Source organism: Telopea speciosissima, chromosome 10 (assembly GCF_018873765.1).
Source record: "Telopea speciosissima isolate NSW1024214 ecotype Mountain lineage chromosome 10, Tspe_v1, whole genome shotgun sequence".
Classification (NCBI taxonomy): Eukaryota; Viridiplantae; Streptophyta; class Magnoliopsida; order Proteales; family Proteaceae; genus Telopea; species Telopea speciosissima.
In genome coordinates this window covers 36,538,021-36,610,109 of record NC_057925.1, presented here as the reverse complement: position 1 = coordinate 36,610,109, position 72,089 = coordinate 36,538,021, and the positions used below count along the sequence as shown (strand labels likewise).

At 40.0% G+C, this 72,089-nt stretch overlaps 4 protein-coding genes across 5 annotated transcripts; all 4 read right to left on the bottom strand.

The window, feature by feature from the left end:
- Positions 1-22,401: 22,401 nt before the first annotated feature.
- LOC122642749 (early nodulin-like protein 3) lies at positions 22,402-35,070 on the bottom strand. Of its 2 annotated transcripts, XM_043836330.1 has the most exons (4): positions 34,754-35,070; positions 34,142-34,605; positions 23,417-23,419; positions 23,266-23,278 (listed from the first exon to the last, which is right to left on the bottom strand). In XM_043836330.1, exons 1-2 carry the CDS (start codon positions 34,962-34,964, stop codon positions 34,169-34,171), a joined length of 648 nt encoding a protein of 215 aa, XP_043692265.1. In that variant the 5' UTR covers positions 34,965-35,070; the 3' UTR covers positions 23,266-23,278; positions 23,417-23,419; positions 34,142-34,168. The 2 variants fall into 2 exon arrangements, with proteins under 2 accessions (XP_043692264.1, XP_043692265.1); XM_043836329.1 differs by lacking the exons at positions 23,266-23,278; positions 23,417-23,419 and adding an exon at positions 22,402-22,412.
- A 2,451-nt stretch (positions 35,071-37,521) lies between these two features.
- Positions 37,522-53,595, bottom strand: LOC122644265 (prefoldin subunit 6-like). Its single transcript, XM_043837906.1, has 6 exons — positions 53,556-53,595; positions 52,879-52,972; positions 52,670-52,740; positions 52,458-52,582; positions 52,302-52,362; positions 37,522-37,788 (listed from the first exon to the last, which is right to left on the bottom strand). The coding sequence occupies exons 2-6, from the start codon at positions 52,961-52,963 to the stop codon at positions 37,732-37,734; spliced, it is 399 nt and encodes a 132-aa protein (XP_043693841.1). The 5' UTR covers positions 52,964-52,972; positions 53,556-53,595; the 3' UTR covers positions 37,522-37,731.
- On the bottom strand, positions 40,032-40,818 carry LOC122644264 (protein BIG GRAIN 1-like A). Its single transcript, XM_043837904.1, has one exon. The coding sequence runs from the start codon at positions 40,763-40,765 to the stop codon at positions 40,274-40,276; it is 492 nt and encodes a 163-aa protein (XP_043693839.1). The 5' UTR covers positions 40,766-40,818; the 3' UTR covers positions 40,032-40,273.
- A 756-nt stretch (positions 53,596-54,351) lies between the features above and the next one.
- Positions 54,352-54,909, bottom strand: LOC122643521 (putative leucine-rich repeat receptor-like serine/threonine-protein kinase At2g24130). Its single transcript, XM_043837137.1, has one exon. It carries the CDS (start codon positions 54,907-54,909, stop codon positions 54,352-54,354), a length of 558 nt encoding a protein of 185 aa, XP_043693072.1.
- Positions 54,910-72,089: the final 17,180 nt, after the last annotated feature.

Below are 72,089 nucleotides of genomic sequence, written 5' to 3'. Positions count from 1 at the left end.
TTAGTATATGGAAAAATAAACAAAGTGGGGGCCGATGAGAATCCCAACTGAATGTAATTACTCATAACTAAAACAATAAACAAAATTACTAATAAAAAAGCAAGTAATACATCAGTTGTTTTATGGTAGGCAAGGTCAAAATAATCACGAAAGGCCACTTGTAAGGCCCCTCCATGTGCAAAGAGACATTAAGGCAGGTCAGTAGAGAAAGTCTATGGCCTTGTTACATCTTAGCATATTAAAAAACACAAGTCTTAAAGAGATTATTTAGAGACATTCGGTACAAGTCCATCGATCTTCAATTGCCCTTTGTTTGTTGACTCCTCCTTCTTCTAGATCACTGCAGTCCTCTTGTTGTATATGTTTTTTTAAAAAAGGATTTTCTTATTGACACTCTTAAGGTGTCTAATGATTTGTAACTCTATTTTGTATTCTTTTATTACTGTTGTTTCGTATATAATGAAAAAATGTGTAAGACAATGATATTTTTGAAAATGACATAATGATTAATCAATGTCATATTATTTTCAGGGAAAAAGATTGCTACACTGTCCTTATACAGGTTCCTTTATACCCTCCTCACATAATAAATATTGGTACATACACTGACATTTCTTTCTCTTATCCTAACCGTGTGAGCCCCATATAGATAATACTATTTTCCAACCCTTCATTGGTTGTAGTGTGCAAATTCCTTCTTGCACTACCCTTGCAGGAAACCCTCTCCCTTTTTTTTTAAATGTTTTAATACCTCTAACTTAAAAAACTTTTGAAAATAAAACAAGGGTAATTAAACGAAGGTATCAAGTTCATAATAAAGAAGGGAATAAATTAGAGCACAATAGTTCTTAATGACGGGATCTCCTTCATGTAATAAGAAGGTTACTTGTTTCTAAATGGGGGCTGGAAATAGGTATATTCATATTTATTCCTTTAATGCAGGGGATTTTTTCATTCACATCATCAAGGTATCAAATAATTTGTACCCTTAATTTTTTACCTTTTAATATGACCTACTTTTTCCAATGAAGATATAGTGTCATTTTATATTTTTACTAACAAAATGTGTCATTGTCAATTTCGATAATAACATAAAGGTGACTTCAATTCTCATTGTGTCATTATCAAAAATTATCTTTGTCATGCACATTTGTCGAGTACATATGTGAAATGACTGTATTTACCCTTATTAAAAGAAAAGTGTGTTATACTAAAAGGCAAAAGATTAATGTTACAAATTATTTGACACCATAGGGGGTGTGAATAAGAAAATCTAATTTATTATACATTTACAATATATATAAATGTAAATGGATCTGATATTAATTGGATTAGATGTGGCTTTAGCAATATTTGACTGATAATTTAAATGTATTTATATTCAGGTAAATGGACCGGATCCAAATTTGGATCCAAATAATATCAGATTCGTTTACAGCCCTAATACATTGTAGAGAGTTGGTCACTTGGACTTTGAGAAATTTTGGCTGGGGGAAGATGAAGGATATTGTTGTTACGTTGCACCATTAGTATCCCTTGCTTCTATTGTGATTTTTGGTGCTAAAGATCAGCAATTGTATAAATAAAAATAGGGAAATTTACACATACCACCCCTGAGGTTTGACGAAAGGATATTTTTACCCCCCAGTTTTGGAAAATTCTGCGTACCCCTCTGAGGTTTGCAAACAGTAACAAATAAGGCCATTCCGTCAGTTCATGACTAACAGTGTTAAAAATATGAGATGAAATGACAAAATTACCCTTAAAAAAATAAAAAATAAAACTGCAACTACTCATCTTCCCAAATCGCGGGAAGATGAGTTGTAGCCTTGTGGGTATGGAATTCCAAAGATCCCAACTCAAAACGAAGAAATCAAAACGAAGAAATACAGTTTCCCTTCTTGTCCTCGTCCTCTTCCCCTTCACTCTGCGCCTCGTCCAGTGCCCTCTCTATGGATTCCAAACCCTAACCCTAAACGGTTTCGGATTCTCCACATGCCTCGCAACTGCGCTCCATATGTGCCAAACACCAACGAATAAGAACCGAGTCCCTGGAAGAATATGGCCCTTAAAGGAACCCATCCCTCCAATCAAACTAACAGAATTCAAAAACCTCCAAATCCAAATTAACCCAGAAACCTGAAAATCTAATTGAAGACTCAAATCAATCAGCTTCAGTGCAATTTCATGTTTTGGGTAAAACCGGAAATCAGAGAAAAATAAAAAACCTTAATACATCAAAATCTCCCACCTAATCAGGACTTAGAGTTTCTGCTATTGAAGCTCCAAAGTTCCTTATCTTTGATGGGAACCCGGAATTTATTTTTCAAAGTTGGAACAAATCTTCTCAAATCTGCTTGAATTTTAAGCTAAAAAACATTGAAACTTTCTCTCTCTCTATCGACAGAAAGTCAAAAACACAAACGTTGACCTGAAAACTGGGATTCTGTGGTTCAATATCTGATAAGGAGAAGACTTCTGGAACAAAGAAAGATTGTTGGTAGAACTTCAAACAGTGGGTCATGAAGAAAACTATACAAATGAAGATGTAATGAGTTAAGAGAGCTGAACCACCCTTTGTTTTAAAGTTCTACGGATCTATTAATCAGAAAAATAGAGAATATGGGCTTTCAAGTTTCAACCAGAATCTCAATGGCAAAAACAAAACAAAAGAACAAAACCCAGGCAGTCGGTGAGAAAACAGAGCCGTAACTGTTTTTATTAATGGGTTTTAATGGGGAGCAGGAGTTTATAAGATCTCCAGATATGAGAGATGGAGAGGGGCTCTGTCGCTCTGAAGCTTGAAAAAGATTTCAATGGTGGATGGAAAATTGAAAGCAAATAAAAAAAAATTGGGAAATTGCCGGTGAACGAGGTGCAGGTTTTTTTGGGGACGATGAGTAGTTGCAGTTTTTTTTTTTTTTCGTAAGGGTAATTTTGTCATTTCATCCCATGTTTTTAACACTGTTAATCATGAACTGACGGAATGGGCTTATTTGTTACTCTTTGCAAACCTCAGGGAGGTACGCAGAATTTTTCAAAACTGGGGGTAAATATATCCTTTCGTCAAACCTCAGGGGTGGTATATGTAAATTACCCATAAAAATAAAAGAAGTTACGGAATTAATGTCGAGACATACCCAGACGATTAGATAAAATAAAAAAGAAGCTCAAAGTTCCACATCCGGTAAAACCATTAGCAGAGACCATCTCCAACAAACATCATTGAAAGTACTATGAAAATCGGTATCGTGGTTTAGAAAAGACATCCCACTCAAGTTCTAGCTGAATATGATGAGGTTACACAATCAAAGTTGAAGATAATCCTTCTTTGTCACCTCTTTTGCCAAATATCGGTCACTGAATTTGCTTCCCTAAAGTAATGAGTAATGTTCCATTGAATAAAATCCAGGTAGTCTTTCACATCTAACCATGATTGGCTAACAAACCACGGAATATTTTCCTTTGAATTAAATTATTTCTTCTATGATCAACAAACCAATTTCAAATTAAAATATTTCTTCCATCTTTCTCAAGCAATGAATAATTCAAAAACTGATACCTGTTTGTGCTTGTCTTTGTCTTTGTTTGTGTGTGCATGCACGTATGCTATTAATGAAAAGTAGCTATGTGGGCTTGTAGGTACAACGGAGGAAGATCAATCCGCAACCTCTTTCTGGCGTGGTGCACCTGAGTGTGGGAGTGGCGCGGGGATTGTAGTTGATGGTGTAGGAAGTCGCCACCTAGATCAGGGTCTAAGACCCACAAATAGTGTCCGTCCTTCAGAGAAAGGCGCTAAATTAACTCCAATGACTCAATGGATGATCTGCTCCAGATCTCTGGGTAAGTGTCAAGTTACGGGCTGGGAAGGTGTTAGGCACCCAGCAACTGTCCGGCCGACGGCCGGTCTTCCTAGACCAAACTCTATTGTATACTGTTGTGTTATACGTATTATGCACCTAATTAAACTTTTTTTTTTTTTGTGTTTTGATTATCTTTGTTGAAATTTATGGACCTAATTAGGCTAATTAAAATTAATGTTTTAATCCTAATTCTTATCCCTAAGTTAGGTGATTATGTAGAGCCAAAATGATCAAAATTATGAAAATGTCCCTAGAAGACCAAAATATGTACAAAAGCAAGAAATCACATTTAAATGCTGAAATGATTAAAACATGATTAACAGCATGCATGTGAATCATTAAAATATATACAATGCTACAAAGTGGCAAAATTACCAAAATGCCCCTATTAAGGTAAAAATACAAATATGCATGAAAATGCAAACTTATACTTAAAACATGCCAATAAAGTGATAGAAACCTTTCCAAGGCCCTAAATATGATTTGATCGCAAAATGACCAAAATACCCCTAAGGGCAAGAATGACTTTTTATACATGGTTATAATTCATGGTGGGCATGTATGCATATGAAAATATTCTAAAACAACTTAAAACAGAATTTAATGCTTAGAAATGTATTTTTTTTTATTTTCTTGGATTTTCACAACAAATAGAAAAATGACATCTACATCCCTAACATGGTGGGGAACACTTATGAAAATGATCAAACATTCATGTTAGTGATTAATGATACCATAAAATCAATCCTGATGAAATATGTATCCCAATATTTTTTTGTGAATTTTTATGCATGTATACTATTTTTAATATTTTCTGAAATACTAAAAAGAAGGGAAAACAAAGAAAAATACAAATCCCCCATCACAGATCCGAATTGGATCAAACCAGAGCCCCTTCCCACTAATCAAAACATGATATTTAACATGGTCATAATGATTTTGTCTAAATCCCCACCCATAGGTTCAAATTTTACATAATCCGAAATCAATCACAGGGGCAAAAATGTCACACAAACCATGATTTGGAGCTTGAGAAAATTAATGAATATCAAACATATTGGTAAACATCATCCTTGAAAAGTTCATAATTTTATCACTCTTGTGTTATTTTTGAATATTTTTTAACTGAAAACAACCTCTTTTAACTAAAGAAAATCAAAAGAAATACATAAAAATAATTAAAAATATATAAAAACTACCCTTGAAGCGTGGCAATGTCTGGGCTCAGTTTACATATCCTTGGATGGCCGAAATTATTTTTGAAAGGCACCGAAAGCCGCTCCAATTGTGATTACCCTGAATGGCAAGAGTGGTGAACAAAGGGTATTTGAGGAATGGTTTATGTCTATGGAAGCATGACAAGGGGATTTATATGGCATGGATGGAAAGAGGGAATCGTGAAATTCATGAAGGTATTTTGTCCTGAATTTTTCTGGGTCACTAAACCCTCCAAATGGCCTCCTATTTATAGGAAAAAACCTGTTCGAGGAAATGACCGAATGAGCCCTGGGCATTCAATGCCGATTGACAAGAAAGGGGATTGGGGTCGGGGTGGTGTGGCTTGTCTTGTGTGTCATGCGCCGTGCATGGCCATGGCTCTGTGCACATGGGCCTTAGACCCTGTAGCCTCTGTCGATAGGCCCATGCAGGCCAGGCTGGGTTGGTCTGGGTTGGGTTAACCCGGTCTGACTCGGTTCAATCAATTTTTTTTTAATTTTTATATTCCATTTTAAGGGTCCACATTCAAATGCTAATATCTCCCAAACCAGCTGGCCGATTTTGACGTGCCACACATCGTTGCAAAGGTCTCAACACGTACTTTCCATCCGTGTGGCCCATATGACCGTATTTTGCCTAAAAGTGGCATGGATATCGAGGAAAACACATAAATGGTGTTTCACACCGATTAAGGTCCAAATGATACCGAAATTACATGAAATTTTACGTGTAAGCATAATATGACCGAATAAAGTTATCCAAATGGTTTCAGGTCACATCGGGTGGCTCGGGTACCAAGAACCATGCCAGGGGCAAAATGGTCATTTTCATAAAAGTTATCTGGTTTGGCTGAAACTTTTCGTGAAAGTTTAATATGACCAAATGAGGTCATCCAAAGTATTTCAGATTAAATCGGGTGGTCCAGATACTGAGAACCAAGCCAGAGGTAAAACAGTCATTTTGACAAAAGGTGTCAGATTGGAGTGAAATTTCACATGTGGGCTTAAAATGATTAAATAAGGCTATCCTATGGATTTGGGCTCTACTTGGGACAGTCTGGTTACAAAAAGTGGGGTAAGGGTAAATTGATAATTTTCTACCATTTGGTCATCACGCAAGCCAGTCGAGCTTTGATCATCATCGTCGAGTCACACTTCCAAGGTGCCAAAATTCAACGTCTACAGAATGCCCCCCTTTGACTGAGGGCACACAGTGTACGAAAGTCAAAGTAATGACTCAAATTTTGGCACAAGGGGAGCAAAAACGAAAACTTCCCACATCTTGCTCATGAATGTGGGAATTTGAAACCATCGGTGAAGTACAGTGTACAATGAAATGCGGTAAAATCACGGCGGTGTACAATGAAATTCGATGAAATCAAGGTAATTTATCATACAATTAGCTACAACAGAAACAGGTAAAGCTTATAGTGCATTGTGACTGATATAGTCTGACAGGGCTCTCCATCGGCTGACAGACGACATAAACAAGATGGTATACCTCCAAGAGATACATGGATGCAATAGACTAATAACACTATGACAAACAACAATGACAGTGGATGTTGGTTTGATGGTTTCAAATAGTAATACAAAACAGTGACTCACTAGGGGGCAAAATGCACTTATTTGGGGAAAAAATATGTGCAGCTAGTATTGGCACTCCTGGGCAGATTAGACTAGAAGTCAACACGAAGGTTGAAAATGCACTCAAGTGGAAAATTCGATGTCGGGTGAAAATGCACTCAATCGGCAAATTCGATATTGGGTGAAAATGTACTCTATCGGCATATTTGATGTTGGATGAAAATACACTATATCGGCAAATTCGATGTTAGATGAAAATGCACTCTATCGGCAAATTCGATGTTGGGTGAAAATGCACTCTATTGGCAACTTCGATGTTGGGTGAAAATGCACTCTATCGACAAATTCGAATGTTGGGTGAAAATGCACTCTATCGGAAAAATCGATGTTGAAAGAAAATGCACTCTATCGACAAATTCAATGTCGGATAAAAATGCACTCTATCGGCAAATTAGATGTTGGGTGAAAATGCACTCAATTGACAAATTCGATGTTGAGTGAAAATGCACTCTATCGGTAAATTCGATGTTGGATGAAAATGCATTCAATCGGCAAATTCGATGTTGGATGAAAATGCACTCTATCGGCAAATTCAATGTTGGGTGAAAATGCACTCAATCGGCAAATTCGATGTTAGATGAAAATGCATTCTATCGGCAAATTCGATGTTGGATGAAAATACACTCAATCGGCAAATTCGATGTTGGATGAAAATGCACTATATCGGCAAATTCAAATTTTTGAGTCTAACTTGTATTGTCTCAATGCTATTAATTGAAGGAGCTTATGAACTTTGGTGAGTTATTCCCTGCAAAACAAAAGCATGCAATTCGAAACATATATTCATGCTCACAATCCTAACACTATGTTCATGCAAAGGAGAGAGTCTATGTTCAGATGAAGATAGTGGTGACGGTGATGATGGATTGTGGTATGGTTTTTGGATGGTTGGATTGTATGGTGAGTTTGTGGTGGTGACTTTCGGATGGCTGAGATTGATGATTTTTTTTTCTAATGGATGGGTAGATGTGTTTCATCATCTGTATGAACACCTTCCCAAATCATAGACCACCCTTTCTTGATGCCCCCTGGTCTTCTGTGTTGACAAGACATGTTCATTGATGCATGTTACCTTGTATCTGTGCTTGTGACTTTTGAAGTCAAATCTTCTCTTGCCCCTAGACTTGGCTTGACCTCTAACTCAGCTATTATAGAATCATCCAATGATAGCCTCCTGGTTGAATTTGTATCAGTGGACTACTTTTTAATCCAAGAGAGAGAGAGAATCTCTTTTTCTTTTCTCTTCCTTTTTTTTTTTTTTCTTCCTTTTTTTTTTTTTCTCTTCTCTTGTTTTACTTGGACTCTGCAGTGTATCATGTCAGACTACAAATAACTGACGGAGTTTTCAATAGTGTAATCATGCCACTGGATCCGGATAACAATAGAAGATTACAAGGTGAAATGTTCCGTTTGAGATAAAAGACTTATCTTAGCCAGAGGTGATGATGAAGTTGATGGCCAGGTTGGCAGATTTCATGGAGAATGATTGGAGAATGACGAGTTTATTAGTGAGAATAGGAATTGCACAATGGATGAACATTAAGGTGAGAAAAGGGTTTGGAAATCTCACAGATTAAGATCAGAAGAGATTTGAACTTTGGGAATGGAAGAAAGTAGAATGACAGAGATGATATGGGTGATGAATCTTTTTTTATGATTTTTTTTTCTTATTTTTGACCGAGCTTGTTGTATTTTTTTTTTCAAGCTGCCTACGTATCCTCCCTTTGAGGAATCAGGTCAAACCGTAGTTCCATCCTAATGATGGTAAGAAAATTAGGTTTGATGAAAAGATGTGATGGGTGGTGTGATCGAGCTGGAAAGCTGCCTACGTATCCGAAGTTGGGAATCAGGTCAAACGTAGTTCGTGCTTTTATGGTGTCAAAGCCTTGATAATTAAGTTCCATCGTAGCCGGGTGAGCTCAGAGCCATCGACAAAGATCTCACCGCGTTTTACCTAGGAGGACTTATTAGGTTGTAATGGGGTTTAGGACATGGGTTCTACGAGATGGTAAAGGCTCAGATATGCCCCTAGGGTCCAACCAGAATTCTGTAATTTTTGCCTCAAAAGGTTAATTGAAAGCTTGGCAGTTCCACCTTCAAAGGTTTGGCAATTTTTCTTTTCAAAGATTTGACTAAGAGGTTTTACAATTTGTTCCCCAAAAGTTAGACTGAGAAATTTGGCAATTTTGCCCCTGGTTACTTGTAAGATTTTTCTCAACCTTGCTCAAACTAATGCATTCCCTTGACTTTTTTATTTTTTTTTCTTACTTTTTTTTTTTTGAATTTTTTTTTGTTCCTTTTTTTTTTGGATTGTCATCACAGTTTTTTTTCTTTAACTCGTTTTTTTCTTTGCCACTAGCTTGGATTCTTGAATCTTCTCTAGAATATAATTTTTCTTTTCACAATCTAAATCTTGGGGATTCTCCTTTTCCCTTTATTGCTCCCGGCAATATCAAACTTTGATATAAAAATGTTTCCAATCAGACCCTGGGAGCGGTTAGGACTACATATATCAAGGGTACTTTGGTGATGGGTTAGAGGGTAAGCTAAAATAGGTTTTCCAAATGAGTAGGCTGAGGCCTAAAGTGGTAACTAGTGGATTCCAATGTTTTAGGATTATTTAGCATAGCTAGCGGTCAAGGATGGCCTCCCTTAGCAGGTTCAATGAAGTGAAATCTCCTTCTAAGCTCCATGCTCATTTGAAGGGGATCAGATGTTTGGAAAGCTCAAGAACTTTTATTGTCAAGACTTCGACACCATATTTTTCTTTTCATTTTTATTATCACGAAGATCATCTTCAACATTGAGGGAAAGCAAAGAGTAGAGAAGAATGTTTATGTAGAAAAGAGATAATTTATTGATAACTGATGGAATAAGCACATCAAGAGGCATTTACAGAAGGAGACTCGACAAAAGGAGAATCCAAAGACCTACGGGACTCATATCCGGACCCGGTAACGTCTTCAGTTTGCATTCTCCATCTCCGTGCAGTAGTGTCATAGTGCCCTTCTAGCCGGAGCTAGGAGCCTGGAATCATTTTAAGTCAGCCAGCAAGACTATTCTCATCAATTTAATGACCGTAGTTTAACGCCTTCGGGCGATTCTGCTTCCCTCACTTTGGATGTGTCGGGAGGGGATTGGTTATCACATTTGGCTGCTGCTGTTTGGGATGCAACTCAAATGTTCCAGCTTCCAAAGGTCTTGTATCTTGTGCCGAAGGATTAGACAGTCATCAGTAGAGTGTCCATGTTGTGTGTGGTAGACACAATACTTTTCAGGTTTATACCAGCATGGTGGAGGCTGAGGGACAAACCGAGGCTCTACTGCCTCAATCAGACCTGCATTGAGTAGCTTGGTGAAGACACGACTTAATGGCATTCCGAGATCTGTGAATTCTCTCGGTGGCTTCTGTGGTGGAGCCGCCCTTTGTGCATAAGTGGTGGGAGGTGGAGCTGATGACAGAGACATGACTGGAGTAGGAAGCACAAGGTTCACCTGGGGGGCCTTCTTTGGGAAGTTCTTCTTGCCCCCACTTGAACTAGGGGCATAACGATCCATCTCTGGAAGCGACCCATGGGATAATTCATCCTCAATTTGTTGCCCAGCTATTATCAATGAGTTGAATGAAGTCAATGGTTGTGAAAACAGATACTTCTTGAGGTGGGATTGCGATCCTCTGACGACCATTGCCACTTGTTCTCACTCAACGGGACGATTTGCCATCAGTGATGCTTTATCGAGGAACCTTATCAAGTAAGCTGTGAAGGTCTCATTGGGCTCTTGCTTTGTTGTCTCGAGATCCCGACGAGTCAGCTCAATATTAGTGTTATAAGAGTACTGGTGGTTGAATGCCTTGATCATATCATTCCAGGTACGAGTCTGAGACAGGTCAAGGTTCATGAGCCATTGGAGAGTTGTATCCTTGAGACTCAGCTGGAAGGCCTGTCCCATTTGCTCAGGGGTAAGCTTGTCTATCCTCATCTGCTCAATATATGCTCTGAGATGGGCTCTAGGATCTCCTTTTCCAGTGAATTTCTCACCCTTGTATTTGAAATTCAAAGGAAACCGCGCTTCAGGAAAGAAACATATTCCTTCCGCATCAATAATTTGATCTTCGATGCCCTTTACATTCTTGAAAGCTAACTCGAGCTTCTCCAACTTCTCATGCATAAGCTTCTCCCTCTCTGTCTCAGAGGGTTCTTCAGGATTTTGGTGTTGCTTGAACACCACATCTTCTTCCTCATCCAACATCATGTGTCGGATGCTCCGCGGGGTACGAGGAACACTCTGCTCATACTCTAGTTGTCTACTAGCTTGAAATTGTGACTGAAATATTGCTGACAAATTGGTCACTGTCTCTTGCAATTTGTTCATCTGCTCTTGCAAAGACTCTTCTCCGATAGGGGGATTTCCGATTGAGCTCATGGTAAACGAAATACCTTGACTAACTGGTGGTGATGATATTATGACAAGACGGCCGTCCCTTCAGGCCCTCAGAGGTTGATTATGTTGTTGGAAAATGGTGCCTTACAACTGAGAAACACACCTTGATCAGGTTCGACTTGAGGTGAGATGACTCAATGACAGAATAGAAGGGATGTTAAGGGATGGACTCACTCATTTGATAGAACACAAAGCAAGAATCATGCGCAAAACAAAATGACCGAACCATACGAGGGTGGCTTAGGTAAGAACAAACCCTATTTCTAGTTCTACGTTGAAACAATGATCGAGAACCATGTAATGGATGAACTTGGTCTGTCCCTAACATCGAGATAGAGACGTGGTACCTTTACTAGGTTGAAATGTACGTCACACCGGATCGATTGTGTAGGCATCACCCTACGGTATTGACCACGCGGTGTGGATACATAAGTCAACGCTGATGTAGTTACCAACACTTAAATCTTAACGTTAAAGATGGACCATATTTATCCGTTGGTGGGCGAAGACTGAAACGGGTAGAATTGGTTAATAGGGAGTTCTAACCCAAGTCTCAAACAATTTTACATTTGTGGCATTCCTAATGATTCAGATCTATATCCACTACATGATGCATGCAAAGGGTAGGCTAATAGGACAGAACAGGTCACCCTTGACAGAACCGATATACCTATCGCTCGTATAAGCGAGTCATGGGTACGTGGTTCCTTTGATATACCAGGGGAGTAGATCAGTCGATCTTAGAATGGTCAAACTAGTGCCTTTTTTTAGTATCGAATGCACCCCACAACACACTAATGGCCACCCTTGCCAGTGATTCTAAATCCATAAAGTATAGTATCAAAGGGTGTGACTTAGCTGCGGATTACCCATGACTACACATGGGTTCCAATGACTAAACCACGCAGTTAAAGTGATTCCATGCCGTGAGTGTGTACATGAGTGTAGAGCAAAAAGTGGCCATCAGTTGAACTCAGAATATTCGTAAGGAACATCGTCGTTGCCTAATTTCACTTCAAACACTCTTATGTAAGAAGCGGGTATCATCCGATCTAAGAGTACTTAGTATGATGTGTCTCACCTCCCTGGGGGTAGAGACACAACAGGGAGTTCCCTCGTCGTTTGATTTCACTCCGTACATGATGCATGATGTAATCAGTACAATTATGATATATACAGACAAATATGTATAACATAACAAGTATACAACAAAGAGTATGGTCAATCAGAAGTCTGACGATCCCTAGTGGAGTCGCCACTGTAGGTACAATGGAGGAAGATTGATCCGCGACCTCTTTCTGGCGTGGTGCACCTGAGTGTGGGAGCGGCGCGGGGATTGTAGTTGATGGTGTAGGAAGTCGCCACCTAGATCAGGGTCTAGGACCCACAAATGATGTCCGTCCTTCAGAGAAGGACGCTAAATTAACTCCAATGACTCAATGGATGGTCTGCTCCAGATCTCTGGGTAAGTGTCAAGTTACGGGCTGGGAAGGTGTTAGACACCCAGCAACCTCCCGGCCGACGGCCGGTCTTCCTAGACCAAACTCTATTGTATACTGTTGTGTTATACGTATTATGCACCTAATTAAACTATTTTTTTTTTGTGTTTTGATTATCTTTGTTGAAATTTATGGACCTAATTAGGCTAATTAAAATTAATGTTTTAATCCTAATTACTACCCCTAAGTTAGGTGATTATGTAGAGCCAAAATGGCCAAAATTATGAAAATGCCCTAGACGACCAAAATATGTACAAAGGCAAGAGATCACATTTAAATGCTGAAATGATTAAAACATGATTAGCAGGATGCATGTGAATCATTAAAATATATACAATGCTACAAAGTGGTAAAATTACCAAAATGCCCCTATTAAGGCAAAAATACAAATATACATGAAAATGCAAACTTATACATAAAACATGCCAATAAAGTGATAGAAACCTTTCCAAGGCCCTAAATATTATTTGATCACAAAATGACCAAAATACCCCTAAGGGCAAGAATGACTTTTTATACATGGTTATGATTCATGGTGGGCATGTATGCATATGAAAATATTCTAAAACAACTTAAAACAGAATTTAATGCTTAGAAATGTATTTTTTCTGATTTTCTTGGATTTTCACAACAAATAGAAAAATGACATCTACATCCCTAACATGGTGGGGAACACCTATGAAAATGATCAAACATTCATGTCAGTGATTAATGATACCATAAAATCAATCCTGATGAAATATGTATCCCATTACTTTTTTGTGAATTTTTATGCATGTATACTATTTTTAATATTTTCTGAAATGCTAAAAAGAAGGGTGAATAATTTGAAAGAACTCTCTCAATTGTCTCTTAACTGCGGAACTCACCGTGGGACTGAACTGAGCTCTTGTTTTGTTAAGATTCAAAGCTTGCCCGTAAAATCTACAATACTCCGAAGAACCTCCGTTAAAGCTCTAGCCTCCGCCATAGTGAAAATTCCATTCCACACAGTCATAAGCCTTACTCATATCAACCTTAAGAGAAAAATAGCCCTTGTTACCTTGTCTGGTGTGCTTGATTTTGTGGAATAATTCATGGCAGATAAGGACATTATCTTGAATATGCCTTCCTTTAATAAAATCATTTTGGCTGAATGAGATAATTTTATTCAAGATAGGACGAAGCCTGTTCACCATAATTCTCGAAATGGCCTTATAGATGAAGTTACACAATAAACAAATACAAAAGAAGGTAGGAAAAACGGACAAGGAACGGCATAGATTCAGCCAATCGTTGGCTAAATTCAAATGATTGTATTAATACATATTCAATTCGAAGTCAATTCAATGTCTAGAGTCTTAGAGGTTGTCTTTTTACATTAAGCAAAACATTTTTTCTTTTTTGTCATTCTTGGTCGCCACGCTTATTTCTAATCTTGCTGTTTTATTCTAAGATAACCAAAATATCCACTGAAAATCAAAAACTTGATCATCTTCTTAAATGAAAATCATAATATCACAAACCTAAGAAATCTGAACCAATGAAAAGTTGGGAAACTATTATACTTCTCAAAATTAGAAATAAAAAATTGACTGGTGAGAACTTCTATATTTGAGATATCAAATGACTGATTGGGTGAAAAATATAATTAATAGTAGGGTTATATAGAGACAGCCATTACTTGTGGTGTAATGTATACGGAATCTAATCTCCAATGGTATGAAGACACGTGTAGCAGACGGAATCAAAGAGCGGTTTAAGAAATAAGAACTCACAGCCCGGACGGACCCTCAACTATAGCTTCACGTCAGAACCATGCATAAGGAACTTTATATGTGGTCTGTCAAGAGCACAATCACTGACAATACTGATAAATTCAGTTAATGGTTCTTGCTCGGATCTTCTGCCTGACTTGAGGAATACACAGCCCTAAAGAGGAAGACATTTTGGAGACAAGGTTATTGGATGTGATTCTCTCACGCACATATTGGACGTGATTCACTCACGATTCACCATATTATCTCATTCTTATCCTTCCACATCTTCATCCAATCTTCTATTATTTTATGTATATCCTCTTGTATAGATCCATATATTTACAATGAATAGAAAGGAGAACACACTTCCATTCAAACACAATCTTAACATAGTATCAGTTTAGGTCGATCATATTGGCATTAATTCCATCGGGTAATCTAACTCCTTTGGCAAACGTTGCAGATAATTCTAATTTTTCTTGGGTTATTGACTCTGGTGCAAATTTCCATATGGCTTCACATCTTAATTTATTTTCGCAAACGTTGCAGATAATTCTAGTTTCTCCTATTACTTTACATGGTCATACCACTACCGTTTCCCATACAGGTACTTGCACCCTCACCCCCTTCTCTTTCTTTAACCGATGTTCTATGTGTCCCTTCTTTTCATTGTAATTTATTATTTGTTAGCAAAATTACCCAGGCTCTTAATTGCTTAGCCACTTTTTTTTCCCTCATCACTGTGTCTTTCAGGACCTACGCACGAAGAGGATGATTGGGTTGGATAAAGAGCATGGCAGCCTGTACTACTTGGAGTTGGTTCCTTCGGTTGTTGTTGCTGCCTCCACGAGCATGGCAGCCTGTACTACTTGGAGTTGGTTCCTTCGGTTGTTGTTGCTGCCTCCACTCACCCTCCCACTTTTGATGTCTGACATTGGCGTCTGGGTCATCAATTTCCTACCATTACTAGTTATTTATCTCGTTTGAATTCTAGCATTTCTGTTTCCAATAAATGTGTTTGCACTGTTTGCCCATTGGCAGAACAATGCCATGTACCATTTCCTAATAGCTCCATTTCTACTACCTCTTGTTTTGATTTAATATAGTGCAACGTTTGGGGACCTTTTTTTATTCCCTCCATTTGTAGTGCTAAATATTTTTTTATCATTGTTGATGATTTTTCTCGTTGCACTTGGGTTTTTCTTATGAATTCTAAATCTGACATTTGGTCTCACTTGCATGCCTTTTTTGCAATGGTTAAAATCTAATTCAATGTTCAAATTAAATGTCTTCATTCAGATAATGGTCGTGAATTTTTTAACACCCTCGCCACTAATTTTTTTTGTGATCATGGAGTTATTCACTAGCATAGTTGTATTGACACACCCCAACAAAATGGTGTCGTCGAACGCAAACATCAACATCTATTAAATGTTGCTCGTGCTCTCTTGTTTCAAGCCAAGCTCCCTCAAGAATTTTGAGTTGATTGTGTCATCACTGCCATTGACCTTATTAATAGAATACCAACTAAATTACTACATGGTAAAACACTATTTGAGCTTCTTTTTAATAAGGCTCCTACATACGATCATCTTCGCACTTTTAGTTACGTCTATTATGTTGGGTATATTCTATAACTCTGATATATATTCTAATATAAGTCTATTTGAATAAAGAATCAGGTTATGATGAACCCCACTAGATAGAACTCATCTAACCTAAAACCCTAGTCTTTCCTATAAATACTAGCTGAACGCAACAACCTGTTTATTCCAAACTTGATATACAGAGTGTATTGCTTCAATTAACCTGATGTTTAAAATCCTAAGACCCTAACAATCTTAAAGCAATAGAAAATTTTTTTCTCTCTCCTTGATCATGTGCTACCTTTCAATTCACTGTTCTAACTTGTGCGTGTTGATCGATTTTGGTCTCGGAGTCACCGTTCAAACCTTCTCCTTGACTGTTTAAAACATAAAGAAGATGACAAAAGGGAAAATCACGGTTCTGGCCTGATCGTACGTTACTTACTTGCTGATTCGGAATCACGTTTTTGCCTTATTGTGCGATCAAATTTTGGTTTCACGTTTTCTATGTCTTGCATGTAATAGGATCTGCAGGTTTTGTCAGAAATTTTATTTTTTTTTTTTTTTTCATTTGATAAGAGAGAACTTTATTTTTGTTAAAACATTGATATGCTTGATTGCTTTTGATTAAAAAAAAAAAAAAAAGAGAATACATTAAAAGCATTAAATGCTTTGAATTGAAAGGAGCTTTATCACCAGATTCGTTTGTTTGTTTCACTAAAAATTTAACAAAAAAAACACAAAAACGAAAAAGATGACAAGAGGGAAGCAAACAAAATCTCGTCAGAAGCTCTTTTTCAAAGTTTTTCCCTGTTTCTAAAAGGTGAGCTAATCTGATTCGATCACCACTAGCGATTAACGACTAGCGCCAGCGTCGAACACCTTGCGAGTTTTCGTTCACTGTGTTAGATCCATTGTATCGTTCGTCTCTCTTTTTATTAGGTGCGATTATTTTATTTTAAATTCTTTTAAAATAAAAAAACATATATAATAATCGTTGAGATGGAGAAATATGTTGATCCGATTGAGATGATCAAATTGAAAATCTTTAGTGACTTTGAGTTCAACGCATGAAAACGGAAGACTCAGTTTGATTTAAAATATCTGAATATATTCTATACCGTAATGAATATTTTCAATGACTATATTGATATTGAGGAATCTCAATGAGTTAGTGATGAAGACTTTTGTAAAGATTATTTTTTGAATTACTTGTCAGATAAACTTGTAGAGACCTACAGTAAATTTGAAACTGTAAAAGAGACCTGAGATAATTTAGATGCTCAATTTAAGGAGGAACTATCCAAAACTCACCTAGTGGATAAGTTTATGGACTTTAAATTTCAGGAAGACAAGGCAATCATCCCTCAAGTAACTGATCTTGAGAATTTACGGTCTAAATTAAACCTAGAAAAAAATACCTGTTTGTGATGCATTCCTAGTTGGTGCTATTATTTTTAAATTACCTTCGACTTGACATTCTTTTAAAACTAAGATGTACAAAAAGAAAGTGCAAGTGAGACTGGATAATCTCAAGCGATTCATTCGAAAAGAAGAACAGGACTAGAAATGACTTGGAGATAGTTAAACAACAACAGTCAGCTGCTAACATGGTTACACATCCCAAGAAATTTTCTAAGAAATCCAAACCACGTAAAATTAAACCAAAGCAATTGGAGACCAAAAAGACTACTTTAAAAAAGAAAGACAAGTGTCACAACTGTGGTAAATGAGGTCACTATACATCCGAGTGTAGACACTCTAAAAAGAGGGATTCTGACACACCAAAAAAAGAAGTCCACATGATGGTGGATAAGACTAAGCCTACCAATTTTATTGCCATGGTTGGAAAGAGTGAGACTAGATCTTTTTCAGATTGGTGGTTGGATTTTAGAATAACTTGTCATGTGTGCAACAACAGGAACTTGCTAATTGAGAAAGCCAAAGTAGTAGAGACGGTTAGACGGTTACAGTTACCAATGGAACATCAGTGGAGGTAATTCAAAAAGGAACTGCAAATCTGGTCATGTCTTCAGGTAAGACTTTAATTTTAAAAGATGTTAAAGTAGTTTCTGATTTTGAAAATAGTGTAATTTCACTTAACCTATTATGTGATTTTGGCGTGTGTGTGTATTTTCATGGTGGTAGAGTAATTTTGTCTGTTAACTCTCATTATTTTGGTTGTGCTTATTTAGTCAATGGCATGTATAGGTTAAGTTTAGCAAATTAAGCAATTAATCAAGTTAGTTCAAATTTGCTTGATCCTAAAATATGACATTGCAGATTAGTACATGTGAATTATAGGAAATTGCTCAAGCTAGCTAAAACTCATAATTTGCCATTAAATATTTCGATTAAATTTGACAGATGTGAAGTGTGTTACTCAATCCAAATTACTAGAAAACCTTTTCGTTCGATTTCTAAGAGTACACAACTTCTTGAATTAATACATCCTGATCTTTGTGATTTTAAAAGTTTCACTACTAGAGGTGGTCGGAAGTATTTAATCACTTTTATAGACGATTTTTCTAGGTATTGTCATATTTATCTGTTAAAATTGAAAGATGAAGCTTTTGAAAATTTTAAGATTTTCAAGAACCGAATAAAAATTAGTTGAACTTAAAAATTAAAAGACTTAAAAGTGATAAAGGAGGAGAATATAAATTGTCAGAGTTCAAAGAATTTTATGCCTTTTAGGACATACTACTTGAAACTACTGCTCCTTACTCGCCTCAATCAAATGGCATAACTGAACGTAAGAACAGGACGTTGACAAAAATATTAAACTCTATATTATTAACAGCTTGCATGCCTGCTTGTTATTGGGGAGAAGCAGTGTTGACTGTCAATCACATTTTAAATAGGTTACCACACTCTAAGTTGACTTCTACTCCTTATGAAATTTGGCATAACCATCCCTGTAGATTTGACACTCTTAAAACTTGGGGTTGTATAGCTTATGTAAGGATACAAGACCCTAGGAGACCTAAGGTGGGAACTAGAATCAACACTTGTGTGTATCTAGGATGTGCAGAAGACAGTGTTGCAAACCAATTTTTGGATCTCTCAACCAATGTGGTGATAGAATCTAGGAATGTTGTGTTTTTTTAGGTTAAATTTCTCAAAGACAAAGGCATGACCTTACCAGGTCTAACAGGAATAGTTACAGAATCACCTTTAGAATCTGAACCAAATGTTTCTGACACTTATCCCACAATGCTTCTTGAATCAGAGTCTAGACGTATTTCTACTAGGGATCGAGTACCCCAAGAATTTTGGTGAGGCTTTTGTAACTTACCATTTAGAGACTGATCCATCCAACTTTAAAGAAGCGATGAGATCTAGGGACTCACTATTATGGAAAGAAACCATTGATGAAGAAATTAGCTCTTTAATGCATAATAAGACCTGCCAGCTCGCTGATTTGCCTAAAGGGGCTAAAACAATAACCTATAAATGGGTTTTGAAGAAGAAACTTAATCCTGACGGATTCATACCCAGGTATAAAACATGTTTATTAGCTAAAGGCTATATTCAAGTTTATGGGATAGACTATTTTGATAACTACTCACTGGTCTATCACTTGGCTACAATAAGTATTCTTCTTGCTTTGGTATCTATTGAGCATTATGGTATGCATCAAATGGATGTGAAAATGGTCTTCTCCTTAATAAAGACCTAATAGAAGAAATCTACATGAACCAACCTGAAGGGTTTGTCATGGAAGATTTTGAAAAGTGAGTTTGTAAGTTGAACAAATCTCTATATGGTCTTAAACAAGCTGTCACGCCCCTATCCCAATGTAAGATATTTTATCACAGAGGAGTATGACTGGGACAATCACACATCATCCCAATACCTACCAAGATCGTGGATATAATGCCCCGAGCCACAGTCCACACTGTCATCACATATTGATAGCAGAAATGAACGTATAAAAGAAAATAAATCGTTCCAGATACAGAGTTAGCGAAAGCAAAATTAAATCAAATCATGTGAAATTATAGAGCATCGATTCTCTAATGATAATACATATTACAATTCTAACATAAGTAACTATTCATTACTCTCCCTATAAATAAACACACAGTTTATACATACATGTGGAGATGAAGATAGAAAATTAAATAATAAATAATCGCCACAAGGGTACCAATCTTGGGTGTATATCTACATCCAAGTCACGGTCATCAATTCCACTTGATTCACATCCAATGGTACTCGTCAAGAGGCTATCTGCATATAAACTAAAAAGTGGTTGTACAACGGGGTTAGCTACACTAGTTAGTGAGGGAGCAAAGGGGAGTGCACATACACCATACAATCAATATCAATCAGAATGATGCATGCTAATGTTAGATTCATTTTTCACCTAACACACAATTTTATCGTAGCATAAGGGAACAAGCATTCTAGTCGCAGATATACTGTATGCAAGTCCTATCATCCCGAGAGATATTCCGGGTGCATCAACGTCCCATTCCATTTAGTACCTGGGTACCAGCATGGCACGGCATATACAGATCAGGATAACATACAATAGTTTTCATAATTTAAATAAATTAGGGTTCCGATACCAGCACATCCGGCACCGTAGCCCGATACAATGGTGAGAATGCCATCACATTCATAACAATTCACATTTGGATAATAATGCAATGCGCACAATGCTTATAAATATATACTAGCATGCTTAAGATTACCAATTATATAATAATCAAACCCAATAAATCACCCAGAACCCACTCACCTAACACGGACGTCTCCGTGTGTGGTTGACATGAATCTCACCTGGGCTTCCAGCTCTCCATCGGGTTGGATAGCCTAGGAATACAAAAACAATCATTAAATCATGTATAGAAGGGTCCCATGCTAGGCCCTCAAGGTTAAAATCAAGTTTCAATCAAGACAACACGAGCGGACTCACGGGTGGTCTCAGTAGAGGTGAATCCGTCCCTGACTCTGTTCAGGCCAAAAGGTGAAAACAGAGTGAGCGGACCCACGAACGGAACATCTCAGTTGGATCCGATCGTTGATCCATTCGACACCTGAGGCAATCATAAAAGGGAGTGGATCCACGGGTGGATGTGCTTCTTGGGTCTGCCCCTGCATTCGTTCAATTCCTGAGGCAGACCTGAGAGCAACTGGCTTTAGACGTAGGCATACAGAGTGAATCCGTGCCTTTGTCCGCTCAGGCCAACACACATGATTTATACTGGGCAGACTGACGGGCGGTACCACGATAGATGGATCCAGTCGTTCGTCCACTGACAGTCTCTTCCGAGATTGCAGAGGGCTTCAGCTCCAGCTTGAAGCTTGGAGCTCCTTAGCACCTCAGGAACAAGGGAGAGGTGTCTAAGCCTTCCTAGGGTCACTAGGTCCTAGGCTCACCTCAAGGATCCAAGATCCTATAAGGGTTTGGTCTCCATTGGTCCAAGGGTTGGGATTTAAGGTTCAAACCAAGGGTTCATTGGCCATGGCTACAATTACAGCACTTAGAGGCCTAGGTCAACATCCATTAGAGCTCCCAACTAGGGCCGAGCTTCACCTTGAGTCCCAAATGGAACCCTAGGTTAGCCCTAGCTTAAGAAACCAACAAAATAAAAAGGGAATGAGGGAGAGCTAGGTTGAGGGAGCTTACCTTGGTGAACTTCCTTCTTCCAGCCACTCTCTCCATCTCTTCTCCTCCTCTTTCTCTTCTCCCTTGGGTCCGGCCAGCTTGGCAGGAGGTGTGGAGGTGCCAGCCATTTTTACATGGCTTCCACCTTCTTCCCTTCCCCTCCTATTCCTCTTCTACTTCTCCTTCCTCTTCCTTCCTCTTCCTCCTTCTCTTTTCTCTTATCTCTTCTCCTCCACGGTTTATGGGGAGGGGGAGAGATAAGTGAATGAGAGACGGATTTAGGTTATCCTTTAAGGGGTTAGATGGGCCTTAGGGTGTGTTTGATTTAGGTACCCCCAATGACTTAGTGATACTAGGTCTTTAAATGGGTTTTGGTTTAGGTCTTAGGGCTTGTTTGGCTTTAGCCAGACCCATTAGGTCCAGTAGGTCATGGTTGGGGTGCACCCTAAGTTCATAGGACTAAATTGTCAACTAAGGTCTGTTTGGTCGAGGCCAGGGTGTATAAAACTCATTATTCACCCAAGTTAAGCCTTGTGGGCCCCACTTCATGGTCAACTCAACCAAAAAATGGTGGGGGCAGGGGTCCATATAGTCCAAAGGTTCAATTAGGGTGTCCGGGACACGGGGGTATGGGTCCCATAGTAAAATAACCCAGAAAGGCTGACGACAGCACGGATGGATCCTCGAGCAAATTCAGTAAGAGTGAGTCCGTTCGTGACTCCGGTGCTACTGTTATGGCCCAAACTTCAAGAAAAGTTGTGGGGCTTTAGCCCACAGTTCCAAGTCTTCAAGGGGAATCTTTCTATGATATTTCCAGTTCAAAGTCATTAGTGTTGACCATAGCCAAAAGGGATTACCCATTTGGTAAGGTCTAAATTGCCCCGGGGGATAAGGAGATATTTGGGGTGCTGGTGTAACACAAGCACATAAATTGTGGCATGAAAAGTTTGACAGAATAGTAAAGGGCTTTGGTTTTCATACCAGTAACTCGGATAAATGCCTTTACTTTCGGTTTGTGTCAAATAAGGTTATGATTATTTGCTTGTATATAGACGACATGTTGATTCTTGGTTCTGATCATTCTGTAATGAGTGACATTAAAACAACCTTGTCCAAAGAATTCAACATGAAAGATCTTGGTGTAGTAGACATCATTCTTGGTATGAAAGTAAGTTTTGATAGGTAAGCGATCACTCTTAGCCAAATTTATTACATTGAGAAACTGCTTTCTAAATGAGGATACAGTGATTGCAAACCGATTGAGACACCTTATGACTATAACTAACGGCTGAAACCTAATATAGGTGAAACTGTGAATCAGTTGGATTATTCTAAAGTGATCGATAGTTTCATGTATGCAATGAGTTGTACTAGACTAGATATAGCCTTTACGGTAAGCATGTTGAGTAGATTTACTAGTAATCCTGGCAAAGAGCACTGGGATGCTCTAACGAGGCTTATGAGATACCTTAAGGGTACTCTAAGGTATGCCTTACACTATATTGGGCATCCTCCAATTTTGAAAGGATATTCTGATACATTATGGTGCTCAGATTTGGGAGACAGTAAATCTACCAGTGGATGTCTTTACACTGGGTGGAGCTGTTGTTACATGGAAATCCAAAAGACAGACCTATATTACTCTGTCATCTATGGAATCGAAACTTGTTGCTCTAGCTTCTGCAAAAGATGAAGCAGAGTGGATCAAAGATCTGATTATGGATATTCCATTGAGAAGTTTGAACTTAACCTCTCTATCTATATTCTGTGATAGTCAAGCTACAAAAATGATAGTAAACAACTCACTCTTTAATGGAAAGATGAGGCATATCAGGCTGAAACAGACCATGTTGAATTATCCAACAGAATACGGAATCATCACTTTGATCGATGTGCGGTCGAAAGATAATATGGCAGATGCCCTTACAAAGGGACTAAACAAAGATCGAACATTTAAAACTGTGGGGGAAATGGGATTAAAGATCTTTTAGGCAGGTCTTAATCTAATCCTATGTTATTTTGAATTATTCGAATCTCATCTAGCCATAATAAGCATTTGTGGCAATTTACATATTTCAGATAATTTGGTAAGATTACTAAATATGGAGGTCAGTGAAACCATTCCAAATCTGATGGTGTAGCAAATTTATGTATGTTTGTTTCCTTACTTTGTTATTCCACAAAGAAATATGAAAATTGTTCTGATATGTTTCATTGATATTATGCTTGTCTTCCAGTTCTTCATAGTATGATGTGTCATTCCAAACTTGATGATACAACTTCTGTGATTGATATGACGATTATAATATTTCAAAAGAAAACATGATATGGTCCTTATGAAAGAGACTATATAGGGTCTTGTTCTTATATAGAAACTTGACGGTAATGCTTATTGTTGAATTTTGATTCATTTTTAGCCATTATATGAATTGTACTAAGTTCTTCTTATTGAACTAGATACTTTTATATCTTTATGCAAATGATTGAATTCATTTTTGTAATAAAATTCATATTTGATAAATTACTGAGGATGACAAAGATGGAGGAGAACGTTTAAATCTGGATCTCGATGATGATGACTTACTTAATGAGTAAAGTTATTAAGGATTGCAAGGATCTTTTATTTTTTTTTCACTTGCATGTGGAACTTCTTGTTGTTTGGGTTTAGATTCGATCTAAAACTCAAAGGTTTTATTTCTTGAAGTTTACTTTATGATCCGTTAAAGTTTCAAACATTCTGTTTATTTGATTCAATATTTCGTTTGAATAATGTTTATCTATTCTTGGTGCTAACTATATGTAGAACATAAGAGGAGATTGTTGGGTATATTCTATAACCCTAATATATGTTCTAAAATAAGTCTACTTGAATAAGGAATCAGGCTATGGTGGGCCCCACTGGATAGAACCCATCTAACCTAAAACCCTAGTCTTTCCTATAAATACTAACTGAAAGCAGTAATCTACTTATTCCAAACTTGATATGCAGGGTTTATTGCTTTAAGCAACCTTTTGCTTAAAACCCTAAACCCTAAAATGTTATAGACACAATCATTCTACCATTAAACTTAAGTTTGACCAACGTGCTTTGCCTGGCATTTTTATTGGGTATCCCTTTGCGTAGAAAGGTTATAAAATATTGGATCTTTCATCTCGTAACATTTACACTAGTCATGATGTTGTTTTTTTTTTAACATGTGTTTCTATTTCAGACCACGGTTACACCATCTTCCCACATCCCTGTCCTTCCTCTTCCCATTCTGGATATTGACTCCGACATTGGTGCACCCAACACTCCATCTATGCCACCACCTAACCCATCCCCACCACCGCCTTTGCCCTCACCATCCCAGCAATCGCTACCCCAACCAGCTCCATCTCTGTCTCCTTCTGACCCTCTTCCCTCCACTCCATTACCCTGTCGTTCCACTCGTTCCCATCATCCTCCTTCACATTTGCAGGATTATGTTTGCTCAGCTACCTATTCCCCATCATCTTCTTCTGAAATAGGTACGCTATTCCTGTTGCTTCCACTTTATCTTATAATAAGATCTCACCTTCTCATCTTAAGTTTATCAGGTCTCTTTCTTCTTCTAAAGAACCCTATAGTTTTGCCAAGGCTATGTTATCCCCTGATTGGAAGGATGCCATGCATGCTGAAATTGCAACTCTTTAAGAAAATAACACTTGGTCCATTGTTCCTTTTCCAGCTCACAAGAAACCCATCGACTGTAAATGTGTCTAAAAAATCAACGGCATTCCGATGGTTCTATTAAGCACTATAAGGCGTGTTTGGTTGCCAAGGGGTACACGCAGACTGAGAGCATCGACTTTCATGAGACTTATGCCCTTGTCGCCAAACCTGTTATCGTGCACATTTTTCTTGCTCTTGCATCCATCAAGAATTGGTCTCTTCACCAACTTGACGTCAATAACGCTTTCTTACATGGCGATCTTGACGAGGAGGTCTATTTGTCTCTCCCTCCTGATTATGGTGGTAAGGGGGAGAATGTTGTTTTTCATCTACATAAGTCACTCTATGGCTTAAAGCAGGCTTCCCGCAATTTGTTTGCTAATTTTCCACTGCTTTGGTAGACCTCGGTTTCACTCAATCCACGGTTGATTATTCCCTTTTTTATCACGCCAATGATGCTTCTGCCATATTTGCCTTGGTATATGTCAACGATATCCTTATAGCTGGTTTTGATTTAGTGGCTATCTCTGCCTTGAAAACTTCTCTTCATCAACGATTTCGCATTAAAGATCTTGGATCCATGAAATATTTCCTTGGCTTTGAAATTGCTTGCTCCTAGATGGGTATTTTCCTTAATCAGTGAAAATATGCTTTGGATATCTTATCTGATGCCGGCCTCACAGGTGCTCGCCCTACTGACTTTCCAATGGAACAGAATCTCAAGCTCAATGATTCCGATGGTGACATTCTCTCTGATCATGCTTCCTATCCCCTTAATTGGAAGTTTGGTTTATCATACTATCACTCATCCGAATATAGTGTACACCGTCAATATTTTGGAGTCAATTTATGCCAAACCACATATGGATTTAGATTCACATTTGCTACAGTACCTCCATAGCTCGCCCGACCAAGGGATTTTACTTCCATCCACTAGCACCTTATCTCTTCGTGCTTTCTATTATTCCGATTGGGCCAGTTGCCCTATGACTCGCCGATCTACTACCAGTTATTGCGTCTTCCTCGACTCTAGCCCTATCTCTTGGAAAATGAAGAAACAACATACTGTTTCCCAGTCTTCAGCTAAGGCTAATTATCAATCCATGGCAATAGCTACTTGTGAGTTGGTCTAGTTGACTTCTCTACTTCTTGATCTCAGGGTGTACATTGCTCAACCAATACCTCTCTTCTATGACAATCAGGTGGCTATGTATATTATCGTTAACCCCATATTCCATGACCGTACTAAGCACGTTGAAATTGATTGTCACGTCGTTCACGACAAGTTGTGCTCCGGCCTCATCCGCACCATATATACCCCTAGTGCTGCTCAAATTGCTGATATTTTCACTAAGTCACTTGGCAAGGATTTATGTCTCTCACTCAAGGGCAAGTTGGGAGTTCTTGACATTCACTCTCCAACTTGAGGGGGAATATTGGACATGATTCTCTCACGCACATATTGGATGTGATTCCCTCACGATTCACCTTCACAGATCAGCCACACGGATTGAAAGATATTGATATTTTAACCCAGGACCCTTAACAAAAAATAAAACTTTTTTGTGTCAACCCAAGGTGACCTGGCCCAGCTAGGACCTAGCCAAGGCCTAGGCCATGCCTGGCCAGGGCCTAGCCCTTGTGCCTGCCCACAAGGCATGCCATGCCTGCATGCGCTGTGGTCATGGTAATCCATGCCTACGCAGGACATGGACACGGCAGCCATGCCTTGCTGTGTTGTGTGGCCATGCCTGCATGCCAAGCCCTTATCACATCTCTATGTGGCCATGTCCACGTGTCGTACCCCATCTCATCCACGTTGTACCCCATCCCATCTACGCCATGTCATGTCCCATCACCCACGTTGTGTGCGACTAGTAAGGCCATGCGCCTATGCCTATGCCTATGCCTTGCCTAGCCCATATGGGTTGTTAAGGCATTTCAATGAACACTTGGAGGGCTATATAATCCCCCTCATTTGGACCCCTTTTGAAGAAAGGAAAATTTCTGGAAAAAAAATGTAGGGAGATATGAAGCTCCCTCTGCCCTCTTTCAGATGAATCCTTCCCCACCTTCATACCATGCTCCAATAGCCCTGCAAAATTACTAGAATACCACTTGTTCACAAGATTTTCCATTTGAAGCACATCCATTCAAGGCAGCCAATGATGGTTCCCGGTGACTGAATGAGCTAAGGCCTTTCCACACTCCAAGAGTGACCCCCTTCACCTATTGTCTATTATTTTAATTTTATTTTTATTTTTTAGTAGAAATATGATGTTTTAGGTAACATAATTGTATTCCAAAATTCTGAAAAAATACATGATATGTCTCGTACCATGCTAGATGTCCACTAATTTTCATGAGGGCCACATATTTTTATTTTGGACAGTTTTGCCCTTGAAATTGGACTTTTAGAGCTTTTTTTTTTAGATCATAACTGAATTAGTCTATGCTTGCTTCTGTTTTTTTCATTTGGCCTCCGGATTTGAATTTTGCAATTTTCCCATGTTTTTTCCTCATAATGATATTTCGATAATTATGATTCTGTTGTGAAAATGTTATAAAATTCTTAGGGAATTTATGTGTGATGTAAATATACGTATCCTGATGTTTAGAACCATTTCCATGCATTCCATGTGAGTCTTACGACCGATGTCCCTAATGGATCAAGGAGTTCAACTATGAGCCCACATGTGAAGATATCATCTGTTGTTCCCTAGGGTTTTGATACCGAGAGAAGACCAGCGTTGTTGCAATGACTTCCATTGATCGTTAATCCAATAGCGTGGTGACGAAACCCTTGCTCGCTCGCTCTCAGAGTCTCTCCAATGATGCATTCCGGTATGGGAACAGTCGCAGTTTACTAGTTTCGTCTCACAAAAATCAAAGCATTTCCTGGGGTTTTGTTGATTCTGTTATTGGACGGGTTCCTGGTTTCTCAAACGAAACCCCTTCTCCGTCACTTGTGCGTGTTTTTCTCTGCTGTTGTGCGTGTTTTTTTCTCCGCCGTTTGTGCATGTCTTTTCTCCGCCGTTTATGTGTGTAATTCTTCTCTTCTTTGTCCACCATGATCCTTGGAACCGTCGGCAATGATGCCGATGACGATGACAATGCATCCACCGCTCTGTTCAAGGATCATCATAGCCCCTTCTTTTCCGTTTTCCTTGTTTGTCTATTTGCAGGTGTTGTTGTCCCTGATGTTGGTGGCACTGAGTTTATAATTGACTCAAAAGCTTTAGCCATTGCTCAACCTTCACCTTACCTCTCCTGTCGCCAGACGAATCTCCACTCGCCGATCCATCAGATCTTTGCAGATCTGTTCGAAAGTAGGCTGTGGCAGTGTTTCAGATGGTTTTTTTGCTGTCTATCGAAGCTCCACTCGTCGATCCAGTAGACCTTTGCTGATCTAGCAAGTCTATTTAAGAGTAGACTGTGGCAGCGTATCGGCACGCGTGGGAAGTTTGGTGTTGGTCTGTTCGGCATGTATGGGCCCCCCTTTATTGGCACGTATGTGCATGCACTTACCTTTAGCTGTGTCTGCAGCTTTCTCTCTAGGGATATGGTTGTAATCCATCCCCTACTCTAGATGACCCAGTCAATGGCATGTGAGACTGGGTCAATCTCCACTCCTTGGTTTTGGATACCGTATATCCATACCTTGTGTTTATCATGCTCTCTATCTGTCTTATGTATTTTGTTTTCCTTTGTTTGGCGGTGGGCGCGCATGAATGAATAGCCTTCTTTTCTACCCAAAAAAAAAATGTGAGTCTTAGTTTTTTATTCTATCTTCACCCATTTTAAGGCATTTTGGTAATTTCCCTTTAAAAGTCCAAAAAAACATAAAAAATGAATTGGCATATCATATTCTTGAGGAAAAAGAAAAAAGTTTCCTTGAGGCTGTGAGGGTCTGTCTTTCTACTCAAGTGTTTGTCTCTTGTTGACTATCATTATATCTTTATATAAAATAATTATTAAAAAACAACGCCCTGAATGGCGATTTGTAAAAGAAAATGAAAAACAGAGAAGACATAAAACACACAACACCAGAGATTTACGTGGTTCGCCCCTAAGATGGGAAGCTACATCCACAACCGAGCAATAGAACAGATTTCACTATCTTTTGGAAATGTTACAAACCTCTCATACAACCCTCCCAAAGATAATAACATTATATAGAGAAGCCCTAACCCAAGAAAGTACAAAAAAGCCCCCAGACCCAAAAATGCCATACCAGACAGGGTCGGACCAAAACATAACATATATCACAAAATATACCGTTTCAAAGGTCTCAATGAGCTAACAGAAGTCACAGCCTCTTGCAGTGTTGTATGCCATTTTTCTACAATCCGAGGTCGTTTCGAGGCCGAAACGGCCCTCCAAAGATCCCAACTGCATTTTCTGAAGCAAAATCAGGCTTCACCAATAACAATAATCTCCGTTCAAGCTTTCAAAAAAATTGAAATATTAGGTGTGGTGAATCGCCTGATGTGAATCAACCAATCCAATCTTGATTTCACGAGATTCTTAAAAAAGGCGTTTTGACTGGAATTTTTATCTCCTCCTGTGACTGCACGGTGTAGTACTGCATCGTGCGGCGTTGCAGAGGCCATGTGGCACAGTGGGCCCCACATGGTGCAAATGGCCTTTGCAGCCGCCGTACGATGCATTACTGCACCGTGCAGTAACGGGAGAGGATAACGATTCATTCTGACTGAGTCCAACTGCCTATAGTTGGTTCCTACAGATTTCTAACCAATTTGAATCGGAATTGATACGGTGCCCAATTCTGAGTTTTAGAACCTTGCCTCCTTTGCTTGTCCAACTTTTATTGGCCCACAAAATTTCAACATTCCATACTTGGCGGCAATGATACACCTCCACAAACTGTTAGGGTCATTACAGAACCTCCAAAGCCACTTAACTAATAATGAGTTGGAGAAGTCTTACTTCTGAATGATTTGGTAGTGTTTCGGCAGTAGTGGAAAATGTTGGGAGTGTCAATCATTGATTGTTACGATGAATCAGCTTCGGAGCCATTTTGGTTAGGCCAAGTGGCATAATTGGAAGGTTGTACTGGAGAAGTGTAGATCGTCGAATCTTCTTTCCAACACAACTAGAATTGTATCAATCTGATTCCGTATAAGGAAGTTATGGTCGTTTTCATACAATCGTCACTCCAAAATGGCCAAGTGTTCGACAAAATGTCTCAAAGGCCTCATTCATAGCTTGATGATGTGGCATGTTGAGATCTCATAGTGAGGTGGCATCATGGTGAGGTGCCAGCATAGTGGTATAGGCCACATAGCCAAGTGGGTAGCTAAGACATTGGGGCAACATGTCATGCTGCCACGCTCACACAGGCAGCAAGGGCTTTGTCGCCACAATCGCAACGGCACGTAGTTGCAGCCAGCAGCACGGCTGGCTTGCTACGTACACTGTGCATGCGTGAGGGTAGGCCACGAGCTAGCACCGGGGAGCCAAGGTTTTGGGACTGGTCTTCCGTGTTTTTTTTTTTTTTTTTTTTGTTGATAGGAAAGATAAGGGAATTTATCTAAAGGTAAAGGTTGATATCATCCGTTACAATTCCGTTAGAACAAAACCTACGTGCTGTAGAGTAGGGGGCACCTTCTCTATCAAAATCCAGGGCAATTGTTTCAACCAGTTTGAACCAACCAGAGGGTTACGCCAAGGCTGCCCACTAAGTCCTTACTTGTTCATTACTGTCATGGAGTGTTTCTCTAGACTTATCCAAACTTACAGAGACCTCAACATGTTTTGGGGAACCAAAATTGCAAGAGGCGCTCCAGAAATTACTCACCTTTTCTTTGCAGATGATACATTACTGTTCTACCGAGCAAGTCATGAGGACATCTCCACTCTCCAATCCATTATCTCACTGTTTGAAGATCTTTCTAGACAGCAGATTAATCTGACCAAAAGTAGCATCTACTTTAGCACCAACACCCCCATCAAATCTGTGGGCTTCTATCAAAAAGTCCCTAGGTATCCCTGAAATGGACCCTACAGCCAAATACTTGGGAACCCACCTCCTCCCCCCTATCTCTATGATTAGGAGCCTCTCTGATGTTATTTCCAAAGTTCAAGGCAAACTGAATGGATGGCATAACCACCTCCTATCACAAGTTGGTTGAACAACCCTGATTAAATCAGTGCTTAACTCTGTCCCAACCTACTTGATGTCATGTTTCCCCTTCTCCCAGACTATCTGTACCAAATTGGACTCAATTAATGCCCTGAGATTCTAATTCATGGAATCTGTGCATGCCACGTCTTCACATGCTGATCTGACGGTCTCTATCTATTCCCACCTTTTTTAAGGTGTGTACTTCAGTGTATTGCTTGTTTATGATGCACCTACTCAAGATTCCATTTCAGGGCTCTTGGTGAGCCCCGCTCCATCGATGCAATCCGCTCTTATCCAAGGGTCGAAATTAGCCCTGCGTTTTGGAATGACAATCTGATGGCTCAACTTCATTCCGCTGACCGTACATGTGTACGGACCCTATAACAATCCTTCAAGATTCCATTTGGAGCAATCCCTAGCCCTCCCCCTATGCCTATCCAAGGGCCAAACTTCAAATTGACTTTTCGAAGTCATTTTAACTCCAATTTGAGGGGTTTTTTGCTATGGAGTCTTGGTGATCTCAAGAACGTGAAGAAAAGAAGAAAAAGAAGACCTCAAGCCCTAGAAAGTGAAGAGAAAGGTGAGGAAGGAAGGTGGGGTCTTGAGTGATGCTTTAATCCTCTTCAATAACCACTCTCAAGAGTCATAAACTCCATTAAAGGTCAAAGAAGATTAGTTGAGCTTTCATGAAGGTTTAAAGGGAGTTTTTACAATCAAGAAAAGAGAGAGGAGAAAGGGGGTTCCGTTTTGCGAGGCCACTTGAACATTCAAATCTCTCCATCAAAGAGGGTCAGTTCAAGATTCCAGTGAGCTTCATTGAGGACCACATTCAAGTCTCTTCATTTGTGATTACACAATGGTGAGGTATTCTTTCATTTCAAATCCCTAGTTTATGACATAGTTTGTAATTATTGAACTACCTAATGTCTTGATTTGTAAGGACTGGGATTTGTATAAAATTTTTTATACATTGTAACCTATCAAGTTGGGGCTTGATAGGATTGGGGTTGTAGCACTAGTCTGCGTTGTAGCATTGACAAAAGTAGGGGGTGCAGGTAGGCCGTAGGTGCTCCTAGACTATTGTACCAATCAAAATAGTGATGAGTTTCAGGGAATATATGAAGCCCAGTTAAGGCATTACTTCGTGAATGTAGGCAACTTGCCGAACCACGTAAGTATATACTATGTAGTGTGCATGCTTTATCATTCTTGTGGATATTGGAGTGCTATGATGTATATGCTACAGAGTAAGAAACATACTAAAACCCAATAGGGGCTTGTGAACCCTAGGATGGTGGTTGAATGCTCATCGGGCAGTGGAGAAGAACTTTGTCCTTTGTTGTGAGATGTATTTGCCAAAAAAAAAAAATTAAAAATTGAACACTACGTAAATCAAGAACCTTTTCAAACTTGCATCTACAGATAGAGCATTGTCTTCAAGTAATAAAGAACACAATCGTTTGGTGCAAAGTATACAAATACCTGTTGCAAAATATAAGGTGTTACTTTATGGATTTACTATTACACTGCAATAAAAAATTAGAATTAGACAAAAATATTTGCCTTTTGTATTGCAAGACCCCCCCCCCCCTCTCTCCTTTGTGTTGTATTATGTTGATTGGTTCATCTCCTGAGGAAATTTACTTTAAAGGGCAATAGCCCAGAATAAAAGGTCAAGAGAGAAAAAATGGGCTAGTCTTGTTAGCCTTGTAGAACAGAACAGAATTGTCAATTGTCCCGTTAGGGCATTCTATGCCTTCTTTTAATATTGTGGGCCATCTGCCAAGGGTAGCTTCAATGCGATTGCATTGCAGAATGTTTGATGGAGAAGCAATGATTTCGCCTAGAAAAAGCTAGAAGAAACCACCCATGCATCTGTCATTACTGAAGCAATTGCAATTAGTAAATGAGGAGAGGGAATTCCACTGATGGAAATCAGACATATTTAAGATCAATGTTTTCATGCTACACTTGATTGACTGGGTATCCAAATATTCTCAGTTCACCTTGGGATCAATGTTGGTGCAACTATACAAGTTTAGCTCTGTCGGCCCGAGCCCATCACGGGATATCTTGAGCCCGATGAGATATCTTAGCATTGAGGGCGGGTCAGGATTGGAAATTTCTAACCCTAAGTCAGTGCCAGGCCGGGACAAGGTTGAGGCCTCAGGTTGAACCGGTCTAGCCATATCTCCTCTTCTTCTTATTCTCACCAGCCTAGCCCAACCCCCTTGAATCTCCCTTTCCCCTCACTATGGTCAAGGTTAATCAAGGTCAGTCTGTCGTAGCCCTGACAATGGGTCAAGGTTGGATTTTCAGGCCTTGAGTTAGGACCGGGTCGGGCCTGGACCAGTCAAGAGGAGTCAGGATTGGACTAGGTTTTAAAAAGCCCGACCCAACCTGACCCTATTGCAGCCCTATTTGTTCAGACCAACTGAAAATTCACTTGTACAAGAGAGAAAGAGAGAAAGAGAGAGAGAGAGATTTTCACACGAACAGAAGAATTAGTTTATTCCTTATACATTTGTCCCATGGTACAGCCAAATAACTTAAGTACTATATGCTTCTATATATCCAAATCTTATTTTCCAACCACAACAAAAAAATACTGAAAACCAAACCAAACCACTCGTAGTCCATGGCAGAAAAATTATGAACGGAAAAGGAATCTTTTCGAGGAAAAACAGGAAATCTTGAAACCACTCAAACGAATTACAGGACTAAGAGCATAGATGAAACAACAAAGGCTGCAATAGAAGCAATTGCACTCACGAACATCGAAGAAGCTCCACTGGGAGTGGGAGAAGTGGGAGACTCCACACTAGGAGTGGAGGGAGCAATCTCTGTAACAGGAGAAGGAGCTGGTGCATTCTCAATGTAACCTGAAGGTGAAGGAGGAGATGCTGAGGTCGTCTGATTTGTAGTAGAAGATCGGTTGCTTCGATCTGCCATGACCACAATAACCATCTTCTCATTCTTCTGGCAATTCTCTTGAACTCCACTTATGAAGTAGTAAGGACCATTTTTATTAAACGTGATTGAATTGTGGCCTCCTGTATATGATTTAATGGGTGATGTTGAGTTGCAGCTGTCGTAGTCCTCTTTTTTTACTTGAACCACTGAGTCCTTATCAGCTGAGTAATCGAACACTGCAATAAACAATTGATGTAACTTTAGGATTAATCGTTCATTCTGGATAAGGAAATAAAGTTGCATTTTCATTACCATCTAATTGATTTTAATATAATGGTAAATGTTTGATCCCGAAAGACAAACAAAATTAAATATTCAACTTACATAGAGAATCGCCAATTTGAAAACGCTTCGTTTCTGCCCATTGATTGTAGGTGTTTACAGATGGATCAGTAGGCACAGTCCATCCATTGGCATCTCCAACCTTGAACTCAAATGCACCAACTCTTTGCATCACCAGTAGAAGAGTACTAAAGAGACTCAAAGTATGAAATGATTTTCTATGGTGTTTCAATCTTAGAATGGTGTTGGCCATGGCAAAATAACAATGGGTCTTCAGCTGATGGGGTAAAGGCTTCAACCAAAGCTTATTGTGCTAGCTACTTGGTTCAAAGGTAAAGGTTTGACAGGAAAGGGACAATGGTTGAGGGGTTTTATAGCCACTCTGTATGCAAGAGCTTTACAAGCTGTGGCAGTGAAGCTTTTGTTTCTTTTAGATATTCCTCTTTATTTGGATATCATAGCGCTTCTACTGCCAAGCATAAGCTGCTTTATGATGAGAGACCCCGATTGGTATTGAGCACTTTTGCATTTACTTGGTAACCTTCTAAACGAGGTTATACTTTGCTTGATCACATTAAGAATATTCATTTCTTTGTCTGTCGGGTTAGAATTTTATTGATGCTGGCTAGTGAGATAACTAGTTACAATACTTTTTTCCCTTGCATGACCCAACTTACAGTTAGGTTTATTAGAATTAACAGTATTTTCCCTCTTTTATTCAGATCAAAATAATTTAATTTCCGATAAAAGGTTTCAGAATCTTTCCATCATTTTGCCATTAGAGTCTAAATTGCAATTGCAATTTGGACTTCTACAAATTAGACCATGGTTCATAATCTTGGATCAGATGATCTGACAGGTATCAGCCTAGACTGATCCCGAATAGTGATCGATCCAGCCCGATTTTAGTGGATCGGTCATCTTGGTCGGATCGCCCAAATCTTAGGATCCAATTAGTTGGTATCAGTCAATTCTAAAATGGTTTGTAATCTTGGGATCAGATTGATCGATTCGCTCGGATTGATATCCGGCCATGATTTTCTGCTTTACTTTTAATTTTCATAATTTTTCATATTTATGACTAATAATAAAATCCGATTTATGGTCATTTTTTTTTACTGATTTTGACCAATCTGGATCAGTATCGGATTGGTATCAACCCGGACTGATCCCAGTATTACGAACTATGCAGTGAACTCATATGAAAGGACCTCTCTACCCCACTATGTACAAAATTGTTTCATTGTTTCTCATTATTGCATGCATTCCTTTGCCCCTTGCTCAGAGAACCCTTTACCCCTTTTTTTTTTCGTTCTATTTTTTTTTGTCTTTTTAGGGGAATTTCCAAATCTCAAGTTGAATATCATCATCAGATACCATTTAATACATTGCGTCTCATGTGTTCCATGTACACTCTACAACAAAATCCATTGATCTGTCAAGGTGCTGGGCTGAGTCTGACCTGAGTGGTAACCCAGCATTCATTAAGCTCTCAAGCCTGTTCAGGCCCAAAATCAGTCGCACTCATGCTTACAGGTCCACTCCCAAACCCAGCCAAGAATGCAGGCAGCTAAAGTGACATCAAAGGGGACATTAGTTGCTTGTGGAGCTTGTAACATACATGGGTCCAAAACCTCCTTCACTAACATCTAACAAGGTTGACTTCCTGGAGAACCTTTTTCCATTTCTAATAAGAGAACTCTACCAGCAGAATATAGGATTCAGTATCTTCTATTGAGCAGTAATCTCCAGATTTGAATAAAAAGGATTATGGAAAGTCTCTGCTTTATCAGTCAAATTTGCCTCCCAAAATTAAATGAAGATGAAGAAATATTTGTTTTCAGAAAAGCTGGGAATTTTTCTGGCTCATTGATTCATTACCAACCTACCATTAACAATACTAGGGCTATACAGAGAACATTACTGGCAGTTAGGGGCAGTGGCTTCTGATTCGATTTCTGTGGATGAAGCGAAGAAACTGTAGGTTGTCTGGGTAGAGTGTTGAATAGCCCAAGTTTCATGGCTGAATGAATAGTGCTGCTTAATGTGGTGCGAATGTCTATAAATGAAGCGAGCAGCAGAGTAACCACGGATGGCGAAACTATGAACCACTCAATGCTTCGCCAGACCCACAATGCAATCCTTGCAGGTTTGGAGTCAAGGAAAGAAGGGAAATTTTCTCTTTTGGATTTTAATTTCCCAATTGTAATTGAAATATCTAAAGTGTCCAAGCAGTCTATAAATATAAGTAATAGCCTGGAACCACACCCTCAATGCTCAACTTGGGTGATGTCGCGGGGCTTATGGTAGTTTCCAAGTCACAACAGGTGGATTCCTGCACCCTTACATTGGACCTTTTAGAATTCAAATCTGTGGTAGAAAACCAGAACAGAGACAAATAAGGATTTGAATCACCAACCAAACCTGGGAAGGTTATGCAGCAAACATTTACTCAAAACATCCATATTGAGATGCCCCGAAACACAATTCATGATCTCATTAATCTTCAAAATCAAGTGTAAAGTTGGACCAGACACTTATATATATGGACAAACTAAATTAACCCCCTAGTTCATATTCACAACATTATTTTGAAAATAAAACCAACCAAGAAGAGGAATTCCTAATTCTAGACTCTACAGTTTGCTACTGCCATTATGTATCGTACGAATTGTTCAACTGAATGAATCCTAGGCACTAGGTTCAGTACCAACGAAGCTTAAGGAATTTGTGTATAATGACCCTACATGCTATTCTATCTTAAATAAATGGGGAAACGAAATAACTGTACATTTATGCTATTCTATCTCACAAAATGGGGAAATGTAACCCGTCATTCAAGTATTACAGTGGGATGTACAAGCCCACATCTAAGAGTACCGTTGATACATGTAGAAAACAAAAAAGTGATCAAGAACTGCCCCATGTTATAAGATAGTGATACGCGATTCGAATGCCAAGTCACTCACAGAGCAGAGAGCACACACTACCAAATAAAAGCCCACACCTGCAAATTAAAGTTATGCCTTTGCTTTTCCCGCTTGTAGAGCTTGAATTCTTTGTTGTAGTTTTAAGATCTGCAAGACAAGATTAAAGAAATTAGGAAGCCATTACCAATGTTATCACAAAGCTATCCATCAAGTGCGTTTTGATATAAATAAAAGCATAGAGAACATCACAACATCATAGAAACTGGAAGGATTGAATATTCAGAATTCACAAGTTTGTTCCAGTCTGGACACACCCTCTCGACTTACTAGAGTAGAGAAACTTCCTGGTTTCTTTTACTCGCAATTCTTATGTTTATGCTAGACAGAGCACCTCTGCATAGTTTTATTATCAAGGTAAGAGCAAGAAAATAGATTTATATCTCTGAAAAAGGACTGAAGCTTCAGCTACCATACACCAAAGGGTTTGTAAGTGTAATAGTGAATCAAGAAAATTTCACAATCTTCTCTCAGAATCTGCACTGGAATATGCCCTTGCATAAAACCCCTAGATTCTTAAGATTCTTACGATTTTACCTCTGCTGTCTGAGCAAGAACAAAGTTATATCAGCCAAAAAGGCTAGCATATTAAACTGGCAAAGCTTGTGGAGCTTGTACCATACATGAGTCCAAAAACTCTCTTCACCCAACATCTAAGAAGGTTAACTTCCAGTACAATCTTTTTCCACTTTCAATAAGAGAAGTCTATCAGCAGAATATAGGATTCTGTGTCTTCAATTGACCTTAAAATCCAGATTTGAATAAAAAGGATAATTTAAATCCTCTGATTTAGCAGTCAGTTATACCTCCCAAAACTAAATGAAGGTCACTAAATATTTTTCAGAAAAGCAGGGTATTTTTCTGGCTCATTGTTTCATGACCAACCTTCCATTAACAATACTAGGGCTAAGAAAGAACAACTCTAGCAGTTTGGGACGGTGGCTTCTGATTATATTTCTGTGGATAGAGTGAAGAAACTGTAGGTTGTCTGGGTTGAGTGATGAACAGCCTGAGTTTCATGGCTGAATAGTGATTCTTAGTGTAAGCATGGTGTGGATGTTTTTCAATGAAGAGAGCAAGGGAGCAATCATGGTGCGTCTGTTTAGAACCGTGATAAGCCCATAGTTGTCAAGGCGACCCAAGACATTGGAGGGGCACCTAGGCGACAAGGCACCCACCTAGGCATTGCCTAGGTGTGCAGTATATGACTATAAGTAATATAGCAATGATAAATTTATGGGTAAAGTACACGTACCCCCCTGTACTGCACCCAATATTTCTCGTACACCCCTAAGCTTCTGATAAGTCCACGTACCACCCCTCAATATTCCACGTACCACCCCTGCTTTACCCCCCTAATTCTAGACAAGTCCAAACCGTTAAGTTTAGCTGTTAAGTGCTAAAAACTTGACCATTTTACCCTTTCTTTTATTTTTATAAATTTGAAAAGACCTAATTACCCTGACCTATTTGTTCATAATATGAAGACTTTTTTGCCCTAACCTAATTTCAAAAGACCCTTTTTACCCCCACTTTGTTTTTTAAGAACCTAACCTGACCTAATTACCAAAATACCCTTGCTAGGGCATAATTACCAAAATAGCCCTCATCTTCCCCAAAATCCATCTTCCATTTCTGAAACTTCTCCCAAACGAACCTGCTTCTTCCCCACTGCTTTTCTTTTTCTTCTTCTTTAATACTCTAAACCTGTAAACCCATCTCTTTCTCCATACGAAACTGAAACCCAAGCCCCCATCTCCATCTCGAATCTTCTTCCGAGATGAGTTGTTTCATACACCGGCAGCTCTTCGTCGTACCTATCGATCCCAATCGCTGCAAGGTTATCCAGCTCGAAAAGATCAGAACTTGAATAGCTTGCTGCATCATCATCATCATCATCTTCTTCGTCGTCTTCATCTTCTACATGAAGATCTCTTGTATTGAAGTAACACTTATTCTGATAACCTTTGAGAAGATCACGGGCCGCCTCTTCCACACGCCGGTTCTTCTCCATGAGATGGAATTGGAGTTCTTCGTTGAGCGATGAAGCTTCTCCGATTTTCCTTACGGCTGTAACTGCCATCAGATTCGGTTCGTCTTCGTGAAGGCATTTATGTTCACAAGGTCGACAATCTTCATCCAAAATTACACTGATAGGGTAGAATCGAACGGACCTCTTTGTCCCATTACTCAATTTCCCTCTCGAAGATGGGGTTTTACTCAAACATGACCTTGAGAATGAAGATGCCGATGAGCAAGTCGAAGCCTGAGCTGATTTTGATTCCCTTTCATCGTCTCCACCTCCAACTGAAGAAGAAGAAGAGATCTTTGCCTTCTTCGGATAACCTGCGGTGAACAGAGAATTGAGAAAGCTGGTGAGTCGATCACCGGGCGAGATGGGCTGCTTCGCTTTCTTTAGATCGCCGTAGATCTTTAAAGCTCTCGACTTTGTCTTGATGAAACCACCTTCGTGCTTTGGCTTCTGCTGAGATACAGAGTCATTTCTCCCCTGGTAATGATTATCAAAATCGTTGGACTTCCTCTGCTGCTGTTCATAGCGCGGAGGTTTCTCCGATTAAACGGAAACCACAGTTCGAACCGGTTTCAAACCTGAGGAACTTGATCTCGCTCCGTAAACTGACTCGGCTTCAGAAAAAGAAAACCCACCTCCGCAGCTAGAATCTGAGGAACTTGAAGTAGAATTGAACAACACAGAATTCCGATCCCTTGGTAACTTTGGTGGGTTGAAATCGAAATCCGCCACTGATGACTTCCGACGGACTACGACCTTCTCACTTACCTTCTTCTCCATCCATTGTTCGATCAGGTCGGTTCGTCGAAGATTTGCTATCTCTTCCTGCGGTAAAACGCTGCTTCCTCGAACACTGCTACTCTGTTTCTTTCTCATAGTTTCTCTGTAGAGAACCATCTCTTCTTCTCCTCCGTCGTCTCCTTCATCGATAGAGCGATAGATAGCGTCCAGAAGGGTCGAAGAGAAAGATGGGTTTGTCCTCGCGTGTCGATATCTGTCTTCTCGTTGCGACTTTTCCCACTTCTCCATCTCCATAGATATTTATAGGTAGAGAGATTAACAAGAAACAGAAGGAGAAACAAGGAAAGATGGAAAAAATCAAGTACCGACAGAAGTTATTGAGCTTCCCTCACTTTCTTGTCTGCTCCAGGAGAAATTAAACAGAGCGATTCAGATCATGTGATGAGAGAGAAAGAGGGAGAGAAACTGGTATTCGAGATGGAGATGTGGGCTTGGGTTTCAGTTTCGTATGGAGAAAGAGATGGGTTTACAGGTTTAGGGTATTAAAAAAGAAAAAGAAAAGCAGTGGGGAAGAAGCAGGTTCGTTTGGGAGAAGTTTCAGAAATGGAAGATGGATTTTGGGGAAGATGAGGGCATTTTGGTAATTATGCCCTAGCAAGGGTATTTTGGTAATTAGGTCAGGTTAGGTTCTTAAAAACAAATAGTGGGGGTAAAAGGGTCTTTTGAAATTAGGTTAGGGCAAAAAAGTTTTTTCATATTATGAATAAATAGGTCAGGGTAATTAGGTCTTTTCAAATTTATAAAAATAAAAGAAAGGGTAAAATGGTCAAGTTTTTAGCACTTAACGGCTAAACTTAATGGTTTGGACTTGTCTGGAATTAGGGGGTAAAGCAGGGGTGGTACGTGGAATATTGAGGGGTGGTACATGGACTTATCAGAAGCTTAGGAGGATACGAGGAATATTGGGTGCATTACAGGGGGGTACGTGTACTTTATCCTAAATTTATTTGATTATGCTTATATGCAACATAGAAGCCATCATAGTTCGAGAACTCGTGAGATCTCGACCAAGATCTCGGTTTTCCAAGGGGTCGAGACAAGATGGCATACGAGTTGAAAAAGTGCAACAACTCGAGCGAGATCTCGAGAATCTCGACCCAAACTCCTTTATATGAGTGCCAAATCTCAAGATCTTGGTGGGATATCATGGTATACAAACACTTATTTATGCCAGAAACCAGGACAGACACTTATTTATGCCTAATATCATATTTAAGTAAATGTTTTTGTATTTTTATTTCGTTTCTTAATGTTTTTGTATTTGTATTCCATTTACTTAAGATATTATTAAAAAATAAGCAAATACCCCCTATTTGAATCCAATAAAAATAGTTAAAAAATGAAATTCAAAAAGGAAAAAAAAATCAACCCCCCAGTTCAAGAACAAAAACTGGATTTTCGGCGGTAGGTGCAATTTTCAACTTTCTAATGCTGGGGTTTTTCTCAAATCTAAAAATTCCATAAATCTTAATATGGTAAAACATTGCTAAAACCCATAAGTGCGATAAATATTCTTTGTTTTGATGTCCAAAAAAAATATTTTCATTCAGAGCGATTTTGACAGAATTCGCACACACTAAATTAAGTTTGACTGGTACATAACTTCTTCAATATAAAATCATATTTAAGCAATCTTAGACTTGTTGGAAAGCTTTGTTGAAAACAAAGAAAAGGGTAGAACAAATATTAGGTTAATAACACTTTACAACAGGAAAAAAGGTAGAACAATTCTGAAATTCATGGGGGGGTGTTTGGTGTCCACAGTAGCAGCAATAGTTGAAGAAAAAAAGAGAATAAAATAAGAGAAGAGAGAAGCAGCCTCACCTGACCGATTGATAGAGAAAGAGGAAGAAGAAGAGAGCACCACGATTAAGGGGGGGGGGGAAGAGTCCACTATAGAGAGGGAGAGGCAGCAGCCAAAATTCTCAATTCTAATTTTCATTCAAAATTGTAAAACGTTAATGGGCCGGGCCCAATTAGTGCGCCCATGAGGGGCTGGCCACGCGAGACCCGAGCTCTGGAGGGGACGGTCACTTAAGTGACCAACCCCTCCCCTTTTCTATTCGGTCTAGACCTCTAGTGGAAGTCGACAAAGTGAGAGGGGGGCGCCCAGGGTTTTGCCTAAAAATAAGTATTTGGCTTAAACATATGGATTTTCATATCTTTTGAGAAGCAGTCTCTCCCCATCCATTTCAAGTTCTGCGTTTTTCCTAAGGTTTCCAGTCAGTTGCCTAGGGTTTTGTGGTGTGGATTTCTCTTGTGGAGAAGCCTGTAGAGATCATGATCTGCTCGTAACTGCAAGCCGCATTCGATCATCCCTTCCGCTACGATTCCATTGGTTCAGGTAATCCCTAAACCTCTTTGTATATGGAATAGAATGCATGTTTCCCTAACAGTGGCATCAGAGCCGATTAGGGCTTGTTATTTACATTTTTTTTTTTAGAGAAATAATTTTTTTTTCTTCCCCTTCACCTATCGATTGACCCTCCTTGGCGGCGGCTTGGCGCCTGGCGGCCAGCAACTCGCGGAACTTCCTTGGTCTTTATATGTGCAAGGCGCGCCGCAGCCAAGCCATGCTTTTTTTTTTTTTTTTACCTGGCAGCATGTGTTTTTTATTTTTAAAAAAAAACATTGAGTGGCAGCGGCCATGCTCAATAGTGCCCAAGCACAGCTGCTGCAATCGTTTTTTTTTGCTGCAGGTGTTTTTCATTTTAAAAAAAAAAAAAAAAAAAACCAAGGGGGCAGCAGCCATGCTCGGCAGTGGCCAAGCACGGCTGCTACAGTTTCTTTTTATAAAAGAAAGAAGTAAGGAAAAGAATGATTAAACAAAAAAAAAAAAGTTAATGGATGATGTGACGGTGAGAGGTGTGAATGTGTGATTATGATTCTTTTGTTTTTTTTTCTTAAAGTATTGATTGATTTATGATATGATTTGATTTTTATAAAAAAAAAGAGTCATTATTGATTTTACCTCTTCTCACCCTCTGCCAGCCATACAAGCCAGAATTACCAAAAAACAGAGATAGATTCGTTTTTTTTTGTATTTAGGGTTTTTTGGGAGAAGGAGATGGGTAAAGTGGGAATTCCTTCACCCACCCCCTTACCTTTTTTCCCTAATGGAAATATATGCATGATTTGGGGGGTTTGGGTTATAACAATATGCATGTGATATGGTTTTAACAAAATGCATGTGATATTTTTTTTGGCTAGTTACAACTATATGCATATGCTTTATTTTGTTATGCATGCATTAGGGTTTGTCAATGATATGTTATTTATGTGGTTTCTTTATTGAAGAATATCTTGTATTGGTGATTTGTTCTTGTGGCCCCTAACAAATTTTGGGGATCTCCCCTGTAGGGTTTCTCATTTTGGGGGTATTTTATTTATATCATGTACAACCCCCATTAGTGAGAAACCATTTTGTAAGATCCATGGGAGAAAAATGGGAGATAGGGTTGTCCCAAATCGTCCCATATTTTTCCCATGTGTATTAGAGATCGCCTAAGGCCACTTTGTTAATAAAGAAACATGATTTTACCATTACGGTACGGACCAGTTTGACGCTACCATTAGGGTACCGTCGTCAAACACCCCTTCCAATGCAACCGTGTGTTTTATTATTATATCTTCATGGGATGAATTTGGTACTTGTCAAAGTGATGTGTTTTATTTGGATAGATGTGCGTTAGAGTTGGTACCTGGAAGTGATACAAAGTGCAGTGTTCGCTGGTAGTTTGTAGTAGGGATCTTGAATGTAAAGAGCCGATTGTATTTTTAATATTTTATTTTGAGAAGCCATGTAATGGGAGCTACTGCACTACGTATCACAACCTAGTATCGACTTGGCATGTCACTTCAAGTACCAAATTGGGTCTCTTTATTGAGTCCCTTGAGCACCCGTGTGTATGGCCCATTAAATTGTGGCTAGGAGATGTCATTTTCTCCTATTTTGTTCAAAATCAATTAAAGTAATACGTCCCTAGACCCACACAGTGTGAGATTTGATTACCAGCTTAGCAAAGTGTTTGGTCTCACCGTGTGGGGAAGAGTACCATTAATTTTAATTAGGGTTTCTTAAACAAATTTTTGGATTTAGGATGTATACTAAATGTCCTCCCTTGCACATTGTAGTGATGGCCTCGAAAAGTGATGTTGTTGACCTTAACCAAGGCAACAAGTTGGATGGCATCAACTATGACATGTGGCACCGAAAGGCCAAGTTCTTGTTTAATGAGCAAGATTACCTAGACCTCCTGACGACTAAGATGGCCTCACCCATAGTGGATACTACCACTCATCACCGTCAAGAAAAAGAGGCTTACGACAATTGGTTTAAGAGAGATCTTAGTACGCGCTTTCTTATGTTAAGCACGATGCACGATGATCTTATAGGCCAGTATGAGAAGTGCGAGACTGCAAGTCCACATGGGACCAGGTAAGGCTCGACTGCGGCTGTACATCCCCGAGCAGACTTAGGTCCATGACCTTGAAAGTTGAGAGGTACCATAAGGACCCCAAGCATACTATGGTTGAACACCTCAGGGTCGTGAAAGACATGATCCAAAAATTGGATGATGCTAGAGTACACCTTACCGATGAGCAGCAAGTACAGGCCGTCATCAGGACGTTGCCTGATTCCTGGGGGCAAATGAAAATAGTTCTGACACAAAACGACACTGTCAAGATATTTAATGACATTGCCGCTCGTGGAACTAGAGGCAGAGCGCCTAGAAGTTACCCAATCACATGCCCTTGTCGCCCAAGCAAGGTAGCGCAAGAGATAACCCAAAACGTGTGTACATACAAAAGTACAAGGAGAGAGGCAGAGATGTTACCTGCTTCGCTTCAGTACAGTCATGAGCGAAGTGCCCCATCTTTCTGGCAGTTATAGCACTTGACCTTGGTGATATCTGGCTTTCCACCTCGCTTGCCACGTCGACGCTTAGTGGTCTTACGCCCAGTTAGCGCAGCTTTCTGAGCTTGATCCTGATTCCCAGTGGTCCTTTATCTCTTGCGCTACCCCACTTAGGCGACAAGGGCATGTAATTGGGTCGCCTCTAGGCGCTCCGCCTCTAATTTCACATGGGCTGCAATGTCATTAAATGTCTTGACAGTGTCGTTATGCGTCAAAACTATTTTCATCTACCCCCAGGAATCAGGCAACATCCTGATGACGGCTTGTACTTGTTGCTCATCGGTAAGGTGTACCCCAGCATCATCCAATTTTCGGATCATATCTTTCACGACCCTGAGGTATTCAACCATAGTGTGCTTGGGGTCCTTACGGTACATCTCAAACTTCAAGGTCATGGACCTAAGTCTGATCGTGGATGTACCGCCACAGTCGAACCTTACCTAGTCCCACATGGACTTGGCAATCTCACACTTCTCATACTGGCCGATAAGATCATCATGCATCGTGCTTAACATAAGAAAGTGCGCACTACGATCTCTCTTAAACCAATTGTCGTAAGCCTCTTTTTCTTGACGGTAACGGGCGGTAGTACCCACTTCGGGTGGGGCCATCTCAGTCGTCAAGAGGTCTAGGTAATCTTTGCTCATTAAGCAAGAACTTGGCCTTTCGGTGCCACATGTCATAGTTGGTGCCATCCAACTTATTGCCTTGGTTAAGGTCAGCAACACTTTTCGAGGCCATCACTACAATATGCAAGGGAGGACATTTAATATACATCCTAAATCCAAAAATTTGTTCAAGAAACCCTAATTAAAATTAATGGTACCCTTCCCCACACGGTGAGACCAAAAACTTCGCTAAGCTGGTAATCAAATCTCACATTGTGTGGGTCTGGGAACGTATAACTTTAATTGATTTCGAACAAAATAGGAGAAAATGGCATCTCCTAACCACAATGTAATGCGCCATACACACGGGTGCGCAAGGGACTCAATAAAGAGACCTAGTTTGGTACTTGAAGTGACATGCCGAGTCGATACTAGGTTGTGATACGCAGTGCAGTAGCTCCCATTACATGGCTTCTCAAAATAAAATATTAAAAATACAACCGGCTCTTTACATTCAAGATCCCTACTACAAATTACCGGCGAGCACTGCACTTTGTATCACTTCCAGGTACCAACTCTAACGCACATCTATCCAAATAAAACACATCACTTGACAAATACCAAATCCATCCCATGAAAATATAATAATAAAACACAAGATTGCATAGGATGGGTTGTTTGATGGCGATACCCTAATCGCAGCCTTAAACTGGTCCGCACCACAATGGGGGGAATCATATGTTTCTTTATTAACAAAGTGGCCCTGGGCGATCTCCAATACACATGGGAAAAATATGGGATGATTTGGGGCAAAACCCTATCTCCCATTTTTCTCCAATGGATCTCACAAAATGGTTTCTCACTAATGGGAGGTTGTACATGACACAAATAAAATACCCCCAAAACGAGAAACCCTACAGGGGAGATCCCCAAAATTTGTTAGGGGCCACAAGAACAAATCACCGATACAAGATATTCTTCAATAAAGAAACCACATAAATAACATATCATTGACAAACCCCAATGCATGCATAGCAAAATAAAGCATATGCATATAGTTCCGCCTTGCTGTAATATAGTATGAATGGGAGAAAAATCAGTACCATTCGTGTACTCATCTCCGATATGTTCGATGTATGTACTGAGTAGAAGAGGTGGACATGGTGAGTACTTTCCTACTTAGCGCATCAGCTACCTGGTTCTCTTTGCCTGCTTTGTACTTCAGAGAAAAATTAAACTCTTGGAGATGGGCGATCCATTTAGCCTGGCGGTTGCTAATGGATCACTGAGAATGGAGATACTTAAGGGCTTTATGGTCAAAGTAAAGAATAAATTCTTTGCCCACAAGGTAGTGTCTCCAATGCTTTAGAATCTGGATCACTGCATAAAGCTCTAAATCATAGGTAGAATAACGCCGCTTAGCATCGTTGAGTTTCTCACTGTAGAAGGCAATGAGATGATTTGATTGCATAAGAACTCCTCCAATCCCAACATGGGATGCATCTGTAGCCACCTCAAATATGACATCAAAGTTTGGGAGCCGTAGAACAGGTGCCTCGGTCATCTTTTGCTTGATCAATGCAAACGTTTTGGTAGCAGCCGGTGTCCACTGGAATTTGCCCTTACTTTCCTTCATGCATTCAGTAATGGGTGCCATGATGCCACTGAAGTTCCGAATAAAACGCCGAAAATAAGATGCTAGGCCGTGGAAACTCCTAACCTCTGTCAAGGTGTGTGGTACTGGCTAATTGACTATGCTTTGCACTTTCTCTGGATCAGCTTCAACCCCTTCTAAAGATATAATAAACCCAAGGAAGATAACCTTAGCCAACATAAAAGAACACTTTTTGAGGTTGATGAAGAGTTTCTCTACACATAACACTCTCATCATGTGCTTCAGATGATCGAGATGCTCCTCAGCGGTGTGGCTGTAGATAAGAATGTCATCAAAGTAAACCACAAGAAACTTGCCAATGAATGTACAAAGTACCTGTGTCATTACATGCATTAAGGTGCTTGGAGCATTTGTGAGACCGAAAGGCATTACTTTCCATTCATATAGACCATCCTTTGTCTTGAAAGCAGTCTTCCACTCATCCCCTGGGCGGATCCGAATCTGATGATATCCGATCTTCAAGTCAATCTTCGAAAAGATGGAAGCACCCGTAAGCATGTCTAACATGTCAAGTCTTGGAATAGGAAATCTGTACTTGACGGTGATCTTGTTTATTGCCCTGCTATCAATACACATCCTTGGTGTACCATCTTTCTTTGAAGTAATGCTGGGACAGCACATGCGCTCATGCTCTCAACAATAAACCCCTTGCAAATCAGGTCATCCACTTGTCTCTTGAGCTCGGCATGCTCAATAGGGCTGAGACGATAAGTGGGCAGATTTGGTAACACCGAACCTGGTACTAGATCTATGGCATGCTGAATATTCCTCATAGGAGGTAGCTCATCCGGAAGATCGTCTAATACTAGATCTGAGAAGTCATCAAGTAGATCTTTTATGGGCTTGGGATGAATAGTAGTAGCGGCTGGTGACACTGCTCTCATGACCAAGGCTAATATCAACCCTGTCTCTTCACTGGTAGTAAGGAATTCTCGGTGGGGTAGGGATAGAAGTCATTGCTCCATGGGTTTTGCTTTCATAGTATTTGTACTAGCATGTGGTACCTTGCTGCTTGATCCTCCTTTCATTGGCTGTTTATTGTCAATAGTCTTCAAAACCTGTTGTTGCTTCAATTGGGCAGCTCTAATCCTTGGCTTCATCAATGGTATATTAAGTGGGTTGAGAACCAATGGTTTCCCCTTGAAGTCAAAGAAACACTGATTTTTGTACCTCCCGTCAATACATTGTTATCATACAACCATGGTCTCCCAAGTAAGACATCAGTCAGAATCATAGGAATTATATCACACCAGACATTCTCCTCGTAACCAGAAATTTTAAGTGGCACTGAGCATCGCTGATTATCCTCTAAAGTATCATTATTAAGTAAAGATACCTTGTATGGTTGTGGGTGAGGTTCAGTTTTAAGCTTCTCTTCAATGACAAAAGCTTTAGAAACCCCGTTGACACAACTACCGCTGTCCACGATCACTTATGCTATTGCTGACCCACTATCCTTCAGTGTATAAAAGAAAAGATGCAATGTCGACGCCAATCCTCTCCTTTAGATTCAGCAACCAGAATGCGGCTTACTACATTTACCTCATAAGTTTCGTCTTCCAAAGTGTCATCATAGTCGTCTCCCTCAAGGGCAGTATTAACGGCCCAATTGTCATTAAATTGTGGGTCACACACTTGGACATCTGGACTAGTTTCCATGGCTGCAATCACTGAATTGGACTTCCCTCTTTGTGGACAATACCTTGCATAATGACCATCTTGTTGGCAATGGAAGAACTTGTTAGGTGTTTGACTACCCATGGGTGCCTTACCTTTTTCCTTTGTGGAATTGTACAGTACAAAATAGCATAAAAACAGACTCAATAAAAATAATATTTATACTTTATGGAATTACGTCGATACTTCCACATATTGGCAGAGCTCGGGTAGGGAAGCCACTAGATCTGTTAGGAGTAAAGGTTCTCCTAATATCAGCGGACTGCGGTGTGAACCTTCGTGGGGCAACTTTGATTATCTTCAGCATCCAAGGCCTTTTCAAAACAGTGATTCAGATTATATATTTCAACCACACCCATCTTGTCTTTAATGTCAATCCTCAATCCCAACTTGAAACGGGATATAAGCTGGTCATCATTCTCATCTACACCCGTACGTGAGAGCAAGTCATTAAATTTATCAATATACTCCTCAACTGTTAAGGTACTTTGTCGTATAGTGTTCAGTTGATCATGCAAACGCCTCTGATAAGGAGGTAAGTACTTCTCTTTGAGAATCTCTTTCATACATGCCCAAGTAACTGATTCCACGTGACGACGGATCAACCTGTCTTCATGTGTATGCCACCAATCTCTTGCTCCTCCAGTTAACTTAGTAGTGGCCCAGCTGCATCTTTCGATCTTCAGACAACCAAAACCACGTGAAGTAGCCATCTAGAGCACTTAACCAGCCATGGAATGCAATAGGGTCATGTTTCCTATTATATTCCTTTAGATCCAGTTTTACCTTATGCTTATCATCACGGTAATGCTGATTTCCATCATGATCTTCATCCTCTTCATAGGCAGAATTGTTGTTGATCCTGTGTCTGTTGTGTGGGAACCCTCTGTGGTAACCTACTGGATGTCGGTTTTTAGTGTATGAAGCAGCAGCTTCAATTTGTGGTATTTGTTGTGAAGGTACAGTAGGACCTTGTTGTGACAGTACATCAACCTGTTGCTTGATGGTCTTCACATCTTCAGATAAAACCTTGACTATCTCAGCCAGTTGCTGTAGAGTGATTGGATCACTTTATTTTGGAGAACCCATAGCTTCGCTCTGATCCAAATAATGTAATCCTAGATGGGGATAAAGCCAACTAGAACCAGAACCAGGATCTGCTAGGGTTTAATGGGATTGGCTAGGGTAGAATTTGGTAAATAGTGAAATTAGGGTTAAGGTTTCGGGTTTTTGAAAAGGAGAATAATGTAAGAATCTAGGGTTTATAATGGGTATTGTGGGCAGGGGCTTGGATCGAGTTTCCCAAACAGTGAGAGGGAGCTTCGATCCAAGTTTGGACTGTTTCTGATAGTGGATTCAGGCTGGGCAGGTTTTAGCTTATGGAAGTGATGATTGGAGATGGAGGGATGTTAGGGTTTGGGATTTGGGATGTTTACTTACTTGCTGAATGAAGGATCCAGGGACTTGCAATAAATTCCAGCAACTGTACTTGAAGGCTTCAATGCTTGGCTATAGCAGAATTTAAACAAGCTTAAGTGTATTCAAAGGAGAGAGACAGTGAAGGCTATCTCAGCCTCACCTTCACAGCCTATCTCAGGACAGTGGATGCATAAAAGCAAATTTTCTTATTCATAAATCGGGGAGGGGGGGTCAATTGAGCTCTTACATTATATAGCCTTCAAGGCTGGACAGAAAGTAGATTCTAACTATGACTCATAACATGACTAGGACTCAAAATAAATATAGGAATGCTAACTAGTACTTCTAATTAGGATTCAAACTTGCACTAGGAATCCTAATTTAGAATTACAACCAAATAAATAATAGTGAAAACAAAGACTAATTTAAATCCTAACAACCCCACGACTGCTGCTGGTGTAGGGAATTCCCCTACACCTACCCGATGGTTACTTACGCTGGTGCAGGGAAGAATCCCTACACCTGTGGCTGGTTTTAGACAGCCAGTTTACATCACCCCTATGCAAACTTCATTTTATTAACAATATAGCCATTGTATTTTAAACTTTGATTAGTACACACATGGATGGGCCGATAGTGACCCAAATTTAGGGTTTCCCAACCCTGAGATGGCATCAGTTTCTGTAACTTAACCATCTCAGTTGTGGAAAACTGGAAGAATGTCAGCAATTTGAAACCACTTTATCATATTAACACTTGTGCCATCATCACCGAAGCATCTTTACAATATGGCCTCATACTAATAACCTGAATAAACTTAAGAAAACACGCAATCAATCAGAAAAACCATGCAATGTCAAACAATATGGAAATTTGACTTCTCCCATATGCACATTACATTTTCTCCCTTAAAAAACATAGTAGCTAGAGTTACATTTTTAAAAGCACAGTATCTAGAATGTCCTAATAGAACAGCCAATAAACAACAGTGACGATCAAATCATGGATATCTTATCAAGTTTAAAGTCTTGCATTTTGTCCTGTTAGGTTATGTTGCACAATGGTAAAGTGACTATCAAATGGAGGCATATAGTTTGATTGACAAAAGAAAATGAGCAAAAACATCAATTCCTCAAAGCTTGTCCAAGGTTAGGTTTATGTCCTTTCAAAACATCAAATGCCACTAAGCTTGTCTCAGTTTAGGTTTTTGTCCTTGCCTTCTAGGGGCTTTGCCCTTTCAATGGAATTGTTTGATCCCCATTCGAAAAAATTAAAATATCCATGAAACATTATCAATTACATAACTAATCAATGAACCAAGATACAGAATCGGAAGATTAGATGGATTTCACTAAGGAATATGACTAACTGAGAGTAATCATAACCAGTTATGGTGAAGAAGAAAGGCATTGACATTTTAGTAACAAAAAAGTATTCCATAGCACCATTTTAATGGTGAGGTAAAGTACTTACTGCATCCTTCTTGCTGTTCTGTTTCTGTTCCAGATCTTGAAGGTTACCATCTAGACGTTTCCTGTCAGAATTCAAACACAAGAAGAATAGAATCCCCTGTGAACTGGTTATAATCAAGGAAATGAAAAATGAAAACCTAAAACAAATTCACCATACAATTCAGCGGAGATATAGTCAATCCGCTTGCGAACATTAGCATTTGCCTCAGCCAAGTCTTGCTTCACTAAGACTGGACCCATCAACTTGAACACATTAGCATTCTCATCCAACAGATCCAACTCCTATAGACCGAAATAAATAAATAATCAGAGGAAAAGAGAATAAAGTGGAAAAGAAAAAGGGGAAGTTGAAAAGGAAATCAAACTAACTTTGAGAACAAGTTCATTTTCCCCGAGCTGGATGGTGTACTTCGTTCTCACTTGATGGTTCTTCGCAATATCTAAAATGAGAATGAATTTATGAAGTTGTCAAACTACCAAAAGTGGAAGAAAAATAAGGGGGAAACTAGGGTTAGAGTTTCGAGATGTATAGAAAGTAACTTAAACGAAGGAGGAGGAGAGGAAGACAAAGAACTCACCTTTTTGGAGCTTACTGAGATCGTTGGCTTTTGTCTCCAGCTCGTGCTGTAGTTCTCGAAGAGCCGAAGAAGACGAAGACGCCATTTCTCTCACCTAGTCCGTGGTGAAGATAATGAATGATATAAGATATTACAAGGAGAAAAACCCAATGGCTGACCAAAGTGCCTCATCCACAGATCTATTTAATGCAATCTACCGAACGATAGAAGGAAGCTCCCTATTGTAACCATTCATTGAAACGAATAACCCAAACCCAACAAGAAGTTCTGATTTACTTGGAAACAAATCCTGAAATGATGAAAGGAATTGAAGAAATAATGATAATTAGCATTAATCTCGTGGGAGAAACAAGGGGGTGGGAAGGCGATTAAACAGAGAAGAGGGTGAGAAACACCGTGGGCAACCGCATGAGCCAATGTGCGTAGAATGACCCATAAGAATACAGGTTTAGAAGACTAACACATTGTTCCAAGGAAAACCTCAAGGATTTTAGGGCTCAAAACGATGTAAAGGACCGGCTTCCCTCCAATGTGAAATCTTACCGGAGAGGGAGAAGAAATCTTACCGGGCCGTGGATAAGTGACGTGGAGACCATTGCGGATCAGACGAGTTAGGGTTTGAGACCCAAACTCAATGTAGAGAACTGGGAGAGAGAGAAGCAGAGGTGTGTACATACCAGAGGAAAGATGACGGTGTCTCCTGCTACCGCTCTCGGGGAAGACTATGGTGACTCCTGCTACCGCTCTTGGTAAAGACGACAGTGGCTCTGCTAGGAACGAAAGACTGCGAAGCTCGTGAGGACTGCGGAGTCCGGTCCAGTCTTGTGTTTTTGTCCTTTTCAAACGTTAAAAAAGAAGGGCGAAAAATAGCAGAAAAATAGCAAGAGAGCGCTGCCGGTCGTGTAGCCCCTGAACAAGCGCAGGGTCAATGAGAACAAACAAAGGGGCATTAACATGTGTGGGAAATAAAAAATGACATAATTTCTTCTCCAACCTTGCCATTCCCCCTCAATAAACCACACACTTTTAACATTTATCTCAAAATTGAAGGGGCAAACAAGGTGGAAGATTTTCGACCCATTAGTTTGTGCAATGTTTCATATAAAATCATCTCAAAAATCATTGTCAAATAAACTTAGGCTCTCTTTGGTATCATTTTTCATTTTCATTTTGGCTTATTTAAAAAAAAAAATCATTACTAAAAACCATTTTGATTAAAAATGAAAAACTATTTGGTAGCTACCAAACATAATAGATTCTAGATTGAAAAATAAGTTTGGTAACTACCGATATGTAAATAATTTTTATTACATTTTTTAACAAATGGGTGAAGGAATTCTCTCATCACCTATCTTCTCTCCCAAATCAACTCTAAGCAATAAAAATGAAGAGAACTAGAGTTCCCAAATCAACGTCACACGATGTTCTTCAACTACTGCAATATGCCTAGGACATATTGGATCAATTATCTTCTTAGTAATGGTCCACTGTTTGTCCCACTCCATGAGATTGAGATTGAGATTGAGATGGGTTCCAATGGGTTGAAGGATCAGAGATGAGATCAATCTCTTGAACTGATTCCATCTTGCTAATTTCAAGAGGCAAATTCCCATCAAGAAAATTATGAGAAAGATTCAAAAACATTCTGATCTCACTAAGACCAGATAATAATTCTCCAGGGATCCTCCCTTTTAATCTATTATGAGACAAATCTAGCCTGTACAAGTCCTTGCAGTGACGTATCTCTGGAGGTATGGCTCCTGAAAGCAGATTTTTGTTGAGGTACAAATAAGTTAATTCACTAAGATTCCCTAGACTTGGTGGAATCTCTCCGATTAAATTGTTATTTGACAAGTCAAGTAGACCCAATGAAGTAATATGTCCCAGTGTAGCTGGAATTGGACCTGTTAGTGAGTTGTTAGACAACATAAGTTCTTGTAGCATGTTGAAACCATCAATCTCTGCTGGAATCGTTCCATTTAAAAGGTTGCTTGACAAGTTCAACAGTTGTGAGATTTTTGAGGTTTGCATTATTTGAAGGGATCGGCCCAAAAATTCGATTTTCTTGTAGTTCAAGATGTGATAATCTAGCACCAAGTTAGCCTATAGCATCAGACAATCTTCCTCCAAGGCCCATACCTGCTAATTCAAGCCCTTCAAGATCAGGATTTTTTGTGAGGGAAGTGGAGAATGGCTCAAGATTAGTACTGTTGTCATGGCTAAACCTACCTGAGACACGCAAGGCTGTTGGAACCCAACGACCAAATGGGTAAACATCTGAATCGAAAGACCAAGGAGACGAGTCTTGAGATGAGAACACAAAGCTACAAATTTCTTGCGAATTTTCTTGGGATAGAGGATCCCTGAAGCTATTGTCGAGACCTCCATCGAATCCCAAGTCTGAGTAGCTTCGACTGATGTAGCGATTCCGACGAGCATAGATTCAAACAATCATCTTCTTATCTTCACCAAATCTTCAATAATGGACAAAAGAAAGAAAGCACTTCTAGGGAAAAATTCTTCTGAAACCAGCTAGAGGTTGGTGAGAAGAAACCAGTATCAACTGAACAGGAGCTACACGAGCTCCATGCTCTGGGCGTACCTTCGAAGGAAAGATCAAGAACTGATCATCCAGAGCATAAAGAAGGGATTCAACTCCTGTCCAGCCGTGGTGGGAGCTGCATGGTGCAGCACCCCCCCTAAGATGCTGACAAGTGGCATAAAGTGAATCCAACAATGTTAAATGATAAGAACTCATTTAATCCATTCTTCCTTCTATTAATCCTCTCTGTTGACGACCCGACCCGAAAATTTTCAAAACTCATCTTCTCTTAAAACAAAACCCTCACATTCGTCCTTCTCTTTCCCTCCTTTGCGATCTGTCCTAAATTTCAAAACCCTCATCCCCACCTCACCATTTCGGTTCTTGGCGCAAGGGATCCGGCGACGGAGAGAGGTGGCGAAGACAAGAGCAGGTACACTCGTCCTTCTCTTCCCCTAACCTCCTTTGCGATATGGATTCTGAACCCAAAATTTCAAAACCCTCACCCTCACCTCACCATTTCGGTTCTTGGCGTAGGAATCCGGCGATGGTGAGAAGCGGCGAAGACAGGAGCAGGTACACTGGTCCTTCTCTCCCATTTTCGTTCTCTCTCTCTCTCTCTCATTTTCATCCTTAAAGGATTTCTTGTCTATGCTTTTAATTTTTTTTTCATTTTTCTGTACTTTGAAATGCAGAGTGTTTAATGCATGATAGTATGTCTTATATATGAACTTGCATTGCAACCCGTATTCTGTATTATGCAACAACCAGCAAACTTATAGTTACAGAATCTATGTAATTGAGAAATGTGAGTTCAATGTTGAACATTGAAAATTTATTGTTGAACGTTGAATTTTGAGTGGAGTGTTTCATGCTTCATATTCTTTTGGTTAATTTATTTATTCTCCCTCTTCATATACTGTTTTTTTCCTAAGATTTTCGTCCTTAAAGGGTTTCTTGTCTATGCTTTTATTTTTTTTTCATGTTTTTGTACTTTGAAATGCTTCCTTTTCCTATTTCCCAAATCTGAAAAACATGTAATGCACGGCCATGGTTCGGGAAATCAGATTTGATCCGATCAATTAATATTGGATTTTTAGGGTTCAGGTGTTCTTTGTTCCCATGCTCTCAAAATTTTAGATGTACTAGCTATCAAGAAAATTCCCGAATCATATATTCTGAGGAGATGGACTAGGATAGTGAGGAATATTGAGGTGGAAGACATTCAAGGAAAAATAGTTAAGGAAAATGTGAAGTTGGATTATACACAGCGCTACAATGTTCTTTGACCTTTGTATGTTAAACTAGTTTCACAAGCATCAACTTCAGATGAGGGATACACTTTGGCTCACAAAAATGCCCATGAGTTAAGTAAACAACTTCAAAATCTACAATGCAATGAGGAGGATCCAGATGACAGTAGTGAGAGTCCCATTGTGCAATTACAGAACAAAGGGCTAAAGAAGAAAGAGAAAAGCCACTGTGGAAAAAGAATGAAGTCTAGGGTTGAAATGCAGAAGAAAAAGGCGAACACTGGAGGTCATTCCCAATCCCATGGTGCTCATCCAAGTCAACCAAATGCAACCTCCTATCCAGTACAAATGGCTTCATCTTATATATGGCATGGTGTGAAGAACACATCTTCCTTTACGACACCATTAATGGTATATTTTATGTAAAAATTTTACATTTCTTTATACATGTTTCTATCCCTCCCATCTTAATTGCATTATTGTGGTTGTGCAGGGACATATTGGTTATTCACAATCAAGTTTATACTCCTCTCAAGGCTCAACATCAGTGCCCCACCATACTCAAAGCGATGAAGGAAATGGCACAGAAAGTTTGGTAGATTTATTGTAAGTTTTCTTTAGAATGTTACACACACACACACACACACACACACACACACACATATATATATATATATATATATATATATGAGAATTCATATCATGAAATTATTAGAGTTTAGATATTGTCTAATTGGGTGTAAAGTCTAATGAAATGCAGGAAGGGATTTAGTGGAATTTGAAGTTGGCCACTGAAACTGAAGCTCTTACCTAAGCCCCCAGCCAGACAACAGTGGTTCTTCCCACTCTGCAACTCATTTGTTTAATGATGAAAACACAAACAGATGTGTTGTTATGTAAAGAATATGTGGTCCATTTGAGAGAGAGAGATAGAGAGGACTACCTTTGAATTATTAGTTGGTAGGTAGCATCAACAGAGGTGTTTTAATGGAGGGGAATGTATGGATTATCTCTACTCTGGGAGTATATGGATTGTCTCTACTCTGCTCGTGATGTATCTTCTTTACTTGTTTTTTTTTATTGGGTTTAAATTGTTTAAAAAGATGTTTTGATCCTTTTTAGCAAATGTCTGGGTTTATGTAGTTCCTTCTCACTACTTCCTATGTTTCTGGGCATTGTGCTTTGTGGGTTTTTAGTGAGATAAATTAATTGGAAAGGAGGAAGTAATCAAGAATTCAAGATCTAGTGAATTCTCTGATCTGCATTCTCTGGTCATCATCACACACTTCGAGCAGCTTCTGGACTAGGTAGTTTCCAAAAGGATCTATCGTGAGTTCAACAATGTAGCCAATTATCCAAAAGCTGCATGTCCCTCATTTCCAAGTTAACAAATTTTGGTAAAAATAAATAGATACTCCAGTGTGCAAACCATTGCATTAGCCTTGACAACATTAGCTCATAGTCCAAAGCATTAACTTAAATTTACTGAAGTATATCTATTCTCAAGCACTGCCAATAATTTAAACTTCAGACAACTCTAGTTCACAAGGATGCACCATAGTACAATACTTTCAGGCATGTACAAGTTTCTGCTGCTTGAATCTTAATAGACTGTAACAACTAACAAGACTTCCAAAAAGAAAAAACCAAGGATGGGAGGAGTGGTACTTGAGATCACAATGGTAAAAAGAATGAAAGGTTTCATACTTCAGGTTTGCTATCCCATAAGAAGTTGGAAGCCCGAACTTGGGAGTGCAAGTTATTCCTCTATTCCTTAATCTAACCTCCAAAAACTTTTTTTTTTTTTTTTTTTTTTTTGGTAAACGGGAAATTTATTGATGAGAGGGGTGAGTACAACCAGTGGCATCAATCACACAAAGGTCCTGGCCACCGAATGGAGTTTGGCCAACTGCCATGTACCCAATAGACAGCGCCTTCCTTGCTAGAGCATCCGAGACACGCTTCATAGCCCTAGGAACAAAAGAGAAGATAACAGAGGAAAAAGAAGTCCTTAGCGTAGTCACGTCCACTACTAAGTCCTCCACTTCCCACCCTGGGGACTTTGACCCCTCAACAAAAAGAATAGCATCCAAGCTATCCGATTCCACCACAAGATTATCATATCCTGACTCTAAAGCCAAAAGTAGAGCATCACGAATCGCCACAGCTTCTCCCTGGATGATCGAACCAAGAACAATAGGGATGGAACGAGCCTTAACCAAAGCACGAATGGTCTCTAAAAATAATTCCCGTCCTCCCCTACTTGTCTCAAAGGTGAAGAGCCGCATCACGCTTTGCTTTAACTTGAGCCCATTGGCGGGAGTCCAAAAGAACATCGATGAGAACTATCGTTCCCCAAGCCAACCAAGAGGAGTTTGAAGCACCCCGAAAATCGGACAGCATTAGAAAACTCCACGAAAGCTTTGTCGTATTTGAAGCACATCCGATGGATCCCAAGTCTTGCCATTAAACACTGCTCATTTCGGCACGCCAAAGGTACCAACAAATGAAAGAAGCTCTAGAGATAGCTTCTCGAGCCATCTTTTATCTTGCTTGAACCAAACATTCCAGCTATAAATCCAATCCACCAAGCTCGGCCTTTCGGGAGGAGAGAATTGAAGAGGACTACCGAACCAAACATTTCGAGCAAAGGGGCAATCGAAGAGAATATGGTCACCATTTTCAGGTTGAAAACCACATTTAGAACAGCTTGGATCGATGTTCACATGACGAGCACTGAAGCCCCGCTCCAGTGCCAAAGCTTCATTACAAGAGCGCCACGAAAAGCTTTGATTTTAGGAAGGGATTGAATAGACCAGATTCTATTCCAAACTACATCAGGATATGATCCCATTTATGGCTTCTAGGCGTGGAAGCCTTCGCAGCAGGTTCTCCTCCTCCTTCCTAGCAAGCATTTTATAAGCCGACTTGATGAAAATCGACCATCTCTAGAAGCTCCCCAAAATCTCTTGTCTTCTCCACCAAAGTAACTCAAAGAAATTTTAGACACCTACACTAGATCTCAAGGGTGCAACACACTTGTAATAACTCAAGGTTCCATCTCCTATTTGAATGGTCGATAAGATCCGCCACATACAATAAATTGCAATCCTCCGGTTTTTGAAATTGAAGCTTGCCACTTGGTAAGGTTGGAACCCACCTATCTTCCCAAATTTTTATTTTGGAACCGTCCCCAACTCTCCATATCAGACCTTCTAGGAGAACCTCACGGCCTACAAGAAGACTCCTCCAACCCCAAGAAGGGCGATTTCCTTCTTTAGCTTCCAGAAAGTCACAACGAGGAAAGTAAATAGATTTCAAAAACTTCGCCCAATGGCTGTCCGGAGAAGACCACAACCTCCAAGCAGCTTTTGCAAGCAAAGCACGATTCTGAAGCTTAGAATCCTTGAAGCACCAAACCACCTCTCGATTTAGGTCTACACAACCTTTGCCAGGACATCCAATGAATTCGCTGCTTCTCATCAGAGTCACCCCAAAATAATCTAGCAGAAGCCTTTTTCACTGAGTCATGAAAGGACGAAGGAAGCTTGAAGTGAGAACTGGCATAGTTTGCCATAGGAGCTACTGCTGCTTTAAGTAGCACTTCTTTTCCAACATGAGACAATAACTTCCCTTTCCAGCCTTGGAGTTTACTAAGAGTCATTTCCTTGATATCATCAAAGACCTCTTTTTTGGTTACCCCAAAGTGTGTAGGTAATCCCAAATACTTTGATGGTCCATCGCCATGCTTCACCTTAAGAATTCTAGCAAACCATCTCTTTATTCTTTCATGAGTATTTGGACTAAACATAAGGCTGGATTTATGAAAATTAATGGCTTGACTGTAGCACTACAAGAGAGATCCAAGCAGTCCTTTAGAGAGTTAACCTCCTGTAAATCAACTTTAGCAAAAGTAAACAATATCGACAAACAAGAGGTGGGTGATGGGTTCGCCTCTATGACGAACTTTCACCCCTTTGAGATTACCCTCCATTTCAGCCTTCTTAATAATAGTTGTAAGAGCTTGAGAACAGAGAATAAAAATGGAAGGCGAGATTGGATCCCCACAGGCGGATTCCCCTAGATGGGGAAATAGCCCCCTTAATACACCCATTAACAAGAAGACTATAAGAAATCAAGTGATACAAGTCATAACAAGTTGCACCCAATTTCTACTTGAAACCCAACTTAAGAAGCATACCTTCAATGAAACTCCATTCCAACTTTGTCATAGGCCTTCCTCATGTCTAATTTTAGAGCCAGGTATTTCTCTTTCCCTTTTTCCTGCTTCTTAATGTAGTGAAATAACTCATGCGCCACCATAATATTATCGAGATTAACTGCCAGGAACAAAAGCATGGGAGGGCGAAATCAAGCGGTCCAAGACCCCACTAGGTGATCAGAATAACCTTGGTGATGACTTTGAAGGCGATGTTGCACAAGCTAATAGGCCGGAATTGGTCTGCACTCTCGGAGCTTTTACCTTAGGAATGAGGCAAATAAAAGTCTTATTTAACTCCTTAGGGATATGACCTGTAATAAAGAACTCCTCAACTAGAGCCACCAAATCATCTTTTACTACCTCCCAATATTTTTGGAAATAAAGGGGGGTAGTCCATCAGCCCAGGGGACTTGAGGGGCCATTCTAAAAGTGCATCATGAACTTCCTTACTGCTAGGGACCAAACACAAGATATTATTTATATCATCACCCACTATAGGTTGCACAACATCCAAGACCGAATTCAAAGCAGATATTTATAGGCTCGAAGCGTCATGACTCTTGAAAGTAAGTACATAAAATACTAGTAACTTAGGTAGGAGAGGTAGACCACTCACCCGTAGATGTTTTAAGCTTTAAAATTTTATTTCGATGTCTCCTCCTCGAGTGGTAACATGGAAAAAAGAGGAGTTCCTATCCCCACCTTTGAGCCAATCCGCCCTGGATTTCTGGCGCCACATTTCCTCTTCCCTCTCTAATTGAGTGTCAAGCAATTTTTGAAGCTCGGTTTCTTTCTCTTGAGAGTATAAGGAGCTCGGTAAACCCTGAACATGAGCCAATTCAGTTTTCAAAGCCTTAATGCTCTCGTGAATATTCCCAAAAACCTCCACATTCCACTTTCTAAACATCTCCTGACAATGAGCAATCTTCAACAGCGTCTGCTTAGAGGCTTGTCCCGTAACAGGAATAGACCAAGCTTTTTGCGCCACATTTTTACAATCCTCATGCATGGTCCACATGGACTCAAATCTGAAAGGCCTTTTCCCCTAGTCCTTCCTCCTTCAGTGTCCACCATAATAGGCGAGTGGTCGGAGCGGAGCAGGCAGCTTAATAAACACAGCGTATCCTCAAAGGATTGTCTCCAAGCCGCATTGCAAAGGGCTCAGTCGAGCCTTATTCTAATATTAGCATCCCTCTTTCTTTTATTATTCCATGTAAAAATGGAACCATTAAATCCTAGGTCGAAGAATTCACGTGTGAAGAAAGTCCTGAAGATCTCACCATCGTGGGAGGCACCCCTAGAACCCCCCTCTTTCTCATGCCAAGAAAGATAGGAATTAAAATCCCCAAAACATAACCACCGGCTTCTATGATGGTTTAAAGCCGTAATTTTATCCCACACTGCTCTCCTTCTATGACGGACTGGGTCTCCATAGACACAGGTGAGGTAGAAAGGAGGGGCATGTGGACAATTTACCTCCACATCAATAAAGTTTGTATCAGCCACAATAACCGACAAGTTCACATTTTCCTTCCACAGCGCCAAACCTCCCTGAAGCCCCTACAGGGGTCCACTGTAATGTAGTTCTGAAAATTACCCCTTCTTCTAACTTTATCAATAACACTTCCTTGCTTTTTGTCTCCATGATAAAGAGAATTTACGGATTCTCGACTTGAGGAGATTATTCGAGCACGAATTGTCGAGGGTCTCCCGCCCTTGACAATTCCAGCCAATGAGCCTCATTGTCTCCCTGGAGAGCTGGACCTCTCCGGCCTCCACGGGGTAGACATAAAAAGAATCATCTTGGCCATTTCCAATACTCTTCGACCCACCTTCTTGCTTCTCAACCTCTTGGATGGTTGAACACGGTCCTCCACAATCGGGTGAGGTGTAATGGGTTGCCTTGGATCAATTAATGGGTTTTATTTGGAATGGAAATCTCATTCGCGGGTTTGGGATAAGGTGGGTGGTTGGGGTTTGAGAATTTGGTGCTTGATTGGAAAGAGAAAATCCCGAGAGATGGGGAGGATAGTCGACACAGAAGAGACATTTCGGGTCCGAGGAAGATGAGAAAGGATAGAAAAATAGGATTATTATGAGAATCGAGGCGTGCATGGGAGAAGGGATAACGGTTTGGAGGGGTGGGATATTTAAAATGGAAGAAAAGGTGGGATCCACCTCAAAATTGGAAGGTTGATTATTACGGATCGTTTGAAAATTATTAGAGAGGGAAACTTGCCCATTATTAAAGGGAGAGAAGGGATGAGATTGGCTTGGATTGAGGCGTGAAATGGGGGATTGAGGATAAGGCCTTACTTCCATTTTGAGGAGAATTACCCGATTCTCGATCCCTACCACCGTCGCTGAGACGGATGACCCTGTCGGCGATGAGCAATGGGAGAAACCATCACCTTTGGAAGAATAATAACGACTTCTTCAATAAGGCGAGCGTCAGGTGTAGGGCACCTTAGATATGGCGGGAATTGTTTCTTCAAGAATTCCTGGACAGGGGAAGTTCGATCACATCCATGCAAGAACCTATGATTCTCTTTCACTCGACGCCACCCCGCACCTCGGTTCATCGTGACCAATCCTACCCGCAAAATAGCGTAATAAAGGCAACCTTTCATATCTTAAATCCACCATGTGATCAACCCCACTTCTTCTCTTAATCTTCAGAAATTTCTTCAAAGGTTTAGTGATATCCATTCTAATGCGAGAACGAAAATAGGATAACTTTTGTCCTCCTCTAACTCCACTAATGAAGAGCAATCTAGACACCTCTCCCACCTTACGGACCAACTTTGCAACCAAGCCATGATCGTGCGGTTCATTGGAATATCATGTAGTTGAACCCATATCTCCGTGTAGTCGAAAGTCCAATTCTTTGACGCCTTCCATCGCTCCAGAACTATTAGATTCCCGAACCGACCAGGGTGTTTCATTAAGGACATTAGTCGATCCATAGGGTGTTCAAACTTGAACAAATAGGTATCCACACGCAGTGGTGAAACAATAATCGGAGCGAAGTGTTCCAGGCATTGATCAAAGCCTCAGAACCGCTTGCTTTCGGTACGCCTTCCTGCTAGAATACGCCCAACTAAAGTGAGAGATTCACTGTGTTCTATCAAGTCTTCCAACTCATCATCTACTATTAGGGTATCCTCCTCTTCAGTCCCTTCATCGTCCATTTGCGGAGAAGGAGCAAGTGTTCGGGGTAGTGGTAGGTGGGCGGGATCATGATGCCACTCAAAGAAAAAAGAAACAAACACACCGGAAAGAACAAACCGTCAACACTCCAGACGGAGGAAAAATCTTCACACTCCAGACGGAGGAAAAAAATGGCCAGGTTCATGTTTCCTCGTCGCTAGGGGTTGATATCGACAGTAAATCACCAAGTTCTAACCTCCAAAAACTAAAACCATGCAAAACCTAAGTTGACCAACATGTGAAATAAAGCCCAGATTTGTTAGGTGGTTTTTGAGAAAAGTCAACATTGCCTCTCAAGAGTCACTATATATATGACTTAAAATAATCCTTAGATTCTTTTTTTTTTTGCTAAAGGTCAGCAATTTGTATATTATGTATCAAAATGGTTACAATACAAGGCAAATCCAATCCTTAAAGATAGCCCATGGCGATCTTACACAAGCATCCCCAGTTAGGTGAATCTATATGCCGGCCTTTCCAGTACCTCCCAGTTTACTGTATGCTTAATAAATGGGGGGGGGGGACCTCCCAACAAGAGGTAATTTTCCACTTCGCCGCATGTGTTGCTAGAGCATCCGTAGCCGAATTTGCTTCTCTATAGCAATGTGTGATACGCCAATTAATGGAGCCAAGAAAAGAGATCGCTTTCCACCACTTGTTCATTAGACACCAAGGGATCTTCCTGGCGAGTATGGATGAAACCACCGATTTTGAATCACACTCAATCCAGAGATTTTTAGCATCCTTCTCATCTGCATGTTCTATCCCTGTGAAGAACGCGCCCAATTCAGCCATGTAGTTCGTTCCCACTCCCTGGTACTCAGCAAAGCATCTCACCACGGCTCCAATGTGGTCACGAACTATTCCTCCTACTCCTATATATGGATCCTGGATTGCCCAAGGAAGAGCCATCTATGTTCAGCTTCCACCACCCATGTGGTGGGTTTTTCCACCTTACTTCAACTATTCTCTTACTATTTGGCCTAGAAGCTGTTACATTCAAACTGCGGCCAAAGTAAGTTCTTGCATCGTTCTGATATACACCCCTTTGTCCCTTGTGCAGTCACCAACCTCCCTAAAACACCGTTTTGCCACTTCAGAAGGTGTTCTTCTCGGATTGTCATAGCTACATCTATTGCGCTCCCACCATATATTTTGGCAGCATATAATAAGTAATGCTCCCCATGCTTTAGGTAGGGGAACCACCTTGGCCTTCCTCCGCCACCAAGAAAACAGTAGTTCTATAGTAGGAAATCCACTCTAGCTCTGGTTGAACTCATAGAGCACCTCCATCCATACTATTCGCGAGAAACCACATTCAAGAAAAAAATGTTGAATTGTTTCACATTCCCTATAGCAGAGATCACATTGTGAGACTATGGGGACTGCTTTACGACACACCATATGGTCCGTGGGGAGCATCCCATGCGCCATCCTCCATCCAAAAACTGCAGTGCATGGGAGTAAATCTTGGTTCCAGACATTCAAGACCCACGCAGGAGAAGCAGCCTTTATACGCAACGCCTCCCAAACTGACTTTACGGTGAACCTTCCTGTTGTTGTGTGTGCCCAAACTCTCAGATCAGGTCCATTATGACAAGTAATTCCACTTTCTTGTATAACCTTGAACACACTTTGAATTTTAGGTTCTTGATCAGCCGGCAGTGCCCAGCTCCCTTCCTCCCAAAAGTCTGCTACTCTTGCCGTTAACTTACGTGGGATTTGGAGAGGATACACCAGGTCCTCAACGCTCTGATTGTGAATCCACTTGTCATACCAAAAATTTATGGAATTGCCATCACTAACCACCCATCTCTCCGTCGACCGAACAAAATCCCAAACTTTTCTAAGACCAGGAAGAAGCGTGGAAGTCCCTGCAGCCTGTTTGAGCGTCCCATCCGCCTTCACTAGTCTATCCCTCAGAAAAGCTACAAAAGTGGACTGATCTGTATAAATATTCCACACCAATTTAGCCAACAATGCCAAATTTAAATCTCGTAAATGCCAAACTCCAAGTCCACCTTCGCTCTTGGGCTTACACAGACTATCCCATCGTACTGTAATAGCCCTGGTGCAATCCGCCTCCCCGGTCCAAATAAAATTGCGGACCCATCTCTCCATTACCTCAATAGTGCCCCTAGGCCATAGATACACTAAGAAGTTGTGAACTGGTAGACTTCCCATCACCGTGCGTACAAGCTCAATCCGCCCTGCCATGGAGAGGAGGCGCCCCTTCCAATCCGCCAGTCTTTGCTTGAACTTATCCACCAACGGCTGTATCATATCACGCTTCACCTTGCCCTTCATGAGAGCCACTCCTAAGTACCTTGTTGGAAAGGTACACACAGGGATTTGGAGCATCGATAAAATTCTCTGTCTTCTAGTAGTTGAAATACGGCCCAAAAAAACCTTGCTTTTCGCAAGGTTGATCACCTAACCCAAATACTCTCCATACGCCTCCAGAAAATGCTTGACCCGCCTTACATTAACAAGCTCTGCCTTCATAAAAATAAACAGGTCGTCAGCATAAAGTAGATGAGAGGGGGTAATCACCTGGTGTGGCCCTGCAAGAGCATTCAGCCATCCTCTTTATCGCAGTACATTCAGCCCTCTGCATGGCACCTCTTCAGCAAGAATAAAAAGGATAGGAGAAAGCAGATCGCCTTGTCTCAACCCTCTTTCCATCCAAAATAAACCAGCAGGACCTCCATTAATCAAAACAGATATCTGAGTTGATTGAAGAATTTGATGCACCCAATGTATCCAAGTATGAGAAAATCCAAAGGCATTGAGAACATCGAACAGAAACCTCCACTCAAGTGTATCATATGCCTTTTGAATGTCCAATTTCATCCCCATGCTCCCTCCCCTACATTTAACTTCCATCAGATTAGTAAGCTCTGATGCCACTCCAATGTTTACAAAAATCACTTTGCCTTTCTGAAAGGCACCCTGCTCTGGAGATATCAGCTTGTCCAGAATGGAAGATACTCTGGTCGCCATTATTTTAGGGATGATCTTAAAAAAGAAATTGCCCAGACAAAGAGGGCGATATTGCCCCACCTAAAAGCATTCTCAACCTTTGGGATTAGGCACAAAAAATTACAATTCACCCCTTTAGTGACAATGTTTTCCCTGAAGAAACTCTGAATCCCACGACATACATCCCTGCTTATAATGTCCCAGCACACCCTAAAGAAAGTACCTGGGTATCCATCTAGACCAGGGGCACTAGATGGATCCAAATCAAGGATAGCAGCTCTGATCTCATCATGTGAAGGGATCGTGGTCAGCATTGCATTGTCTTGTTCTGTGAGCAGTATCTCTGCTTTGCTCCCCACCCTTGAAGAAATTTTCAAAGTGGGCCACTACATGATCACCAATCTCCTTAGGATCCATCAAGGCTGAGCCATCTTCTCTGATTAATTCTCGAATGGTGTTCCTTGTGCGCCGCATTCCGGTTGACAGGTGGAAATATTTAGAACAACGATCACCATATTTCAGCCATGTTTCTCTTGATTTCTCCCCCCCAGAGTTTATCCTGTAATTCCATGGCTTTGCTATATGCCTGCCGAGCCTGCATCTCTTTTTCAAAAATCGCCTCAGAGAAGCCATCAGTATCTAACACCCTTTGCACCTGTTCAAGTTCAGCCTTGGACCTGCTGATTTCATGATCAACGTGTGGGAATGTCCCTCTTGCCCATTCTCTTAACTTCCCTTTTAACCTTTTCAGCTTACTATGGACTACAAAAATTGGCGAGCCCTCTACAGGGTTAGCCCAAGAGTTCTTCACCACTTTATAGAAGTCACTATGTTCAGCCCAAAACCTTTGCATGCGAAAAGGTACATTAGATGGACGTGGCACTGTTTCACAACACACCACAATAGGGGCATGATCAGAGGACCCACGAACTAACACCCGCTGGACGCACCCTGCATAGTGCAGATCCCACACATCATTACAAAAGCTTCTGTCTAGCACCGCTTGCACATTCCCCACCTTTCGATTGTTCGACCAAGTGAATTTGTTGCCAAGAGAGTGAATCGGCATCAGAGCCGCTGCCTCTAGCATGGCAGCAAACTCCTCCACAGATCCTAAGTTAAAGCGGCTCGGACCTCTTTTGTCACCTGCATACAGATATGCATTAAAATCTCCAATCACAAGCCAAGGGCATGTCATACCTGCAATCAATACCCAATCAGTCCACAGCTGCCTTCGGGTTGCCCTGAAGCAACTCGCATGAACCACAGAGATAATGTTGCTCATCCCATTGATTTCAGCCCTCATAGAAACATGTTGCTCAGATTTCAAAATTACCATTGGTCTCTGCAGTCCCAGCTTCCATATAATCCATATATTGTCAGGTCCCTCTTCTTTCTCATTAGAGATAAGGTCTGAATTCATTCCCAAAGCCGCAAAAAAACGACGAGGGAATCTATCCACAGCAATCTTCGGCTCTGCCAAACATATGAAATCAGGGTGTTGTTCCTGTTAGGGTTAGGGTTTTAAGCACAAGGTTGCTTAAAGCATTACACCCTGAGTATCTAGTTTGGAATACCCAGGTCACTGCCTCACTAGTATATATAGGAAAACTAGGGTTTAGGTCGATGGGCTAATTACTAGATTGCCCTCACACTGGGCATTAATACAAGTAGGATTATATTAGAACATATAAAGGGATATTACATAAATACCCTTACAATCTCCTCCTATGTTCTACATATATCCATTACACATGTATAGGAACCATTGTTCAATCAGTAATTGAATCAATATAAATTGAATATCAATAATCCAATAAATCAAATAAGAAATAAGTAAACTTCAAGAAATAAAACAAAGGTTTTAGATCAAAACTAAACCCAACAATAAATCCAAGTTCCACATGCAAGTGGCTAAACCAAAAGAAATAATCAAAAGGAAAAGTCCTTGCAATCCATGTGACTTTACTCATCAAGTAAGTCATCCTCATCGAGATCCGATTCAACCGTTCTCCTCCATCTTCGCCATTCTCGTAATTTGTCAAATATGAATTTCATAAGATATTATGAATTCAATCATTTGCACAATAGTATCTAGTTCAACAATAAGAAGTTAGTACATTTCATATATGGCTGAAGGTAAATCAAAAACAATAAGCATCATCATCAAGTTTCTTTACAAGAACTCGATCCTATATAGTCTCTATCATAAGGACCATACCATGTTTCCATTTGGAATATCAGTATTCGTCATATCAGTCATAGATTTATGTTGTATCATCAAATTTGGAATGGTACACCATACTATGAAAGACATGTCATCAAATTTGGAATGACATAAAGACTAGCACAATATCATTGAAACATATCGGACATTTTTCATATTCCTTTGTGGAATAACAAAGTAAGGAGACTTCACATGAAAATTTGCTACACCATCAAGTTTGGAATGGTTTCACAAACCCCCATACTTAGTAACCTAACTAAGTTATCTAAAATATGTAAACTGTCCAATGCTTACCAAGGCTAGATGAGATTCGAATAATTCAAAATAATATTGGGTTAGGTTAAGACCCGACTAAATGGTCTTTAACCCCATCTCCCCGTAGTTTTGAATGTTCGATCTTTGTTCAATCCCTTTGTAAGGGCATCCGCCGTATTATCCTTCAATCTCACATCAATCAAAGTGATAATCCCTTGTTCTATTCTATAATTCAGCATAGCCTGTTTCGCCTGATGTGTCTCCTCTTACCATTAAAGAGTGAGTTATTCACAATCGTCTTGGTTGCTTGATTATCACAGAATATAGATATAGAGTTTAACTTAAAACTCCTCAATGGAATATCCATGATCGGATCCTTTATCCACTGCTTCATCTCCTGAGAGCTAGAGCATAAAGTTCGATTCCATAGATGACAGAGCAATACTAGTCTCTTTTGGATTTCCATGCTACATTGCTCCTCCTAGTGTAAATACATAACCATCGGTGGATCTGCTGTCGCCCAAATCTGAGCACCAAGATGCATCGAATATCCTTCCAAAGTTGGAGGATGTCCATAACATAAAGCATAACCTTGAGTACCCTTAAGGTATCTCATCAACCTCGATAGGGCATCCCAATGCTCTTTTCAGGATTACTAGTGAAACGACTCAGCATGCCTACCGTAAAGGCTATGTCCGGCCTAGTACAACTCATTGCATACATGAGACTACCAATCGGTTTAGAATAATCTAATCGATTCACGATGTCACCGTGTTAGGTTTCAACCGTTTGTTATAGTCATAGGGTGTCTCAATCGGTTTACAATCACTGTATCCCCAACTAGAAAGTAGCTTCTCAATGTAATGAGTCCGACTAAGGGTGATCCCTTGCTCACTGAAGCTTACTCTCATCCCAAGAATGGTGTCTACCACACCAAGATCTTTCATGTCGAATTCTTTGGACAAGATTTCTTTAATGTCACTCACTACGAGAGAGATCGAACCTAGAATCAACATGTCGTCTCTGAGACAAGCAAATAATCGCGACCTTGTTTGACTCGGACAAAAAATAAAGGCACTTATCCGAGTTCTTGGTTTGAAAACCAAAGCTCTTTAGTCTTGTCAAACTTCTCATGCCACAATTTAGGTGCTTGTTTAAGACCATAGAGAGATTTATTTAATTTACAAACTCTTTTTCGAACCTTCCATGACAAACCCTTCAGGTTGGTTCATGTAGATTTCTTCTTAGGTCTCCATTAAGGAAAGCCGTTTTTACATCCATTTAATGCACAACATAGTGCTCAATAGATGCTATGGCAAGAAGAATCCTTATTGTTGCCAAATGGCAGACCGGGAGTAGATGTCAAAATAATCTATCCCTCTCACCTATTTATAGCCCTTAGCTACTAATCGTGCTTTATACCTGGCTATAGACCCATCCGATTAAGTTTCTTCTTGATGCACCCACTTACACCCTATTGTCTTGGCCCCTCTAGGCGGATCAACAAGGTGCCAGGTCTCATTCTCGCATTAAAGAGCTCATTTCCTCATCAATGACTTCTTTCCATAACAGGGGAGTCCCTAGATCTCATCGCTTCCTTATAGGTGGATGGATCAGCCTCTAAATGGTAGGTCACAAAATCCTCACCAAAATTCTTGGGTACTCGATCTCTAGTAGATACTCTTCTAGATTCGATTCAAGGAGCATTGTGGGAGTAGTGTCGAAACAATTGGTTCGATTCCAAAGGTGATTCGTAACCACTTCATCAAACCAGGCAAGGTCGAGGCCTTTATCTCTAAGGAATTTATCCTCAAAGAATATAGCATCCTTAGATTCTATCACCACATTGGTTGATAGATCCAAAACCGGCTCTGAAGATTGTCTTCTCGCACAACCTAGATATACACAAGTGTTTGTTCTAGTTCCCACCTTAGGTCTCCTAGGGTCTTGTATCCTAACATAAGCTATACAGCCCCAAACCTTAAGAGTGTCATATCTACGGGATGATTATGCCATAGTTCATAAGGTGTAGAAGTCGGTTTTGAATGTGGTAGTCTATTTAGAATGTGATTTGCAATCAACACTCGCTTCTCCCCAATAGCAAGAGGGCATACCAATTTGTCAATAACATGGAGTTTAGCATCTCTTAACGCCCTGTTCTTTCTTTCAGCTATGCCATTTGATTGAGGTGAGTAAGGAGCAGTAGTTTCAAGGATTATGCTCACAGAGGCACGAATTCCTTGAACTCACAATTTGTATTCTCCTCCCTATCACTTCTAAATCTTTTAATTTTCAAGTTCAACTGATTTTCTACCATATTCTTGAAAATTTTAAATTTTTCAAAAGCTTCATCTTTAGATTTTAACGGTATAAATGACAATATCTAGAAAAATTGTCTATAAATGTTATCAAATACTTCCGACCTCCTCTAGTTGTGTAGCTTTTAAAGTCACAAATGTCGAATGTATAAGTTCAAGAAGTTGAGTGCTCCTAGAAACCGGTCCGAAGGGTTTTCTAGTT

Excerpts from the sequence above, each read along its gene's own strand:
- LOC122642749 (XM_043836329.1), bottom strand. The coding sequence starts at position 34,964 with ATGGCCAACACCATTCTAAGATTGAAACACCATAGAAAATCATTTCAT. Across the intron at positions 34,606-34,753 it reads TCAAATTGGCGATTCTCTAT|TGTTCGATTACTCAGCTGAT; the intron begins GTAAGTTGAATA and ends TGTTTATTGCAG.
- LOC122644264 (XM_043837904.1), bottom strand. The coding sequence starts at position 40,765 with ATGGAGATGGAGAAGTGGGAAAAGTCGCAACGAGAAGACAGATATCGA.
- LOC122644265 (XM_043837906.1), bottom strand. The coding sequence starts at position 52,963 with ATGGCGTCTTCGTCTTCTTCGGCTCTTCGAGAACTACAGCACGAGCTG. Across the intron at positions 52,363-52,457 it reads GACTATATCTCCGCTGAATT|GAAACGTCTAGATGGTAACC; the intron begins GTATGGTGAATT and ends GAATTCTGACAG. Across the intron at positions 37,789-52,301 it reads AGAACAGCAAGAAGGATGCA|ATCTTAAAACTACAACAAAG; the intron begins GTAAGTACTTTA and ends CTTGTCTTGCAG.
- LOC122643521 (XM_043837137.1), bottom strand. The coding sequence starts at position 54,909 with ATGCAAACCTCAAAAATCTCACAACTGTTGAACTTGTCAAGCAACCTT.